This window comes from Mchenga conophoros, linkage group LG2 (assembly GCF_057382185.1).
Source record: "Mchenga conophoros isolate Kocher_MC1m ecotype Shallow Benthic linkage group LG2, M_conophoros_male_GT1.1, whole genome shotgun sequence".
Taxonomy (NCBI): Eukaryota; Metazoa; Chordata; class Actinopteri; order Cichliformes; family Cichlidae; genus Mchenga; species Mchenga conophoros.
In genome coordinates this window covers 1,446,827-1,518,915 of record NC_140527.1, presented here as the reverse complement: position 1 = coordinate 1,518,915, position 72,089 = coordinate 1,446,827, and the positions used below count along the sequence as shown (strand labels likewise).

General features: G+C 42.4%; 2 protein-coding genes across 5 annotated transcripts; one reads left to right on the top strand and one right to left on the bottom strand.

The window, feature by feature from the left end:
• Window positions 1-27,205: 27,205 nt before the first annotated feature.
• On the bottom strand, window positions 27,206-31,184 carry LOC146581423 (uncharacterized). Its single transcript, XM_085282319.1, has 3 exons — window positions 30,767-31,184; window positions 29,697-29,795; window positions 27,206-29,563 (listed from the first exon to the last, which is right to left on the bottom strand). The coding sequence occupies exons 1-3, from the start codon at window positions 31,145-31,147 to the stop codon at window positions 27,437-27,439; spliced, it is 2,607 nt and encodes an 868-aa protein (XP_085138445.1). The 5' UTR covers window positions 31,148-31,184; the 3' UTR covers window positions 27,206-27,436.
• On the top strand, window positions 31,076-36,239 carry LOC146581422 (uncharacterized). 4 transcript variants are annotated; one of them, XM_085282351.1, is made up of 10 exons: window positions 31,076-31,236; window positions 31,679-31,768; window positions 32,127-32,245; window positions 32,348-32,764; window positions 32,849-33,074; window positions 33,254-33,403; window positions 34,097-34,314; window positions 34,403-34,556; window positions 34,638-34,747; window positions 35,312-36,239. In XM_085282351.1, the coding sequence occupies exons 1-10, from the start codon at window positions 31,212-31,214 to the stop codon at window positions 35,621-35,623; spliced, it is 1,821 nt and encodes a 606-aa protein (XP_085138477.1). In that variant the 5' UTR covers window positions 31,076-31,211; the 3' UTR covers window positions 35,624-36,239. The 4 variants fall into 4 exon arrangements, with proteins under 4 accessions (XP_085138477.1, XP_085138460.1, XP_085138468.1 ...); XM_085282334.1 differs by lacking the exon at window positions 31,076-31,236 and adding an exon at window positions 31,391-31,529 and having other exon boundaries at window positions 31,662-31,768; XM_085282342.1 differs by lacking the exon at window positions 31,076-31,236 and adding an exon at window positions 31,391-31,529 and having other exon boundaries at window positions 31,662-31,768; window positions 34,100-34,314; window positions 35,312-36,238.
• The last annotated feature ends 35,850 nt before the right edge of the window (window positions 36,240-72,089 follow it).

The window sequence follows — 72,089 nt, the reverse complement described above, 5'->3', positions numbered from 1 at the left end:
ATGAATTAAAAATGAAGCTTGAGTAATGAAAATGATTCTGTCATCTGGAATCTTCAAACTTGGCTGATTAGTGTCTTTGTGTGTGAGACCATCTGCAGGAACGTGAAACATAATGAATGTGTCGCCATCCCTATGGATGATTTAAATAAGAGAAATTGCATTGAGTACGTTGTAATTGTCAACGACAGAGCCATCATTTATATCTGATTACACTGATAGTACATCATGATTAATTACTAAATGCTGATCAAATACAGATGAGGGTGACGAGGGAACCGGAAATCATGAGGAACACAGCTGATAGAAATGAACATGATGTCATGGGAGAACCAAAACTAAACACACTGAACATGAAACAGGAGACTATCAAAATAAAACAGGAAACACAGTGAGATGTAGATAGGATTTGACATAGGGGTCAACATAGGGGTCAACATAGGGGTCGCCACAGGGGTCGCCACAGGGGTCGACACAGGGGTCGACACAGGGGTCGAGGGAAGGCGGACACAAGGGGGAGCGAGGGGACACAAGAGAGCAAAAGAGAGACATGACGGGCTGGGGGAATGTACATGGATACACAGGACAGACGGGGACATGCAATGAAACACAGGGAGGAGAACATGAGACCAGAACAGGGAGACGAGACACAAAGACATAACTGGAACACCTGGAGACTTAAACACTGATGACACGACACTATAAACATAGTGGGGAGTCGCAGACATGGGAGGAACCTAAGCAGACAAGAACTAAACAGGGAAACATATAGTTTAGGCTTCAGCTAGTTCTCTAACTATATAAGGTAGAACATAATACAGGCATGTTGTATGAGGGGCTTTGGGTGCTCCGGGACAGAGAAAAGTGCTGTACAAGAATCAGATGAACAATGAACACAGATAAGCATGTCTGTTCTCTCAGCATTAGCTCAGAGGAGGTAAATTAGATTAGTGTCATTCAAGTGACTTTCACTAGATAATACTTATACTTGGACCTCTTAGAAGGGAGGTTGATCCAAACTCCTGGTTCTGTCAGTCTTCACACCTTAAATGGTGCCACATTTGTAAGGAAAATGCATTTTTGGGTTGAGTATCAAAGCTGAGCATGTGGGTTGTACTCATAAAACACTTGCTGAGTGTTCTCTGCCAGTGCCAAGCAGGGGCCTCAGCACCATGTGGAAGAACCATGCATATATGGCCACACTAGCCTGGAACATCCTATCAAACTCGACCAAATTCTAAAGGTTGTTTTTGATAAACCCCGCCCTGTGCGGGTGAGCTGTTATAGGCTGAGCTATCCTCTTCACACAGTGATGCTTGGCCCAACTTCATCTATAATCTTTTTACCTCTACTGTCCTCACAGCCTCCTACCTGAGGTCTCTGGTCAAGCAGTTAGTTCAGAGGGAGAACCTCCTTGCTCAGCCTCCTCACTGCAACATTTAAGATTTTCACTTGTGATTGTGTCACTAGCAGGATTGGACAGTAGCATATGCTCTCTTCAGAAGGAGAGCTGCAGTGAACTCTCTTAAGCCAAAGCCTCTCACTCACCGTTCAGTCACTCCATAAAATACTTTGTCACAATAAAGACTGAATCACTGAGGACTGTCACTTGCTTCTTGGGTCCTGGTAGTACTTTACTATGATATGAATGTTGTTTGTGTCAGCGTGTCCACATCAGCTGACATGTGTCAAATGCTGGTTAAAGAGTGGGATGCTGTCCCACAGCAGTATGTGAACAAGCTAGGGATGAAGCATGAGGATAGGGTGCCAGTTTGTTGTGTCTGTGTGTGGATCTTCTACATGCTACTGAGGCCTCTGTTTGTTAAAAGCATCAATTGTTAAATTGTCAATTGTTTTCCAATCATCCAATCCAGTAAATGATACCAAACAAGAGTCAATAGCAGAATAAGCTATAGAAGAAGATCATTGCTAGAGACCAATGTTCCCTCTACCTCGGTCTCTGCGCACAAAAAACAAAATCTAACCTGAATTGAAATTAAAATTAAAGCTTTAACAATCCTGCTTTGCAGTGAGTGAGTGAGTGACTGGCTGCTCCCGTATGGGATCAGAGCAATGCCTCCTTATCCCACAGTCCAGCCAATAATGCGATTCACATTCGTATATACGCAGCTAATCAACATGGTTGACAGGCTATGACAGCGTCCTTATGTGGCGACACCGGTGTGTTAGAAAAGCGGCTGATGTGGAGTGAAGCCACGTTAATGACAACGTGTACAACCATTGGAGATGTGAGCAGGACAGACGGAACAACTGACGGACAAAGTGTGGACTTTATACCAGTTTTTAAATTGTGTTGATCGGCCACGTAAAACCAGAGTTATGATAAAATATCTGCAATGTTTGTTTTTCTTCCTGAATACTGTCGTTGTTTATATTTACTGCAGGAAGAAACGGTAAAAACGGCGTTTTATAAGGAAAACGCTCGAAAGCCTGTGAGCAAATGTACTATTAGAGGTGAAATAAAGTCCTATCAGATAAGTAACAAGAAAACCAGTCTAACCTTAAACCTATTAAGTACAGTTTTATGGTCAGTGATATCAAAGTCGGCCCTGACATCAAGTTAATTATTACAGAAAAACCTGCATCAGAATCCATTTAAAGTTCATCATAGATGATCACGAGAGCGGCCATGCCTCATCAGTTGTGTGTGTTATGTGTGCACTGTTTCATAGAGGAATGTTGTACCTTGTATGAAATACATACTATTTTTGGCCACAGGATCCACACAGATCTCACAGACTGATAGTTCTAACGTAAAGAAGGCAGATTCCAAGATATGTGAATAACCAAAAGAGCAAATACAAAATCTCTTCTTATTACCATTTAGATTGTGTACAAGAGTCAAGGTGACCAATATTAGCTGTAGCAATGCAGCCACTTTAGTTTCCACATGGAGAACTACCCTAACTACCAGCTGTATTATGTAAATGTCAGCTAAGATGGATTGTTAATCCAGAGCTAGAGGGGTGGGGGATAAGGGTGGAGGGAGGTCCCAGCATCAGTCATGTGAAAGAGTTGGAGGGAGGCAGGTGTGACAAATGACCAGACGCACCATCAGCTTACTGACTTTGACTTTCCCACTGCAGAAAGAGAGAAGTCAGTCCTTTATATGCAGCAGCCTCCATGAAAAGCACATCTCTGTCCCGTGTTTATGTTGCTGTTGGGGATTCTATTGGTGTCCGTCAGCCATTTTCGTTGGGCTGTATGAAGTCATTGTGACACATGCCTTGCACAGCATGCTGCACCAGGTTGCTTGTGAAGGCCCCCAATAAATGCAATGTTGCATTTATTTTAAAGTCATGGATTCTGTTTGCACTGCAACATAATATCTTTTCACTTTTAAAAGAGAGAAAAGCTTTAGAAGATGGTGAGACAGGAGTGATGTGGATTTTATGATGTATTTTAATGCAAATACATTTTCTTTTCATGGAAACAAATCTCTGCAGAAATATGTCAGTACTGTCTAAAAATAGGTAGTGCTGCGATATCGCCAGTAGAAATCGTCTGGTCTAGGAGCTGGATAAGGACACTGATAATCACATAGTTTTAGATTTCACTGGAGCTTGGTGTCAAACTACTTTTAATCAAGATTTTAAGTCGGCACACTCCTGTAGCACGGCAAAGGCTAGCGGTGGGTTGGAAGAGGGACGCGGTTACTTTAGTAACACCCGGTGCACTGATTGCAGCTTCGGAACTGGTGCTAGGATCCGTGAAACAGGATGGAAGAAGGAGCAGAGTGGAACAAAACTCATGAGGCAAGTGGTTGCTGACTGAGGCGAGGGTTTCGGAGTTCTGACATGAGATAAACGCTGTCTGAGCGGAGAACAGGTGGGTGGATCTCCCTTTTACACCCCACCCCCATGGTCACCTGTACTTGACAACAATACTCTGGTCCTGTAACAAACGTGGCAGCTGAAAATGCAGAATCTGAAAAGCAAGGGAAAGTGCTTGCTGTCCAGCTGAGGGTGCTTTGTTAACCACATCATATCACACAGTGATGTATCTGTCATGCGCCGCGGCGCGCGTGCACAAAAGGATCCAAACGCAGACTCAAGCGCTAGCAGAAAATGACACTTTATTATAACAACAAAAGGCGACCCGGGAAAACCAAAGGAGCAAAACGAGGAACTAAAAAACCCGGGGAAACAATGACGCGAGGAATCGGGACCGTGGGAGGCTGCAACAGAAAGGGGAGAAGATTACCAGGGAGCTGGGAAGCTGAGGAAACACATCAAGACAGAGTTAGACCAGTTGGCTTATGATTAGAGCAGGACCATGGGAGCTCGGGAGGGAAGTCTGTGAGAAGGAAATCCGTGGAGGTAGTGGATGGGCCAGATGATGCACCGGGTGATCCAGTTGAGCAGGAGGACAGGCAGGTAGCAGCCGCTGAACGCCGGATTGAAACCTAGACACATGTAGGCAGATTTAACGCAGCTCCAACAAGATATTAGTGCAACGCTTTCGCGGGAGTCTAGTTACCACAGAGAGGTGATTAACGAACTGGCGTGGAGCCTCCGTCAGCGCCGGGTTAAGTAGCTCTTCAGGTAATCACCCTGATGGAGAGCAGGTGTGCCGGTGATGGCCCAGCCCGGGGGCGTGGCTACCCGCGCATCACACATTCCACACACAGGACCACGGACCATGACGGTATCCCCTCCCGGGGCTCGCACATATGCCTCATTACTTCACATCCATATCGGTGCTGTGCATAGATATATACACTCAACAAAAATATAAACGCAACACCTTTGTTACTGCTCCCATTCCCCATGGGATGGACGTAGAGACCTAAAATTCATTCCAGATACACAATATAACCATCCCTCCCAAACAGTGGTCACAAATCAGTCCAAATGTGTGGTAGTGGGCACATCTGCTATATTGAGATAATCCATCCCACCTCACAGGTGTGCCACATCAGGATGCTGATCTGACATCATGAGTAGTGCACAGGTGTACCTCAGACTGCCCACAACAAAAGGCCACCCTGGAATGTGCAGTTTTGTCTCACAGCAAAATGCCACAGATGCCACAAGCAATGAGGGAGCGTGCAATTGGCATGCTGACAGCAGGAATGTCAACCAGATCTGTCGCCCGTGCATTGAATGTTCATTTCTCAACCATAAGCCGTCTCCACAGGCGTTTCAGAGAATATGGCAGCACATCCAACCGGCCTCACAACCGCAGAGCTCGTGTAACCACACCAGTCCAGGACCTCCACATCCAGCAGGTTCACCTCCAAGATCGTCTGAGACCAGCCACCCAGACAGCTGCTGGAACAATTGGTTGGCACAACCAAACAATTTCTGCACAAACTGTCAGAAACTGTCTCAGGGACGCTCAACTGCATGCCCGTCGTCCTCATCGGGGTCTTGACCTGACTCCAGCTCATCGCCGTAACAGACTTGTGTGGGCAAATGCTCACATTCGATGGCGTCTGGCACGTTGGAGAGGTGTGCGCTTCATGGATGAATCATGGTTCACATTGTTCAGGGCAGATGGCAGCTGAGAATATCCCAGTTCTTGCATGGCCAGCATACTCACCGGACATGTCACCCATTGAGCATGTTCGGGATGTGCTTGACCGGCGTATACGACAGCGTGTACCAGTTCCCACGAATATCCAACAACCTCGCACAGCCATTGAAGTGGAGTGGACCAACATTCCACAGGCCACAATTGACAATCTGATAGACTCCATGCGACGATGTGTTGCACTGCATGAGGCAAATGGTGGTCACACCAGATACTGACCGGTTCTGGGTCCCCAGACCCCCAATAGCGCAAAAAACTGCACATTCCAGGGTGGCCTTTTGTTGTGGGCAGTCTGAGGTACACCTGTGCACTACTCATGATGTCAGATCAGCATCCTGATGTGGCACACCTGTGAGGTGGGATGGATTATCTCAATATAGCAGATGTGCCCACTACCACACATTTGGACTGATTTGTGACCACTGTTTGGGAGGGATGGTTATATTGTGTATCTGGAATGAATTTTAGGTCTCTACGTCCATCCCATGGGGAATGGGAGCAGTAACTAAGGTGTTGCGTTTATATTTTTGTTGAGTGTATATATTTAGATAATTGTAAAAACAGTAACATTAAGCGAGAAAAATCTTCCTACTTTAGTTTTCTTTATGAAACAAAGCTAAGGTTAGATCTCTGTCTCCCTGTTAGATGTACCCCGGGTTAAGTTATATCATTGAAAGGAACGTTAATGCACAGCCAACAGCCAAGCAACGCCTGGTTTACACTGTACATGTTTCAGTTTCTCCCTTTTGAGTGGACACTTTTTCAGTGCTTCTCGAGACCGATCAACACATGGTAGCTGACTTTGAGAATGAGGCCAAGTGTTCTGCTACAAAGAAGCTTCAGATACACGAACTACAACGCAGGCACCCGGGGCGCACAGGCAAAGTCTTTGGATGCGTTGCTGAATTCAAAGCATTAGACCTGGAGGACAAGGAAGCCGCTGTAATCTATTTGCCAGGTAAATGCAACCTTGTTAGATGGGGAGACATAAAAAGAGGCGCCTCTCCTGCACATCACATGAAAAGCCTCCATTGTTCTGCCACTACATGAAGAACTCTGTCTATCCATTGTGGAAATAATAAAGTAGAGAAGCCTTGTTCTGTGAGCCTTTCATTTCAACAAAAGACAAACAGTGTTTGATTCACTGTCTCATTCATCCCAGCCTGTCGCCCCATTCCACCGAAGGAGTAAAGAAACCCGTCACCTGCTGAAATATGTGACACAGCTTTGAACTAATCAGGTAGAAGAAATCTTTTGAATTTGGCTTGATTATCATGCAGTGTGTTTTTCTCAAGAGTCAGACAAATTCATACAGTACATCCTGCTGGCACTGCATTGAAGTGGGATGAGAGAGATGAAGCACTTCTTTATTATGTCAGCATTATGTTCGGCTTGTACAGATAATTATCTTCATTACGGATCTGTGTTTCCTCTGTCAGAGTGTTGTGGTGAAAAGACGACAAAGTAAAATCATCAAGATCCCACAACTGAAAAATCAGTCAACCAGTTTGATTTCTTAAGTTTTTTTTAAGTAAATGAGTAAGGTGGACACAGCACGTTTTTTTCATAATTAAAAACACAGGAGCAGACAGACACCAAATTATGATTTTCCAGAACATGTTATCCTGGCTCATAGAATAATTTCCTGTCCTATAAGATTTTAGAAAACTAAAATAAAAAAGTTGAACACAAAGCCTTTAAAGAAAAGTCAGACAGGTTATTTTTTTAGCATTTTTTAAGCTGATGTTTCACTGGACTGTAATCTGAGGATTGTGGGGGCGTCCTGTTGTCTTCCTTCAGCCATTTTTGAGCAGTGTTTGTGTTGTCCTGTTAGAATAGAATAGAATAGCATAGAATAGAATAGAATAGAATAGTCACTTCATTGTCATTCAGGAGATGCACCAGCTTTTCAAATTCAAATTCAAATTTTATTTGTCACACACACACAACCATACACAGTATGACATGGGGGTGAAATGCTTGTAGCTGTGCAATGCCCGACCATTAAATGACAGAAAAAAAGTTTTACAGTATTTACAATTTACAGGTTACTACAAAATTTACAAATTAACTTAGAAATTTACAGTAAAAATGTGCAAATAGCAGAAGAGATTATAAAGATTATAAATTATAGGAATTATAGGATTATAGCTTGTACACGATAGATAGATAGACTTTGTGCCGTATGGAGAGCGTCATCTGAAATGATCGCAGTGAATTCTGAGCTGAAGTCAGCAAACATCATTCGTGTGTAACTGTTCTTTTCCTACAGATGTGCCCAGCTGAGGTGAAAAGTGGAGGAAATGGCATCGTCTATTAAGCTGGTAAGCAAACTGGAGTGCGTTGAATATGGGTGGGATAAAGAGGAGAGGAGAAGGTGAGGTAATCCTTTACCGGCCTCTCGAAGCACTGCATCATAATGAGAGTAGGACATTAAAGCATGTCATGGTGGATCATTCAGACAATTGAATGATAGTGACAGACTTAACGCATGCAGGAACGCCAGCGAGGAGTTGAAGCGCAGCCTCATAATTTGTCATCACCTAACTCCTCTGTCACACACACCAGATGTTACTAGGGTTACAAATGACACTGGGGTAAGCTTTGCTAGTCTTATAGCACAGCTATATGGCACCTGACTACCTAGCTGATCTCCTCTGTCTGTATAGCCCTCAGAGAGCACTAAGATCATCGGGCCAACTGCTCTTAGTGCAACCTAGGTCTCGGCTGAAGACCAGAGGAGACCGTGCCTTTGCCGTTGCTGCACCCAGGTTATGGAATACTCTTCCTCTTCATATTCGCGCATCAGATTCCATTCAGTCTTTTAAATCACGTTTAAAAACGTATTTGTTTAACCTGGTATTCAAGGCGAATTAGGGTAATTTACATCTGGCTTTGCATTTAGATTATGTAATTATTTTATTTATATCTGTAATTTATATTTTATATTGTGATTTTTATCTGTATCATGATTTTACTGGAAAGCACTTTGGTGTACTTCAGTCTTTAAAAATGTGCTATATAAATAAATTTTGATTGATTGATTTTTTGAGCTGAGGTTTACTGTCCTGAGCACAGCCTCATCACCAGACTTGAAAGCTGTGCTTTTAACTTTTCACATGCCTCCTGGATCATCCATGCTTTCTCATGTCTTCATGATGCAGAGGTTCTCTGGATGTAGCTGCAGATGTAGCTGCAGCATACTCCTCCACATTAGTGTGCTGAGGGACTAATGTGGCAGCAGCTCTGAACGTGTCCCAGTCCACCCATTTAAAGCAATCCTGTAAGGCTTCAGGCCTCAGACTAAACCTCACCTGCCACACAAAAGGTTTTTGTCCCTGGTCAGCAGGGGTCTATATACAGGTAGTTTATGAGGAGCCAGGTGGGGCTTTGGCACAGCTCTGAAAGCATTCCTCATCATCCTTCAGTTGTTGGCATTTTTGAGGGTCATTGCTTTGGGGTATTTTAGGGGTGGAAGTCCACAGTTTGTACTTAGGAAGCTATTTTTACACAGGTTTAGCCATGTTGAATTCCCTTCGTCCAGTCTGTCTCAAACTTCACAGCTGATAGCAGTCCCATTCTGGAAACACCACAATGCCAATCCTGTACCACTAACTGCTCCAGCCTCATGTACAAGATAACAGCTGTTTGTCATAGCTGATGTGGAAAAAACAAACAAACAAACAAAGGGCAAAGTAAACCTAAGATAGGTAAACTAGAATTAGACATGAAAGAACATGGACATGAGTAACTGGACCTGGAAACCCGGAAAGCAGAAAACCTGACAATGAATGACAGAAAACTCACAAACTACAGGGTGGGCCATTTCTATGGATACAGCGTAATAACATGGGGATGGTTGGTGGTATTAAAGTCCTGTTTGTGGCACATTAGTATATGTGAGGGGGCAAACTCCTCAAGATGGGCGGTGACCATGGTGGCCATTTAGAAGTCGGCCATCTTGGATACAACTTTAGTTTTTTCAATAGGAAGAGGGCCATGTGACACATCAGACTTATTGGTAATGTCACAAGAAAAACGATGGTGTGCTTGGTTTCAACGTAACTTTATTCTTTCATGAGGTGAGAGGGGGAGTGGAAACACACGGGGGAACAGCTGACACAAATTAAGCATGCAAGACTGTCAAAATAAAACAGGAAGCACAGAGACGCAGAGGTAAGGCTCACAGGCTTCACATGACATCAGGGATAAACAGGCAAACGATGGAACATGCCCCTCCCTTCCTTCCCTCCCCATCTCCAGCTGCCTCCCTCTTCCCGCTCCTCCACAACCACCCACACATGCAGGGCCTTGGAGTGGGGGTATGTCACCAGGGTGCAGAGGAGGCTACCCCCCCCCCTGTCCCCTTCTGGCTGCCTCTGCCTCAATTTTATCCCACAACTTAGACATTCACATTATTCACACTCTCATTACACATACATATAGGATCTTGGGGGTGGGCACAATCACGGAGTCCAAATCACCATCAGGGTGTATACCTCACCCCTGACGTCGTTGCCCACCTCTCAATTTTAAATACACTTAGTCATTGAGGGCTAGCAGGAGGGACCATGCGCTTACCTGCTGCTCCTTGGCAGGTAGCTCCATGCCCTCCTGGGTTTTAATTGCACCTTAGAACACATATGCATCAACACTACAATGAGCAGGTGGAGGGAGGTTTGGAGTCTTCTCCCACCCCCATTCTCTGCGGCCTGCTGGAGCGGGGGGGCTAGTAGGAGGAGTTGGCCGTCCGACTGCGGTCTGGGGTGTGGGGCCTCCCTGCTGCTGCGGAGTCGGGGTGGTCTGCCTCTCCCCACCGCAGGGAAAAGGGTAACACCACCTGGGTCTGGGTGCAATTCCCCCCTCCAGGGGCAAGGGTACCTAGACCCGGTTTGTAGAGTACGCTTGGGGAGTGTGATTGTGTGTACAGCGTCTCTTTATGTCTGTCTCCACGTTGGTTGAGTGTGGAGTGAGTGCATATGAGAGCATGAGGGTGGGAATGGATGTTTGTGTCTGTGTGTGCCTGTATGTCTGTGTCTATATGTCAGGTTGGGTATCAGACGCCACCTCTCTGGGGACACCTCAGGCCCTCCAAGGTTTGGAGGCCTATCTCCACCCACCACCACTTCCCCTGCCGGTGGCGGACTCCCTCAGGTGTCGGTGTGTTGGTGGTTCTTTGTGTCTGGGGGTGGGCGTCCGGGTACACACCGGCTCACTCCTTGGCGGCCGCTTGTCGGGGCCTGGGGCCTGGGGCTCGCTCGGGCCCCTTTGGAGGTGGGGTGCCCCCGGCCTCTCGGCCTAGGGCTCGGTCACTCAGGCGCAGCTGGGGGCCGGCGGAGCTCACGGGCGCGTCACTGCAACCCCCCCTGGCTTCTGCTCCGCGGCTGCTGAGTGAGCCCTCATCTGGGACTCTCCTCAGCTCTTACTGGAACAGTGGCGCGGCTGCCCCTCTGTTGGTCTTCCATGGTCTCTTGTGTTCTGGGGGCCTCTGGATGTCTGGAGTTTTGATCTCCTCCATACCCGCTTCACACCCTGGAGGATGGGGCTGTGGCCCCCCCACACTCCCTAGCAGATCATTACATGGAGAAACCTTTGGAATGCAAGCATGCTGATCCACACAGGTATGCACACATGGGTATTCACAGACGCGGACTAAAGCTTTCTTGGCTGCTGCCTCAAAGCACACTGTGCGCTGTCTATCTTGCGTGCTGCACAATATCGTTTATTACTTAGTAAATACTGATATCTATGACTAGCTAGTTTATTGTGATGGTGCTTTGTTTTCTCTATTATTATGTTGCTCTTTGTTGTTTGCTGTCTCCTCTGTTTGTTTGTTTGTTTGTTTGTTTGTTTTTTCTCCATACAGGTGACCCAGGAGTTTTTTTTTTTTTTTGTCTCTCTTCCCCCCCCTTCTCACCGTCTCTTCTCCCCTTGGGTTTTCTTTCTTTCTCTCCCCCTCTCTCTCTCATTCATTCCCCCTGTCCTATTTATTAAAAAAAAAAAAAAAAAAAAAAAAAAAAATGACAAAGGATGAACTGAAGCTCTGCCATCACGTAATGTCGCATACTGCTGTTTCTGATGTCATTTAAAAAAAAAAAAAAAAAAAAAAAAAAAAAAAAAAAAGGAACAAAAGGGGGAGCCGAGAAGAAACACAAGGAGAGTCGCACGGGAACAGGTAACGGATGAAACACAGAGACACTGTTAAGAGGGTGAGGGGGAAGGAGAGAGGGGCGAGAGACACATGCATACACACCGGGAGGAGAAACGTAAACAGACTCACACGGACGACACGCAGTGAGACAAAACACACAGCAGGAACCTCCGAACTCACATATATATGAAAATAATAAAAGAACTAAATCATCATAATACAAGGAGAGCAATACAAGACCCTGACAACACCGTGCACCTTTTATGCATTTTGATTCCCTGAAATATTTTCATAAATAAATATAAATTCATAAATATTTATCATAAATAAGATGTTTTTCTGTTTCTTCATCCTTCTAAATGTTATGGTTCATAATCTGTAAGTTGAGCTAATTTTCTATTATAGTCAGTTACATGCAAAACTAAATAAAAAGCTAGAATTCAAGGTGAGCAAAAGTTTGTACTGTACAGTATAAGTTTAATATTGAGCATAAATATTAGTTTGAAACAACTGTATGTATTTAATATTCTGTACAGGCTTAGTCCTGTGCTCAGTGCTGATCTCGATGCAGTAGGCTCCTGGACTGAGGACAGAGGTTACAAAGACAAAGAGTACATACTTGTTGTGGTGAAGCTGAACGTTTTTGTCGATGGGGTAAAATCCCTACAACTTAAAAAGTTAGTGGGCGACTCAAAGACCTGCTCGCCATCTCCTCTATTAGCTAAATAGTATCCGTGGCTAGCTAGCTAACATTGCTACACCATGTTATTGTTGTCCTTCACAGATGGTATTTGATGTCAGTGTTTTCTTCTGTCTTTCTCTACTTGTGTAGTGACTATTTGATCACCTTTAGTACGGGGGTGTCCAACTCCAGGCCTGGAGGGCCGGTGTCCCGCAGGTTTTAGATGTGTCCTTGATCATCACAGCTGATTTAAATGGCTAACATGTCTTGAAGTTCTGGTAATGAACTAATCATTTAATTCAGGTGTGTTGACCCAGGGTGAGATCTAAAAGCTGCAGGACACCGGCCCTCCAGGCCTGGAGTTGCCCACCCGTGGGTCTCGTCCCGGGGTTCCAAGTGATCTGAGTCCAAAAATGTGAAGTCGGGCTGCATCCTCCAGCCACAGTCATCACTCCTTCACAAAAATAAGAACAAACATTTCTGAAACCCAGAACAGAGAGGAATGGCTACTCAAACATCCAACACTGTGGTTCCTCAGTGTGACAAAAAGCCACAGACCGAACAGCAGCTATACCACCGCCTCAAAATCCATTGTTGTGTTGTGTCGCAGGACGTCACGCGGCTCGGCTGCGTTGTTATAACAACCCCATGCACACTGGATGCATGGTCAGCTGTTATATAATAGTACAATGGAGTCACAGCCAGGCAAGCAGAGTAGGTACTAATGGGAAAGAGGCATAAATGCATATTCAGTGCATTTCAGTACCATAACAAGCAAGACAAAAATACACAAGATAAGACCTTGTAATGATGATGATGATGATGATAATAACCCTGCGTTTCATGAGCCTAATTCCACAGAAGTCCTGGTCCAGTAGAAGCATGAATGAACAGCTTGTTATTTATTTCACCTGTTTTCAGACAACAGAGGGTCAAACATCTCTGTCTACGCTTAATAACTGTGACGTTCTCCTAAGTTGTGTTTCACCCTTTCAAACTGTTTTCATTGCTTTGTTTGGAGTCATTCTTTTCAGCAATACCTCACATGTTCACTTTACAATCATAATTATATTAGCATCCCTGGGAGGGACGTGAGGTGGGCAAATGAACTGAATCATTTCTTCAACAGATTTGACTCAACCATGAGACAGTCTACAACATCGGCTGCAGACTCACCCACCCCCACTGCTGCTGTTCCACCTCAGACACTTCACACCTCCTCTATTCACCCTGCTCACTCCCCCCCACCCCCAACTGCAGCATCCAATACACACTCAACACAAGGCTCCAGCCTGTCTCTCTCAACCACCCAGGTTAGGAGGGAACTGAGGAGGATTAATGGCAAGAAGGCAGCGGGTCCAGATGGCATCAGCTCGAGGGTCGTCAGGTCCTGCGCGGACCAACTGTGTGGGGTGATGGAGCACCTCTTCAACCTGAGCCTGAGGTTGGGAAGAGTCCCACAGCTCTGGAAAACCTCCTGTGTTGTACCAGTGCCAAAGACTTCACGCCCCAAGGACCTCAACAGCTACAGGCCGGTGGCTCTGACATCCCACCTGATGAAGACCCTGGAGCGGTTGGTCCTGGCTCAGCTTCGGCGCCTAACAAGCTCATCACTGGACCCACTTCAGTTTGCCTACCAGCCTGGCATTGGAGCGGATGATGCCGTCATTCACCTCCTACATCGTTCCCTCGCTCACCTGGAGACCGCTGGAAGCACTGTGAGAATCATGTTCTTTGATTTCTCCAGTGCCTTCAACACTATTCTTCCCTCGGTTCTAAAGGACAAGCTGGTGAACTCTGGAGTGGACCATCACCTCACTACCTGGATCCTGGACTACCTCACCGACTGACCACAGTATGTGAGGACTCAGGGCTGTGTGTCGGACAGGGTCGTCTGCAGTACGGGGGCCCCACAGGGAACGGTTCTGGCTCCGTTCCTCTTCACCATCTACACTGCAGACTTCTCCCACAATTCCACCCAGTGCTTCCTGCAGAAGTTCTCTGATGACTCTGCAATAGTCGGCCTCATCACTGATGGGGACGACAAGGAGTACAGAGGTCTGACCCAAGACTTTGTGGACTGGTGCCAGCTGAACTACCTCCAGATCAACGCCAGTAAAACCAAGGAACTGGTGGTAGACTTCCGCAGGCACAAGCATTCTCCACTGCAACCACTGAACATCCAAGTTATGGACATTGAGGCTGTGGACAGCTACAGGTACCTTGGTGTTCATCTGAACAACAGACTGGACTGGACTCATAACTCAGACGCCCTCTACAGGAAAGGGCAGAGCAGGCTGTACCTGCTGCGGAGACTCAGGTCGTTTGGGGTGGAGGGCCCACTCCTGAAGACCTTCTATGACTCTGTTGTGGCTTCTGCTATCTTTTATGGCGTGGTCTGCTGGGGCGGCAGCATCTCTGCTGGGGACAGGAAGAGACTGAACAGGGTGATCCGAAGGGCCAGCTCTGTTCTAGGATGCCCTCTGGACCCAGTGGAGGTGGTGAGTGACAGGAGAACGGCGGCTAAGCTGTCATCCCTGATGGACAACATCTCCCACCCCATGCAGCAGACTGTGACAGCACTGAGCAGCTCCTTCAGTGGGAGACTGCGGCACCCACGGTGTGGGACGGAGAGATTTCGCAGGTCTTTCCTCCCCACTGCTGTCAGACTCCATAATAAAGACTTTAACTGATCAAGCACACACATCCATACATATGCAATAATACTAAGTGCAATAATCCTTTCTGTCATCGTTGTATTTTTACTCAGTTGTATATAGTAGTTGTATTTGTATTCTATTTTTATCTTATTGTATATTTATTCTATTTTATTCTACTGTATATAGTATTTTATTCTATTCTGTACAGCTGTGTACTGTATTTATTCTTATTGTATTCTAATTTTTGCCTCATAACTTTTGCACTGTCCACTTCCTGCTGTGACAAAACAAATTTCCCACGTGTGGGACTAATAAAGGTTATCTTATCTTATCTTATCTTATCTTATCTTATCTTATCTTATTTCATCTTTACATTGTTATTAGTGTTATTTCAGTTGTTACATTATATGTAATACATGTCATTTATGAAAGTAAGAAAAATGTAACTGCACCCCAACTGTGATTAATCTTGAAACCTAAAGAAACAAAGTCAGTGACATCTGTCAGGAAAACCCCACCTGAGGCTAACGGCCTCCTGAATCTAAGTGTTTGTGCCGCAGCAGACCGTTTGCAGGCTTTGCATCCATGAAGTAACACCCAGTAACATCCAGTAACACCCAGGCTATTTAGTTGTACTGAATACAATGTTTCCAATGAGACTGACATCTTGGCTCTGTACTGGCTAATCATGAGGGCAGTATCATGCTGAAACCTATACAGACTGACACAAAGTGAATATCCAGAACTTTATTTTATAAATGTTTCCAAACTTGTATCCAAAAGTGGATTTGGGTAACAGAATTTATTTTAGTGGGAAAATTTCCTTGTTCTACTAAAAAGTACACTGTGTTATCAAAGTGCTTGGATGTATTTTAGAACAAGATGTTTTTTGTTTCTTCCCATAATTGCATAATTAGATCTGCCGGACTAACGGTTCATAGGTCAAACTAAGGTCGTACACACTGCACATTTATTAAACTTTCATAAAATGATAAAAAAAACTACCTCCACGTGTTTTTGTTCCATATCCTCCTGTGGAGCTGTTTCATGGCCCCACTGTGACTCGCTCTCCTTTGAGTCGGCTCTCACACACAGATGGACAGACGACACTCCAGACTGGCTGATGTGTGTTCTCTAACTTGACCTTTGACTCATCCTCTCACCCTGACCAGCTGCCATGGCTGCAGATCACGCATGTGTGTGTGTGTGTGTGTGTGTGTGTGTGTGTGTGTGTGTGACAAAGCTGTATCCACTCCATGTTTGATGTCCTCCAGGTTGCCTTATTAACAGTGGTTTTGTTTATGTTGGTGTCCTTGCATTCAGGATATTTGACCCGTCCACATTAGCATTTAACTTTGTAAATGTTCATTTTTAAATGTCAGAGAGTTCCAAGCCTATCACATAAACATATTCGTGTGTGGAATATTTCTAACATTTTGAGTTATTTTCTAGTGTTAGAAAATCAGCACTGCTCAGTGTTAGCCATTGTTAATCTTCAAAACTGACTAGGTTACTTTTAAACATATAACACTGTCAAAAGTGTTAATTTAACACTCAACAGTGTTGTATTTAACACTCAGAGGTGTGGACCCATATAGACACTCTCTAGTGTTAATTTAACACTGGAGATTTTGCTGTGTAGGCACAATATGCATTTGTCACGCCCATCCTCCACAGCCGTGGAAATACCACATTCAACACAACTGCGGCACATTAGGGCCCCCATACTCGCTCAGTGTAACACGGGGGCAGCACCTCTGCCACAACAGCTACCACCACCTCGTGTTTCTGCTGACAACCGCAATGCTTTGTTACATGAATGAAAGCTTAGATGCTTGGTGGAGCTGCAAGAGTGAACTCGCGATACGAGACACTCGCTTTACAGGCCAGGAAGCTCAAGCTAACCGAGCTAGCCCCCACTAACCGCGAGACTGCGGGCAATATGCAGGATGGAATACAACCTGTGGCAGGAAAGTCGGAGGAGGCGCCGAGCGTGAACTTGGGAGACTGCGGTAACAGCTGGACCGTGGCCACAATAGCCAGAGCACACTCACTCACTGGGCTGAGCGCTGCAGCGCGGATCTACTGGCCGCGTGAACCCGCGAGACAGCGAGCAATATAAATACAGCAGGTGAAAGGCCGGCTGCGACCGAGCGCCGAGTGTTTAACCTGCGAGATACGGCAGCAGCTAAGTTCACCGCAGGAGAGCTTCTTTTTCCCCTCTCATACGTCTGCTCAGTAACACTGGGTCCACAGGTACAACGTAGCTCTGTTAGCACTCGATTACTCTGCGGCTTTCACGAAGGACCCCAAAAACTGAATTTAAGAACTGAAGCTAAATGGTGCAAAGTGCTAAATTTAAAGAAGGACAGAATACAATTTCAAATTAAATTCATTCATTTTCAAAATATAAAATTCAGTTTTCAAACCAATACATTGGATTTCAAATTAGGCTGATTTGAATTCAGTTTCAGATTCAGTTTCTGATGGCACAAAGTTCTGCCCAGGACCAAGGGGCTCCTGCCGCGTACATATGTGGAATATGTAACGCAGATATAATAGAGAACATATTTTAAGATGGAGCGAACTCTCAAAGACTATAACCCCTTATTGTGTGAAGCAGCATAACATGTAAGAGTTGCAGTGGTGTGCCGAGCGGTCAGCAGGTCAGCTGTGTTAAGTGGTGGCAGATGGCTGCTGGTTTACATTTAATTAAGCCAAAAAAGGGTAGAGCGAGGAAAGCATACAGAGCAAGCTTGCGTGGTAGCTCATTGATTGATCTGCTACCAGCACAACCTTTACAAATAACACTATCATCTCACAGTCTGCCTGACATGCATACTAAGTGTCCACAAGATTAGCCACGTTCTCCACACACACCACCAGACAATACATTTGTATGCTAATGGCCTACCTCTGCTAATGCACTGCCACTGTTCGCAGCAGTGTGTGTCTGTGTGTGCGTGTGTGTGAGCACACGGGAAAGCGATAGTAGTAGCATGTGTGTGCACTGCAACCACAGAGCTTGCCAATAAACAGTGGGAGGCTGCTATTACAATCAGGGCCTTGCATTTAACACTCGGGACAATCATTTAGGTGCATGAAGAGCGGCTCAGTGGAGGATAACACAGCAGCAGCTTTATAATATAACCACATTCCTAAGCTAAAGGAAGAGGGAGGCCAGCTCTGCATCAGCTGGTACAGAGTGTCTTGCAGAACTGAGGAGCGGATTATAATCTGTCATTTGCAGGTCACAGACTAGCCTGTTTATAGATATACTCCCTGATTAAGTTATGGAACAACACAGGACCGATGTGCAGAGTATCAGTATTTCTTACCAGCACTGTATTAAGCATTGGTTCACCTGAAGGAGTTCAGCTTAGCATAAACAGGAAGCAGGGAAACCTCTGAACATCATCAATCAGCATATTTTTTTCTGTTTGTATTTTGCAAACAAAGTAGGTTTGTACACAAAAATAAACAAACTAACTGGAAAACTGCACCGCATACCACAAATATCCCTCCTACTGTGACCATCTTACAGAGGTGTAGTCAGACAGCTGTTTCCCAAAAGTTTTTACAACCACAGTTATTGTCATCGAATGGCCTTCAGATGTTCTTCCAGTACGTCACACATTACAGCACTTTGTGAACTGTGATAAATCATCGTGGTCTAAGGAGCTTGGACAGAAAAGCCTCAGGACTTCTTTAAGTTTCCTTGAAGATGTTTCATCTAAGAAACATCTTCAGTTCAAAGACCAACAGGTGGAGAGTCCCAGATTTAAGCCCTGTGGGAGTGTCCCCAAGAGAGTCATGGGCCTCCTATTGATCCTCTACCTAATCACACGAGCTGAGGTGTGAAACTGGGTGTGGGTCACAATCAGCCAGGGTTTCAGGTGAGCTCATTGTGAAACCTAACCCCACCCTATCATGTGACTTACTGAGGTCAGAAAGCCCAGGATGTGAGTGGGCATTAAGGCGTCTGGGAAGGATCTCAACACTGGATTATAGATGGCAGACAGTTGGTGTCTTAAGCCCCGCCCACTGTTCAAAGATGGTCATTCTCAGTGGACATAGATGCTTCTTTCACTCCTCTTTCAATATATGTTTATGTGATAAATCATGAGCTACTACATCACATCCTGGTTAAGATACATGTGCTTTGAAGAACAATACAGTGTTATTATGAAAGCAGCATGAGTTTCATAATGAAGTTCAGGTATTTATGCTGCATTTCGAGTGTATTTTAAACCATGTTTTGCAATACTTGTAAAGAAAGTTTGAGGATAAAGTGAAGCTGCTGAAACAGAGTTTTTTTATCTTACTTTTAGCATGTCGTCATGGACATAAATGAGTGAATCGCTAAGTATGAAATGCACATTCCCATATATGTGTGTGTGTGTTTGCAAGGAATGGAGAGAAAGGCTAATGGAGTGATGTGATATAAATAGATCAACAGATGGGGAGATGGACAGATGGATACTAATGAAGATCGAGAGAATAAGAGAGACTTTCTCTTAGCCTCTCAGTTTATCCGTGTCTGTTTTCCATTTTCTCTCTTTGGCCCATCTCAGGCTGCCATTCCATATTTCACTCTGCTCTTTTCTCCTTAACTGAGACATACGTCAACATCAAACGGTCCCCGAGTGCACCACGGTCGCCCATTGGGCACATACACAACCATTAAGGAACACAAGGCCTTCCAGCAGTTTTATTCACCAAACCTGAAGCTTCATTCTTCATCTCTTTCATTCCTTCCGTGACTTGAGGAAAAATTACTTTTGAGAGGGGAGAATGATGGATTGCATGTGTCTGGGTTACAGTAATTTGATAAAAAGAAGTGGTAAAACATTACAGTAACTTTAAAAAGGAGGCTGGAAAATGGATGCAGAAAACAGCTCAAGTTTATGTGAGTTTATGTGAAGACACCAGAGGCAGGGGAGCAAGGATGTGCCTCCCTGCTTTATAGCCCTGTGCCATATGTAAGTCAGAGATGATACCTCAGTGTTATTTGTTCCTGTCCCCTCAAGCAGCTAAACAAAAACGACTGAGAATATCCTCATTTTAATGTTTTTTTTTTCTTCATAAGGTTCCTTTTAAATACTGTAGACCAGCAAGGCATTTTTCTTTATGTATGATACATGAAACACCATGAAGCATCCCTCTATGTTGCATTTACACACACTGATCATGAACACTTGGACTACGTTCACACTGCAGGGGAAAGCGCATCAAATCCGATTTTTCTGACCCTATGCGACCCATATCCGATCATGGTGTGACGGTGTGAACGGCACAAATCCAATATTTTCAAATCCGATCTGGGTCACTTTCGTATGTGGTTCTGAATCCGACACATATCTGATGTTTCAGAAAGCGACTGCTGTTTGATGATGTCGCATTAAATCCGTCTTTTACGTCACTGACACAAGACAGACGCCGATTATCAGCAACGCAGAAGTGCCCGAGAAGACATCGCGAACGCTTCCTGGCCATCCCGTGTAGATGTCAGTGAAACTGTTGGGAAGACAACGTTGGAGAAACGTGAACATTTTATTTGTTCTGTATAATCTGCAGATTCTGACAGAAATCTGCAGCTATCCTTTGAAGCACCGCTCCTCTCTTAAACAGCAATAAGGATCATTATTAGGTTATTTACATTATTATGTAAATAACAAAATAACTTAAAGCAAAAATTGGGAAACATAAAGTCCGAAGTCTTTACATTAAGGCCATCAGTCAAACAACACTGTTGTTCTGGGTCTAAACAGAGCGCGTTGTGTGTGACGTCTTCTTTTGCGCACGCGGGCGCTTTGAGCGTTCACACTGGAGCGCGTTTGCTGTCACATTTTATTTGTAGTGTGAACGAGCAGACAAAAAAAATCAGATTTGATCAAAAAATCTGAATTGAGCATTAAGACCTGCAGAGTGAACGCAGCCTCAGTCTCGAATCACTCATAGCAACCAATATGCACCCAAACGTACCCTCAGCCATAAAAACACATCACAGGTGTACAAAAGTCAAACACCAAAAACTACATGTCAACAATACAGCTAACGTTATGCTTAGCTTAACTTTTATGCAAAGCTATATGACTGACTATATCTTTTATTTGCATCATTCACCAGCAGTTGTTTCTATAGCATATGACCTAGCATAAAAGATTGAAGTCTCCAAAGAAACAAATGTGTAAAATGTGGGTGAAATGTTCCAAACGACAGAAATCATTGTTAGACTACGGTGGACTGATAATGACCAAACCTATAGTGTGTCTGTCCATGCACATATTCCTATGTGTCCTGGGGGAGGAGATCATTTGAGAGCACTCGTAACAAATGAGCCACATTAATTCCTGCTGTGGCCTCCACCACTTGTGGGATGACCCACAGGGATTTAGTGCTTTGTGGATTGGGTGGTGCTCAAAGGTGGTGGTGGAGGTGTCCACTTCTGTTATTTTTCCTGCATCAGTAAAGACTGCAATTGTCAAGCTTGAGAAACAGAAACTTGGACTGAGTTGCACTTCGTATTTCTCTGCCTATTTCTAACCTTCCCTTCACTAGTAAAATTATAGAAAGAGTAGTTTATAATCAAAGGAGTACGAATGGGCCAAAATCGGACCCGAGCAAAGCCTGCGCCGAGTTTCTCGACCTTGCCTTCTTGAAGCTGTCATCACCAACAAAGGCCTGAATTATTAAAGAAACTTGTTCTGCTCTTTTCCCCCTGTGTCATTTCTTATTTTACACACAATTTATGGACATCTGTGGTTAGATTTCTTTGCATGTGTGGTTTGGATGGGTTGCTATGGAGATCTAGTGAGAATGTGATGTTATTAGCACCTTTAAAGAAAAATAAGGAAAAAGAAAGACGTGTTCAGTGCAGCTACAAGCCTGTTTGATTTGCTGACATGCTGCTCAGAATGAAATTGGCTGGTGCACTTATTGTGTGCGCAGGGTTAAGGCATTTCTGGGTACATAATCATACACAAGGGCCTTCCAATGTGTGTGGACCATGATCCTCATCTCCATTGTTTCAGCAGAGCTATGGTTTTCTATTTTACCTTAGAGTAGGGTCATTTCCAATAATCCAAATTCAAGAAAGGAGTCTATGGCTGACACATGTTCAGATATCCAAAAAGAAATATCTTCCACCTGAATGAAAACTTAAAGATTTGCTTATTTATTACAAACTAAAGACAAAAGTAACAATGAAAATTCCAAAATAAAGCTTTATTAATAACTAACTAATGTGCAGGGTCACTGAACCAGGCAGACACCTATTTTATCTCCTAATCATTACTTTAGCTGGTTAACTGTAAGTAAACAGAACTGAACTGTGCATGTTATTAATCCTAAAATGATCAGTGACGAACATCTTTGAATTATGAATTTAACATGAACTTAATATTGAGCTTCCAAGACCATGAGCTGTGTGAAACTGCAGGTGTTTAATACACTGAATTGAAAGACTGATGAAAACCTCAGTCACTCACTTCCATTGGTGGATTTCACTGATCCGCTGTTACGGCGGGCCTGTGTGTACCTCTAATGTCGTGTGGGCAGGAAAAGATAAAGTTTGATAATGAGATTTATTATGTCAGCTGTGAGAACTTCAGAAACCTTTAATGGGATTTTAAAATGTTGACTGTTTGAAATGTTTAAAATGTCACATTTTGTTTTTGAATTGACTTCCGTTGATATTTGATGTTTAAAAACTCATGTCTGTGACATGTTTTGACTGGTTGTTATGGAGAGTTGAATTTAACCTCCAAAAGCCATTTCGTTCCTTTTTCAAAGCCTTGGTGGCGGTCACGTCTCACACTGTGTGGCTTGTTTTGAAATTATTCCATTGTTAAACACATTGTTGTTGTTGGCCTGGTCACAACTTAAGTATGATTGGATCAGTTGATGTCAAGGCAAACAGTTGGTGATATAAATATGTCATTTTTTTATTCAGTTGGCAGTTGATGGAAATACTTTGTGACAGACTGCAACATGCACAAACAGGATGACAGACAGATGGGCTCATGGGTAGATGGACAAACAGACAGAAGAACAGCAAAACAGATGCTGACTGATCTTTTCCTGTCCCTAGGGCGATGGACAGATTGGTCTCCATGGATACTGGATTAAATCAGCATAAGACCATGCTGCTGTTAGCACACACACACGTGTGTGTGTGTTGTTAAAGAGGATTTATGTATGAAGCTTGTCGGTGTTTCGTAGGCTGATCAAGTCTTATGTACTTTGTCAGCCTATCAAACCGTGAGCATTATCTTTTTATCTGTTTTTAAATGCACATCAAAAACATATGGAGGCGTCATTTACTCAACACAGCACAGCTAACAGCCAAGGACATATCATTTACTGCATTTACTTTTTATCCATCCTAGAGGTTTAAATACCATCAACAATCTTAACCAATCACATCACAGGTTTTTAAAAATGTTGGATAAATCGCAATAACTTTGCTGATCGTGTTCATGTTTGCGGGGATCTGTGATCAATGCTATGTCTGAGATGTTTCTATCAGATGCAAAGATGATATTAGAGATATTAAAAGTAATGTGTTACTGCAATCTGATTACTTTTTTCAAGTAACGAGTAAAGTAAGGGATTACTATTGCAAAAAAACGTAATTAGATTACTCTTACTTTCCCGTAAGCACGCTGCGTTACTCTGTTACTATTTGTGAGAGTGTCTCATGACAATGACGTACACGTGTGCGACGTCTGTAGCAGCTACAGACGTGTGCAGATCAACAATGGATAATATGGAGAGCAGCAGAGAGTACGACCATGCAGCGTTTAAAGCGTGGAAGTAATCACATTACTTTGAGTTTGATTCTGTAGAAAGTGACACAAACATCAGCGTCTGCTGTTCACTGCATGGGAAGAAAACTTCTTTTAACAGCGAAAAATTAAACTTCAAATCTGAGCGAGCAGCGAGCACGCTGCCACGGAAATGTGACGCTCACAGAGAAACCCCCGGATCCTCCCACTGACATGACCACTGTGGACAAACCTCCACCCGCCCCACTCCTGCTAAAAAGGTGACAATAGATTTAAGAGAGACAGGACTCAGAGCTGCTGAGTCTTTGATTTGATTTGTTTTCTGCTGTGTTTTACTTGCATCTATTTGAAAGAGTGTAAACACAAAGCATCATTTCATTTTATATGCTGGAATATGCAGAACATTGGTTTAAATGTTAAACACATTTCTTCAAAGACTGCTGCATATAATTTAATTTTTGCTTGATGCATAAAGTTAAAAGATGCAAACTAATAAAACAAGTTTGAAAAAGAGGCTTTTCCAGTTGATTACATTTTATATGATGATTATGCAGAAAAAAATAGAATTGGGCTGAAAGGTCTGTTGCTTTATTCAGGTTGTGTATCATGGTTTTAAGAAGTAACTAATTACTTTTGAAAATACGTAATCAGTAAAATAACTGGATTACTTTCTTGGAGAAGTAAACAGTAATTAGTAACTACTATTTTCAAGTAACTTGACCGACACTGATCAGATGACTTCAGAAATACATACAGTATAGTCGATATGTGATGATAAGTCACTGTGGATGTAACTTGTACTACTTTGATGTTGTTAAAACTAGTAAAGTGCTAGATAACCAGAGGTGGCAAAAGTACAGACTTTCTTTACTCGAGTAGAAGTACAGACACCTGTGTTTAGAAATACTCAAGTAAAAGTAGATGTAATGCAGCGAAAAAGCAAGAAAGTAAAAAGTAGCTCCTTGAAGGACAATTCTACTCACCATTTTTGTACAAATGTAACTGAACCTTGTGCTGTATTAATATAATAACTGTTGGGGTCTTTGGTCTGTGACCCAACGTTTAGGTTTTACTTCTGATTCGGGTATATTTAATATTCTGGTCTTAGTTTTGGGTATTATAGTGGTGATCTCCCATCCTCAGGCCTTTCAGTTTTCTGCTATCATTTGTTATGATTCCTCTTTCTGCTTAAGGCCCCGAACACCTTGGCTCAGGTCTGTGTGATGTGTAACAATGAGCATTTATGAACTGACAGAGATGGCAGTCTGCCCACATACCTCCTGGCTGCAGGCCACTAGCACTAACAATGACACCCATCTGTTACACTATCCCACTTGAAATCCATTTAGTTTGGTTAGCATTCAGCACTGTCCACTTTCAATCCTCTGCCTCTGCATCTGTGCAAGTGCTTTAAATGGTCTACCCTTCATTATTCAGTGCAGCTCCTCATTTGTGTGCTTGGACAATGGGTCACTGAGCGCAGCTAGATTGTAATACAATTTCAAACCGTTTCCAAGTAAGCTCCAAGCACATAAACAGGCATAAACACATGCATGTTGATGTGGACAGCCAGCAGTCCCCTGCAGTTTCATAGATCAATACTGTTTAAAGTGTTGCTTTGTACTGGCAGGAGGCTGAGATGAGTGCAGTCAAAGTGTGCTCTAAAATGCCAAGGGCCTAATTAAGGATTACTCTGGATAAAGTCATTTGGTTTAAATAGACAGAATATGGGCACTGTGAGGTCTCCCCGACAAAATGACTCCCGTGTGGATATTTAGCTAGCCGAGATTCAAGAAGTGCAGTTTCACTTGCACTTCCTTCTCCCTAAGACCCAACACAGGTCAGAACTCAAAATTATTATACAAATCAAACGTTTTAAATTATACCAGATTAATTAATTTGCATCATGGTTAATAATCAATTATGCATTAAAAATGTTCAATAAAAATGTTATGTTAAAGAAGCTGGCAGAATTATTGGAACAAGTCTGCCAGAGATCAGTAATATCTTCCCCACTCGCTGTCTGAGGAGGGTGCACAGTATCCTGCGGGACCAACATCACCCTGCGCGCCACCTTTTCCATCTGCTGCCCTCAGGGAGAAGGTACAGGTCTATACAGGCCAGAACATCCAGACTGGCCAACAGCCTGTATCCACAGGCTGTGAGGCTCCTGAACTCTCTGCCCCCCTCTCACGGACAATAACCATATCCAACTTCTTAATAGCAATGAACTGGTCTGCATTGGTGCATCATATCTTTATTCTCTTCCCCCTCCTGCCCCCCCCCCCCCCCCCCCTCTTTCTTAAATAGATAACTATCATATCTGATATCATATCTCACAGTACAATAATATTGAATGGGTTGCATTGTTGTATTTTGTCATGTTTCTCAGGTCTTTGTCTGAATTTCTACGAACATTATTGCTAAGGATTGTCTTATTGCATTGGAGTCACACTGGGTTAAATATGTACACTTGGGTTTTAAGGGGTATTTATTATTTTCTTCTTTTTTTGGGTTGTATGGAAGCCCCAAACGCAATTTCATTGTTCTTGACAATGACAATAAATAAATAAATAAATAAATAAATAAATAATACAATCTCTATTTCTAACATGTTTATTATTAACCAAGTAGCCGAGTGTTGCAGTTGTTAATACTGTTACCTCACATCAAAGAGCGTCTTGGGTTGAGGCCTCCAGCCAGCTTTATCGTGTGTAGTCTCCATGCTTTCCCCATTCCCTTCTCCCCCAGTCTAGAGAGGTGGAGCTAATTGGTGATTCAAAATTGTAGGCATGAATGATTTTACATCTCTTACGTCCTGGTCTAGGGATACAGGAGCACAGCATAAGGGTTAAAAGGAAAGTAACCCTGCCCTCGTCCCCAAAGCCATATCCAGAAACCAATTTACAGGTTGAGGTGGTTTTATTTCTACCAAAAACTGAAAGCTTTAACTCCGAGGTGAACAAAGGCAAAACGAACAAACAAAACAAGATATTCCAAAAACAGCTCCCTGATTGAATAAACAAGAGAAAAAGTACAGAAACGAATAAGGCAGTTCACTCCTCCTGCAGCACACTGCAAATTATCTGGTGCTTGCCATGATTTAAAATCTTATTTTTAGACAGGCCAGATTATTTGCCTTGTTTTAAAAAAGATTTACTTGTTTCTAAGTCTGGATTTTAGATAATAAACTTAAATCGAGAATAACCATATAATTGTGTCTATATTAGTACAGAAATCCAGAAATGGGAAGAATAACTCTTAAAATAGCCTACATTAGGTCTCTCACCAGATGTCTCTCAAAATATCACTTGTTTCAAGATAGAGTGACAAACTCAATTTGCTTGATTTAGGAAATTCACACAAGGCATCTGTTGAAAATATTATTTATTCAAAATCATGTCTGACTTCAAAGTTGTACATATAAGGGAAAAAAATTAACCACAATTTATGATACAAATCACATTTCAAAGACAGCTGTTTGTCCCAGCATGCCAGCATTATGTGGTACAACATTGACATTGGTTTAGGGAACATTTAATGACTGTCAACTGATATCATCACAAACTACACTAAGCCAATACTTGGTGCAACCCTAATCTTAAGGGTGATTTCTATAGGAAATAATATCAGAAAGACTGTATTTGATTGGAACAAACACACTGTCCTTAAAACTAATAGAAAAGTATGAAGTGTAATCAATGAGCTCATGGGCTAATTCTGTAGCTTGAGCAACAATGGGCACAGTTACTTCATATGCCAATAAGTCTTCATTTAAATTCAAAGTTTCATAGCATTGGTACTCAAAAGCAATAAAAGATGAGTCAATCAAAAAGATATCCTTTATCAGTCCAAACACAGGGAAAGTGCCATCCACATCTGCAATAATCATGGACTTCCCAGCAATGTATTTATTGCCATTTAGAACATACCATTTCACTGAGACAACAGACTGCATGACATCTATTCCAAAAAATTCTTTAATTTTTTTCCTAACATATTCATTATTTTTAACAGCTGATACTGGCCCGGATTCCTTTTCTTTCGCAAAAATAGGATGTTCAGTGCCTATTTCATTTTGACAACACTCAAGAAATTGATTGTGGTTTGCTAGGGATTTACAAACATTTTTAAAATTTAACTTAGAAGCCCACTGTTTAAAATAGGAGTGCTTTGCCTCAAAGCGCATGCACATACTCCTTATTAAAGGTCCAAGGGATAAGATTTGACTGGGAAGATGCAACATATAATGTTGCTTAGGTATTATATTGGCTTCGGGAAAAAGTTGCTTGAACTGATACAGGTGTTCTTCAATCATATTTCTCAGTTGCAATACAGTTTGTAAAGAAATAATGGGAGCAAGAACTATTTGAACTATCATAATTAACTTTCTAATAAATACAACATACTCACTCTCCACACCATACAAAAGAAAAAGTAATATTTTTAAAAGAATTAGCATCTGTCCACAAGACTGTTTCAATTTGTTGTCGTTAGCCGCTAAAGTGCCAAAGCTAATAGGACATGGTTTATCCCGTATTTCAAGAGGTGAGTAAGGAAAATTTTGAATGTCTGAATTAAACTTGTCTAATTCCAATTGTCCTGAGAGAATTAGGTGTTTTAATACAAATTTAACTTCCATTGATGCAACACCTTCAAAAATAACATGCATTATGTCCTGTGGAGTTTGTTTGATCAGGTCAAATGCAGGAACATCAACTAGTCTGCTTCTTCTATTAATTCCATAAGTAGTTTTGAGGGACGCTTTCAATAAATCTGTGCTTGCTTTATCTATTTCAAAACACTGCCTGATATGTTTCTCCAGAGTTCTTTGAACAAACTTCTTCTCCTCAAAAACACTTTGCATATCATCAAAGTTGCATTCACAGTGTCTACATTTGCTATAAGAAAAACCAATCCCTTCTTTAAAGCCAGCAATCTCATGCTGGGCTAGCGTGTCTCCGCAAATGGCTATAACAGCACCAAACAATTCAATTTCACCATTTGACATTTCAATCCTTACACCATTGTAAAGCAGTGATAGATCTTGAAGTATTCTTTTCAGTACAACATCAATACCCCACTGAGAAATGTCACTTGCTTTAGCAATAGCAAGAAGTCGTATTGCAGCTAACTTTGACCTAAATTTTGGATCAATATTTCCTAAAGTATAATAAAACATGACCAATTTGTTTGCAGAAGCATGGGACCCTAAGGGGTTACATATTTCAATTTCATCTGTGTACAGTATTAATTGCAATGCATTTGGCCTCTGAGAAAACAAGGGGTGAGATGTAAAGAGGGATCCGTCTCTAAAATCATAGAAGAATCCCTCTCTGCTTCTTTGTGGTGCAGTGTTCAACATGGTAAAGATTCTCTCATTAGTCATTAACTGCTTTAGACTTTCAATTAATGGTACATAGTAAAAACTTTTGTTCCTTAAGGACATGACCCTTGAAAGACCTTGCTTTACCCAACATATCTTCTGGGATACTACTACTTCCTCGGCGTTGACTGGACAGAACATTTCCCCTATGGCTCTACTCTGTCCATATGCAATGGTGGAGAAAGGATCCATGAATTTATCAAATGTAGCCAAAGCCTCATCTTGAAGCTGAGTGGTTCCCTCAGCATTATCTTCAAACACTGTCTTCATTCTTTCCTTGAGCGTATCCAAAAGAACAGCCTGATACTGTTGCACTCCTGAGATGATATGTTTGACCGTTCTCTGTGAAAACATTTGAAACAAAAGTAACTTATTCTGCATTTATATTAAAAAAAAAAATTCTGAATTCCATTATGAACAAGTAAGACATTGATTGCCTTATGTAATGTATTGATCCATTAAGACTATAACATACCTGTGATAAGTGGCACTGTTCTTGAACACTGATAGCAAAAGCTGCAGCAGATCTGGTAATATCGTGTCTGGTAAAGGATGTTTTAGCAACAGCTTCTTCCTTTAGAGCAGAAAAACAAAGTTAGTCCAAACTCCTGGCCAATTATAGAAATTCTTACATAACAGGTATAATCAGTTACACCTAATGATTGGTCCATTAAAAAACAAAGTGCATGACAGTGATTAGTGTTACAGTTGTGAATATTCAATATAATATAAGATAATATAATATTCATTCTTTGGAATAAAGAAAAAAAATGGAAAAGAAATCAAAGACAAAGAAACAATAAAAAAGGGGTTGTCCATTGTTTTGATGAGGCTAGGGATTGGATTCATGAGAATGAGATTTTATCTTTTTAAATAATGAATTTTTGTTCGCACTTAGATATTAGTTTCTTTACATGTTTGTTGTATTTATTAAATTATTTATGTATTTTTAAATCACGTAATTTAGATTTGCACTTAGAATTTATGTTAGTATTAGTATATGGATATATTTTATTGTATGCATTTATTAATTTATTTAATTTTCAAAAAAATCATTCTTATCCATGTTTTGGCAGTATTTCTGGCCAACAGATTTTTTTTACAGTGCTTCCAAATACTCTGTGTCTTACCTGAAACTGTAATTCCTACGAGATACCCAAATTGCTGTCACATTGAACGATTTAAACGCGCTGAGAGTGTCTTTGATGCAAACTTCACCAGGAGACATGCCAGCCGCAGAGTGTGTGCCTTCTCCGGCTGCAGCATAGCCTGTACTATCTACACTGAACTGCTATTCTGTTTATTTGTTTTTCATTTCATCCTGCAGGATGAAATTGTGATTTAAAATCCAACCATGGTGGAAATCGCTTGTAACAGTTTGAAGAACAATATCTAGCGGTATAATATCGCGAGATCTCGTTAAATTTCTCTTGATTAAAAATGGAGAAAATGATTAAAAGTAATATAGGACCAAATACGAGGAGTTAGACATAGCTAAATTTGTCATCAGAAGCCACACTACATTTTATTTAGTTTAACACTTACCGCGCTCGGGCTGTCAACAACCTGAGGCTCCTGCACTTCAGCCAAAGATCCACCAGTTGATATTTCCACGGTGCTGGTTGTTGTTGCAGTACTACAGTTGGCAAAGACTGAAACACCAAAATTTTCCGATCCTAAAGAGTGGGATGTTGGGGGGATCCTCCATCCTCTTGGTGGGCTTCCATTCGTCAAATACAGAGGGTGCGTCCGTTTAATGTGGCGAAAGAATGAGTTAAAAACTCTGAAATCTTGTTCACAGCCATCTATTCCACAGTAAACCCCAAAATCCTGCCTTCGACCATGAGCTGCATTTATGTGGCTAAGGAGCACCTTCAGAGTTAAAGAAACAAAGATAAAACAGATCATACATCTCCAGAGCGCCATGGTGAACTGTTTTCGCGCAGTAGCAATGCAGCTTTACTTTACCGCTCTCCACTGAAGGCCACAGATGAGAGTGTGGGACCATGGGAAAGGTAGGCAATTTTAAAAATATATGCATCCTTAATTATCCAATTTTTCAGGTTTAAATTACATCAGTTATATTTATTTTTAGGCAATAAGTGTTTAAGACTGAATTTATATTTTTATTTTCTTTTTTTTTACTTAAAAAAAATTAAATATAAATAATTTTCTGCATGCGCATTCTCAGTTCCTGTCGTGACGTTACTTTCACGCGGGACAAACTCTTTTCCCCTGCTTTGTTAACCATCAGGACCGTTAGGAAGATCAAAATTATTTATCTAAACAAAGTGAACAGTAATTTAAGGTTGGTAACATTAAGTTGATTTGAAAAATACTATGGTACAACGGTGTTATTAAGATAAAGTCGTGTTTTGTGAGGGCTGCTAGTTAGCAATCTAGCTAATGTGTTAACTTTAGCTAAATGTTCTTATTTAAGCCGTAGGATATTTCCAGGTACTGTGAGTGGAGGCTTTGGAACCGAACTAGAGAACTGCTGTCACGGCATGGACAACTTTGACGATGCCATACTGTCTGTGTTGCAGGGTAAGTCTTATTTTTCAGTTATTTTGGTACGTTAGCTAAGCAGCCTTAGCATCTGTTAGCATCATTTCTGAAACTTGGAGCTAGGATTGTACTCTACTCTGAACTTTATCCACATTATAGCCTTGAGCTGTCTTTGCCTAAATAGACTTGGAACATCATTCTTGAAGACACCCAAAAATAGTTTTATTGCATTCCCAAATATTTGATAAACTGTTTTAAGTTTGACATTTTATCCTGTTAATATTACTTATTGCTAAAATACATTTATTGACAAAAAAAATGACCTCAATATGTAATAAGCCACGCCCAGGAAAAGAGAAATAAATATCACTTTTGAAGTTGTTTTTCTCTTTTACAGCTGCGAATATTGATGAGGAAACTTTGAGGAGCTTTACCCGGGATGACCTAAAGGATCTTTTTCCGGGCCATGAAAATTTCTTCCGTAGAAAGAAGATTTGGGATTTTATCAGCCAAAAGGTAAATACACATTATACCACTAAGAAGATGATTACTGTCCATATTGTCTAGCATTAATTTGCCTAATTGTGTATTTTTGTTTATATCCCACAACTGTTATAGTTTAAGAGTACTGACCAAGATGCCAACACTTTCCATCGAAGCGAGAGTAACCCCTTAGGCTTTGATGTGTCACAATGTCAGCCTCAAACTTCCACTCCCATTTCCTACACTGCTGACAAAAAAATGAAAATGCCAGACCCACCAGAGTATGTGGTGTATACAGATTCAGAGTTGGACATGGTGCGCAGTCAGTACTTTGCATTGCTCCACAGTGGAAAGGAAAAGGACTGTAGGATGTCGAAGGAGCTATGTTGCAGACTTGTAAGGAACACCGTCACCAGCATGGTTGCAATCCTCCGTGCTAGTCCCATGGGGAAAGAAGTAACATACCCCTCCAAACTCGAAATGAGAGCAATGTCGCAGAAGATTGTCGACTATTACCCCATGTTACGTGATGCTGACACACACATGCCATACGTAAGTCATTCTTTACTCACTACAATATCTAAAATTGAGCGAGATAAAAAAAAGAATGTACAAATATATATTATTTTACCACAGCTGACCATCTACACCAAACTGTACAAACGACTCCAAAATATGAAGTCTCCAAGGAAGAGGCAGGGCTCCATGCCACAACGAGGCAGGCCCAGGAAGACTCTTTTCAGCTCAGATGACACAGACAACGGGACTGAAGGTGACCTAAGTGGTGAAGCAAGTGGTTCAAGTGACTATACCATACTTCTTGAGAGCAATGATGACCTCAGTGAGGATAACTCAAATGCAGGTGTGTACTTTGGTCTGCTGTACTAATGACTTTTGGACATCTAAAACTTCAAAGAGACCACCTGCCCTCAGTTTTCTGTTCAGAGTGCATCACAAGATTTATACAGTGTTGAGTATTTTCCTTAACTTTCTAGCTATTCCCTGTTATTACATTCTGTTCATCTTCTGTTTTTTCCTCAGAGAAAGAATCCCAATTGCCGCTACCCTCCACTGTACCAACTACGTCAAACAATACTACCCTGGCTTTACCACTATTATCCAAGTCAGCCTCATGCTCTGCACCCAGGGCTGATATAGGTCCTTCAACTGCACCTCCAGATGATGTTGTTGGTAAGTCCACCATCACCCTTATCTACCTCTATCTGACTGTGGTTCCTCTTACAGCTCTTTCCAAAATATGGTTGCAGCAATGAACCCCGTTCTAAGTGTTTATTCCATAAATCATAGTGGTTTGGCATTAACTCGAGTTGGTGTGTAAAATCAACATATGATAGATCCCTCATTCCAGTTTGCCAGTTAGCCATAGTAAGTATTTTAACACTTTGTGTTGTAATGGGTGTTACTCAGTGCTGATTATTTACACATGTAAATCCTCATGCTGGTCACATCTATCATGCCTTATCACAGTGTTTCTGTCATAGATCAAATTACCTAAAAGATTTTTATCCATCAGCTCATAATCACTGTTCACACTGATGTGAACGATATACACAGTAAACAACCTTTACCTTATTTTCACCACAGTTTTATTCACGGGCATCTTAAACTGTCGTTTTAATATTTGATTCTGTTCAAACTAACAATTAACATAAATCCATGATCATTATAAGAAAAGGACACAAAGGGAAATGATCAGGACATATAGGGTCAGTTCATTACTCAAACATATTTAACCTAAACATTAATTCTCAGAAATATTATACTTAAAAACAACCATGCAACTAGAAATGACTGATTAGAAAAATCTGAATTTTGTGAAGTCTAGTTACACCATGTCTTACAATTGCTCTTTGCTTTCCCTAGCAGACCATGACAGCCTGAAGATCCAGGCAAGACATTACAAAACCTTGAGCAACATGTACAGGAAACCCAATGCAAAACCCAACCAAAGTGACGTTGCTCAAATTTTGGACCTGGAGTTTGAGGCCAGACGAACTTTTATTGACGCAGATATTACAAGGGAAGAAGACAGGCCCAGAAAAATATTTGAAGCATACCCGTGCTTCAAAGACATACAAAATGTAAGTTCAACTACCTTCAGTTAAATTCCTTGCTTTCTCTGGATAGGTTTAGTTAGTTCTTGACTAACTGAGCACAACTTTGTCATAGGCGATGGATGAACTGCGTCGCATCATTGGTGGCTCCAACTGCAAATACATAGATCAAATGAAGGGTCGATGGGCAGAGTTTTGTTCGAAAGTGCAGTTCTATGGCATTTGGAAGAAGGTCCTGAAACCTCCTCTCCCCTTGGATGTACGTGGAGGTAAGTGGCCTTTTCATACATTAAATCCACACATCAGATATGTTCGGATTGCTTTGTTGAGATACTTTTCTCCGTTCACAGTGGATTTTACTGTCACTCTCTTCAATGCACTTCCATCTCTTTTTCCTTCAAAAACTACACCACCAAAGCGGCTGGGAAGTGCCAGTGAGGCTCTCCTTCATATCCTCAAGGTGAGAACAGCTGCAATACCAGCCACTGTAACTTGTACTCCATTTACTTGTATTGTTATTATTAATATTATTATTTTGCTTTTCCTGCTTAATAAGAGTGGGTTGAAGTTCAATTCAGCAGGGATTAAATTACTCCTTATTCAGGATTTCTTAATTGTTATTCAAAACCTACTCCAGAGAGGCAGCACAGAGCAAAAGCACATTGCAGTTAGGATACAAGTAGAAGCAGTAAAATGATATATTTAAAAAGGCCTTCAAAAACTAGAATATGTAACAAAGTTAAAAGAAATTGTTTTAAAAAACAAATGAGAAAAAAAAGCACAAATAGACATGATAAAAATGCTGCAAATTAGAGAAAATTCATGCTCAGAATTAATACATTTCCAAAATTTCATATTTATGTAAGTCAGATATTTTATATTTATTTCTTCTATTCCAACAGTAAATCAGTTGGAGCATTCTAAACTCTTGATATTGCTATTTGTGTCTTAAGCTGTTTGGATGCACAGCAACCCTTTCATTTAAAATCTTGAAGAATTTGTCCTTTTTTTGTGCTTCTTCTAGCCAGGTGAAGATGCAATGCTATACCTGGAGAAGCGGCCTCTCTCCTCCCCAGTGCTGCTTTTTGATGGAACAACCAGCATTGTTGCTGTAGGAAACATACCAGTGACCACTCTCCCCTTGGAGGATTTCTGGGAAGGAATGTTGGTGTTGATGGCATATTACTACACCTTGCACTTAACATACCCAAAATGTGTTGCAACGGTCCTCTCTGTCATACAAACTGAGGTAATCACTGATGCCATCCATGATCAAGATGCCACTAGTGCATATAAGAAAGCAATAGCTGAGTGGAAGTCGTTCTTTGAAAAATAGGTGAATACCAAGCAGGATTTTATCAGGTCATTTGCAGTTTGTTTAGTTTTGTAGTACGTTTGTACAACTTTGTTCCTAATTTGCCTAGCAATGTCCTGAGAAACGGCTTTACTTAAGATGCTTTACAAATGAAAGTTGTTGTTTTTTTTTCTTAGTGACACTTTACCTGAGGCATGTAAAGTTTTAAGTCAGTAATGCCATTATTTATAACATTGTGAGACTATGTGACTGTCACAAAAGTTTAAGGCCAAAACTGTAATTTTTTTTCTGTGTTTAGGCCTTTTAAAGGGTTGATTTAGACTTTTAGGGATTGTGCAGCAGCCCTATTTTGTTTAAAAAAAAGGATTTTGTTCTCATGAGAGAAATAAATGTTGGCATATCACTCTTGTCCTGGTTGTGATTTCAGTAGAAGCCAAGGAGTAGGAAAAAGGTCTGTTTTAAGGTTTTTTTGCCTGGATTTAATATTGATTCGGCTCTATTTTAAGATAAGCCAACCTGAATCAAGAAACAAATTAATCATATTTCACTAATATTGAGTAGTTTTTCATAGTATTAGAACTATTTTTCTCGTTGCAGTGCATTCATTTGCTGCAAGTAAGAATTCAAAACATAAAAAAAGACTGTAATTTAGCATATTTAACTAATATTTGGGACTTGATATCAAGTAATTTTATCTTAAATTGAGCTCTTTAAAGCTTATTTTAACCCTCTTCAATTCTCAAATGTGTTCTTTTATTTCTGGATTAAAAAATCTTATTTCAAGATTTCTTATTAAGTAAAATAAACTTGCTGCATGGACAGATAATTTCACTTGTTTTCAGTGCTTTTTGTATCAAATGTAGTATTTTTTTCCTAAATATAGACTAGCCATTTTTGCAGTGCAGCGCTTATTTACGAGTAAAAGAGTATCTACACACTATATATAAAACTGCTGCTGTCAGTTGCTGCCACTGGACAATTGCTGGAGACGGTTTTTAAAACAGCTACTTGGTGATGGAACCAATCAGCAGCTGCCAGCGCTCCAATCAGGAAGGACCTGCAGAGACTCTTAAAGACACAGGACACACGAAACAAAATCCAGCCATCGTGATCCAAAACATGGCCAGGGCCGTAACAACATCTTTGCCCCTGTGGCATGATGTACCTGTCAGAAGGTGGAATTGTTTTAATGTTGTAACCTGGTGTTTTTAATCATTTTGCATGGGATGCTGTGTTTTAGCATCTTTAATCTTTTATAAAGTATTTTCTTCTCACAGTTTCATGCTTTCATTGGATTATTTGTTGACTTGTTCTGGGGAGACCCCCTCCCACTCACTAATTCGACTCACCTGAGAGGTCATGCCTACTATAGGACTGCGAGACTGACCAATCAGAGTTAGCCTTTTGGCCACCAAAATAAAATGCAGACAAAAGTGTACACTTTAGTTTTTGACTCTGTCACTGAACTAACGCTGCCAGTCCCTCAGCAGGTTTATACTCTCTGCTCATGTTGTCTTCATATTAAATTATTTTTTACATAAAAAAAACAAACATATTTTAACATTGCACTCAACAGCAAACAAATCCTCCCTAACAAAAAGTCACTTCAAGAGCCAAATGACATTATATTTCTTTACCTACCTGAGGATCAGCCTGTAAAGCCAGAGTTCCTCCTATAAAAACAATAACTTCAGCAGCTGCACACTGTGTCTTTAGTTGATTTTCTTTAAAGAAATATCAGTATACAGTACGTATGGGTTAAGAAAAATCATCTGGTGTGGTAGAATTGTTAGCTGAAGTTGTCTAAGTAAAAGCTGAATGGTTGTTTTCCATGATGCCTTTTTTTTCTTGACCAATTCACTCGTGTGAAAATCAAGTCAAAATTTCAGCTGGTTAGCTAATCCACCCAGAACGCTGCACTGAGGTCTAGCAGGACAAGGAGACGAGTCCACTGTCAGAGGCCATAAGAAGATCATTTGTTTCTGTGCTGCGATGAGCTCTGAACCCTGACTGAAACTCTTCCAATAAGCCAGCTACTCTTTCAAGATTTTTTAGACAAAAGAGAGGTTGGAGACTGGCTTATAAATAGGTAAAATAGGTCAAGTGATGGCTTTTTAACTAATGGTTTAACTACTGCCAGCTTGAAGGCCTGAGGCACACAACCGATTTTAAATATGACACAGTGAGTGGATACTCTGAATATAATTAGCAAGTGAATTAACACAGAGTGAAGATTACTGTATGAAACAAACGTTATACGTTTTTTATTACACTGGCTACAAAGAAACACCTGTGCACTGAAAACTATTCTATTCTATTTTTATTTATACAGCACCAAATCACAACAACACTGGACTCAAGACCCTTTATATTGTAAATGGTAAATGGCCTGTATTTATATAGCGCTTTACATATCCAGTCATCCACCCATTCACACACACATTCACACACTGGTGATGGCAGCTACATTGTAGCCACAGCCACCCTGGGGCGCACTGACAGAGGCGAGGCTGCCGGACACTGGCGCCACCGGGCCCTCTGACCACCACCAGTAGGCAACGGGTGAAGTGTCTTGCCCAAGGACACAACGACCGAGACTGTCCGAGCCCGGGCTCGAACCGGCAACCTTCCGATTACAAGGCGAACTCCCAACTCTTGAGCCACGATCGCCCCACACATTGTAAGGTACACCCTACAATAATGGGTAAGGAAAGATTAACCCTTTGGGGTCGACGGACGCACCAGAGCATCCAAATCACATGACCAATTTAAGCTAACAAGGCAACAAGATGCAGCCACTGCGTAATATCTAACCATATCACCTTAATCATCTCCAACACCCTGGAGGACAGCAGGGAGAATCTGGATGCTCTCCGAGATTACACTGACCAGAGCTTAGACAAGGTTTACGTTTTTCTTTTTGGGCGTGTGTCCTAAACTTTTGATCAGCTTGTTTCCGTTTAAGCGTCGTGTTCAGTAAATTGCATGCTCAAAAGAATGTTTGGTCTTACTCCCATTTCTCAGATGTTGAAGCTTGAAGCTTGTTAAGATCCAACCATTCAAAATATGATTGTTTGCCATTTTTCAAGTGGTCTTAAACTTTTGATCGACTGTGATTGGACCGTATCAAGACTAGAGGTTTCAACAGTTCTCGGTAACTTGTCAGAGGATGAGCCAGCTCACCTGCCATCTTCACCAACTGTGATAGTTGCCAGCTGCCCACGAACGACCTCCAAGACTTCATTGGCTCCATTCATTCCTAACTCAAGTGAGACTGAGTTGTTTCTCACATGAATCACACCCTCCTTTTAGATCCCAGTGAATCTCTCGCTTCCTGATAGAGCTCCTGTGTGCCAGGCCGTCCATCCAACTGACTTCTGTCGGTAAACTTCAAAGCTCCCAGCTGTTGTCAGAGACGACACTAAAACTGGAACAGTCTGCTAGGACTTGAGACCACCTGCAAGTGTTTAAATCCTGCATGATAAATTTCAAACCTGTGTGAGTTCCAGGGAAGCATTTTTTCCATCACCTCTAACCAGAAAATAGCATGGTGAAAACCAACGTGACCTTAGTGAATGTTGTTGTATTGAAAGGAGACATGACAGGAATAAAGTGACTTTTTCTTGACAGGCTAATGGGTAACCAGAAAGCTCTGCTTTGTTCTACACTGTCATTGTTTCAGCTGGTAGGGAGAACTCAGGCTGGGTGTGAAATGACAGATGTATTGAGATGTAATGGGCCTATCAGTGGCAAATCCCAGTTGCATTACGAGTCTGTGAATGATGGCTGATGCCCATTACTTAGCTGACAGTTTTGCTATGCAGATAGTTTCACATAAATATCGCCAGCAACGTTAACTTTGTGAATCAGAAACATAAGAGCCAGAACTCCCTGGAGGAGATAAAAGTAGAGAGTCAGATAATTAAAGAAGAGCAGAAAGATGTATTGTATGAGAAAAACCAATATCAGGCTGAGATTAGCTTTTATGAAAAAGCAGTTCTTGTTTCCACCTTTTATGCAATTTTAACCGTTCCACTTTCTTACTTCAGTCTTGCACTACTTCACTGTAATTTATGTTGGCTTGGTACAATCTGACACATCTGCACATTAATCTATGCATGAGTACACAGTTCTTTTATGTATTAACCTCAAAAGAAATTACTGAGTGCATCTTTAAACAGGTGAAGCTAATAATTTATCATCTTGTTGCAATGTGCTGCTGAAAAAAAAATACTCCTGACATTCATCTGTTACTTTAATAGATAAGGCCCACTTATCCATGGCTGCACATCAAACACAGTCACTATGGCTGTTGCACTCCCTGACAGCAGCAGTCACCATTCATTTTTACTTTCATGTTTTTCCTCCCTCAGCGATTCAGCTGTGCCGTATGCTTTTGCTACATGTTACCTCTGTTCAGACTCCCAGTACGCTCTGGTGGCTGCATGCCACACCATGACAGAGATGACAAAAGTGCAATGAATGTATATTTACAAACTCCCAGTTCTTTTAAAGTCACTCAAGGATTCTGTGCAGGTCCCAGGAGAGTCAGCAATATAGCGCCTGCCCAGCCATGCTATCTTGATTGCCACAGTAACAGCTTCTCTCCCAGAGGACCAATCAGCCAGACTCTTTGTCAATAAAACAGACTATTTTCTCCTGCCTGGATGAACTGACCCACCGCAATTGCTGCTTGACCCGTGTCACGGTGCAGACAAGAAAATACACACTGGTTGCAAAGACCTGCTGTCAGTCGATACAGCCTCCATCCAAGTAACACAGCTGCCAGGTGACGGGAAGAAGAGCAGTGGTTCTGTTTTTTAACCTTCTTTTATCAACGTCTGACTGCATCTCATCCTTTTTCCAAGCACATTCACATTGAGTCATATGAATGTTGTGGTTGTATTTCAGTGTTGTTGCGTCTTCATAACCTTGAGGATTTAGCGCTTTGCTTGCAGTGCATCTAAAAGCACCTGAATGTAGGACTGACTGACTGGGTCTGTGTAACAAACAACCATCATGAATGAAGAGACTGAAAACATCACACTTAGCTAGAAGATCCTTTATGTCATTTGGGTGTTTTTAGCTGGCATCTCCTAGGCTTGCCTACATCAGCCCTGACAGGTCAAAGGTCACGTATCCCATTGCTACAAGTGAATTTAAAACATCTTTGCTCGTGGTGTTTGAGATCTGAGGCTGCGCAGCCTTTGAACTACTTATCCAAATTCATAGTGAGCGGAAAAATGAAGGGTCTCCTTTAAGTGCAGGGTACTGGGCTGATTCATATCTGAAGGAGACAACTTAGACTGCAGATCTCATGCGTGTGGTTTTCAGTAACATCCAGCAGAAAGCACCGATGCAGTGGAGTCAAAGTGAAATTCAGGGGACAGCATGTTCAGGCTCCCGTGCTTATTTTAGTGTGTCAATAAAGTGTGAACTGCTGTGATGAAGAGAGAGCTGAGCAAGACAAAGCTTTCAATTTACCAGTTCATCAATAATCCGGCCCTCACCTTATTGTCACCAGTTCAGAGTGGTGACCTGAAAGAATGGAGTCCGACGGCCAGTCTCAGCCTCGGAGAGCAAAGAGGTCTGACATCTGGAAGCAGAGCAGTACCAGTGCTCCCAGTGCTCCTTCACATCCAGGAGAAACTGGAATACCACTACAATATAGTGCCTAACCTACTGATGTTGCAGCTTGTGTTTGGATAAGGGAACATTTTTTAATTCATATATAATGAGACAAAGCACGTCTGGTGCCACAGAAAACAGTGCTTTCAATAATAAAACTCCTCATCCTGACTTGTGGAGATAAAAGTTCCTACGGGCATTCGTTTTTTTAAATCAAATTGTGTTGGACTCCCACTGGGTTGTTGTGCTAATTATGGTTAAAGAATCGTATGCATGTTCATCTGATTGAAATAAACACTGGAGTCCAACGGTGACATTGTATTCCTTAAACAATTTGGTGCTAGCAATCATCCACAGGGGATCACAGAAGACATAATCTACTCCTCGCACTCTGCTGGTTTGCTTTTACTCTTCTGAACCATTTGTAGTGACGCAACACAATAATAACAAAGAGTTAAAAATCAAAAGAAAAAGACAATGAAGATGAAGATGACTGCAACACAAACACATCAGACACAAAGAACTGAGTCAAATTACAGACACAGCCCCGTGGATCCCACACTGCCCCCATACACCATGATTAGGAACAGAGAGCTCTCAGATACTATCAGACTCACAGCCTGGTAACACAACACAAAGCTAACCTGGGAGGAATAACAAAGACAGGTGTGTGTTTGTGTTTGCTCTCGCTTTTTCTCATGATCATATGTGTGAGATCAGTAAGTGAAAGCTGATGCTTTCAGCGTTTCACACCATCCTACGTTCTGCTGTCAGTCTTAATTTGTCCTCAGTTAGTCTCCTGCTAATCCCCACCGCTGGCAGGAGACCCACTACTCCCTTAACATGTTTAAATAAGGGTGGAAAAAAATCCTTCAATTGATAAATTTGCTTTTTTAAGATGGCAACATGAAGCGATAGCTGCCACTGATGTGACAACACAAAAACTCCTCACAGTGAGCACAGGCACACCTGCAGCACCTTAAGGCTCTGTGAGCAAAGAGGGGGGGGGGGGGGTGAGGATCGGTACAGTAAGAGTCAGAGCCACACTCAGGATGACACAGCATCTGTGAAAGATGGCCTCTTAGATGAGCTCCTCCAGAAGGCCTCTGGCAGCTGAACACAGACTGTGAAGTGGAGCAGGAAGATCTGTCGTGCACAACCAAGCCCCTGCCCATTATTTTCAAGGCAAATGAAGCAAATCGTAGCCTATTTAGGATACGATGTAACAACGAAAACTTCTCAGAATTAAAAAACGCCTGGCTAATCTTTGTAGTTCCTTATCTGTTTTAGAGGTCAGGGAAGTTCTAGAAGTCTGCAGTCTGGCAAAGCAAATGGCCAGTGCTGCTGTGGTTATGTGATTTGATTTTTTTAATCATCTTGCACTTGTCTTGCATGTACTCTCAGGCAGTATCAGAAGGCCAGCTACCTCCTACTTTGAGATAAGCCTCTTACTGTCACGGTCCTGGGTCTCCTGACCCAGCGTTTTTAGTTCTTTGTGATTTTTGTATTATTGTACTTGTGTGTGTGATTTATTCTATGGCTTCTAGTTTTGATCCCTTGCCCTTCATGTCTCTCTGTGTCCCCACTGTTCTGTGTAATTGTGTGTCTTTGCATGTTTGAGTTTCTTGTTTTCTGTCACTCTGCATTGTGCATTATGTTCTCATGGTTGGTTTTTTGTTACTCTCTCTAGTCTAGTCTCTTGTGTTCCCAGCTGAGTATTTCCCTGTGTATTTTGGTTCTTAGACCTCTGCCTTATGGTTCATGTCTCTGTGTTTCTTAGTTGCTGTCTCCACTGTGTCAAGTTCGTGTCTCTGTGTGAAACTTCCTGTTTTACTTTGATGGTCCGTGTCTTATGTGAATGCGTCCTGCTTTGCTTGTCTCGTCAGTCCTGATTTCTCCCAGCTGTGCCCTCCTTCTGTGTCTCATTCCCCTCGTTACTTCCCAGTGTATTTAAACCCTGTGTTTCTCTGAGTCAGTGTCGCGTCGTCCCTCATGCTGTGTGGATCTCCCCGTGTGTCTCTCTGTGAGTTTTCCAAGTTCCCAGTTTAGATTAGTTTGTATGTTTTTTCCCTGCCAGCAAATAAAGCTGAGTTTTGAGTTCACCTCCCTGAGTCTGTGAGTCCTGCACTTTGGGTCCAACTCCTGCCTGCCGCACAGCGATTCATGACAGAACGACGCGACCACAAAAAGGATCCAGCGGACTCAATGAGGAGGCGCCGCTTGGCTTTTGATGGGACCCGGTTGGTTCTTGGGGGTCCTCCGTGTAGCCGGTCGTCTTCGTTTGCCACTAACCCGTCTACTCACTTTTCTGTTTCCTCTCCACTGTTGACGCCTGCGACCCGGACCCGAGGAAAGCACCCGAGGCGGCACCGCGAGGAATACTATGAGCCTGCGAGCAACCAGCTCACGCCAGCACAGGCATTTTATAAAATGCTGGGGATTATCATTGTTCCCCCCAGTGCACCCAACATTTCCACACCGCAGCAGGAGCAACTGCAGCCGAGTTTTCCCACATCACCTTCAGCCAGCCCTTCTCCCTCTTCAACAGGGAAGCGGCAGACACCCCGCCAGCATTCACAGCCCCAGCGAGGGCCTGGATTTCTTCCTGTACAGTCGGCTAGGGTGAGTGGTGGAGCTACTCTTTTGGCTCCTGCAGAAATAAAAACTGTTAATTCCGGGCCGGCTTGTTGTGTAAGCGGCACCGGAAATGAAAGAACTGCTTATTTTAAGGACAATTATTCTGGCCCATTGAGCCATTCAAACTGTGTCACTCCTGTTCCTTTCGAGCCTATCCATGAAACTAGGAAGATTGGTGTCTCTGTGCTCAATAACTCCAAGGATCCAAAGACTGTTTTAGACTCAGATGGTTGTGAGCTACAAACTGAAATGAAGGGTCCTGAGGGTTCGGTTAAAAATGAACTGTGTGTTCCCCAGCCCTCAGCTCAGTTAGCCGCCCGGCCTAAAGCCCAGTTGCCGCCTCCACCACCACCATCACTACACCCAGCCATTCAGGCTGCTACTCAGTCAGACATTCAACCCATAGCCCTGCTGTTAATACACTCTGTAGCTGAGCCACTAGCTGCCCGACCCGCAGCCACTTCAGCCACTCCTCCACCCGTTACACCTCCACTACAACCGTCACTGCAGTCTCTAGTGCAGTCTCCAGTGTCCCCAGCGCAGTCTCCAGTGTCCCCAGTGCAGCATCCCTTAGCACAGTCATCCACTCAATCACCAGCTCCACTTTCCCCTCAACTATCACTACCACCTCTAGCTCAGTCTCCTGTGCACTCACCTCTGGTTCATTCTCCTGTGAAGTCATCAACTCCACTGCCTACTCCACTCTCACCACCTCCGTTACAACAGACATCAGTTCAGTCCCCTGTGCCAGTGCAGACGCCCTCAGTTCAGTCTCCCGTGCAGTTATCTACTTCACCACCATCAGTAGCTCAGCTCCCACTCTCATCCGCATCTCCAGTAGCTCAGCTCGCACCTGAACCATTGGCCCAGTCCCCGATAGCAATACGGTCTTCTGTTCGGCTTAACATTCAGCCAGGGGTCCCAAACCTCTCTGGCTCTACATCAGCTCCTGCTGGAAGCTCGGATGAGCTCATCCAGGACTCCACGGCTCCCACGCCGCCATCTACCTCGTCCGCTGGGGGTTCCAGTGAGCCCGGCCAGCACCTCCTCGTCTCCGCTGAAGGGCCCGAGGGGCCCGTTCAGCCTCCTGTCTCCGCTGGAGGGTCCGAGGGGCCCGTTCAGCCTCCTGTCTCCGCTGGAGGGTCCGAGGGGCCCGTTCAGCCACCTGTCTCCGCTGGAGGGCCCGAGGAGCCCGTTCAGCCTTCTGCCACGTCAGCTGGAGGGCCCGAGGAGCCCGTTCAGCCTTCTGCCACGTCAGCTGGAGGGCCCGAGGAGCCTGTTCAGCCTTCTGCCTCTGCTACGCCTGGCCCAGCCTCAGCCTCTGCAGCTCCGCCTGGTCCAGCCTCAGCCTCTGCAACCTCGTCTGGTCCGGCCTCCGAGTCTTCGTCCTCGTCTGGTCCGGCCTCCGAGTCTTCGTCCTCGTCTGGTCCGGCCTCCGAGTCTTCGTCCTCGTCTGGTCCGGCCTCCGAGTCTTCGTCCTCGTCTGGTCCCCGCATCGCCACCGTCTGGTCCTGCCTCGTCTGGTCCTGCCTCGTCTGGTCCTGTGCCCACCAGGCCATGGCCAGCACGCCTGAGACTGGAGGGCCGCCGCTGCCTTCCGCGCGGTCGGCCCCCTGAACTGCTCCGTTGTCTCCTTCGCCGCCGCCGCTGCCTTCCACGCGGTCGGCCTCCTGAACTGCTCCGTTGTCTCCTTCGCCGCCGCCGCTGCCTTGCGCACGGCCGGCCTCCTGAACTGTTTCCACGTCGCCGCCGTTGCCTTGCGCACGGCCGGCCTCCTGAACTGTTTCCACGTCGCCGCCGTTGCCTTGCGCACGGCCGGCCTCCTGAACTGTTTCCACGTCGCCGCCGTTGCCTTGCGCACGGCCGGCCTCCTGCACTGTTTCCGCATTGCCGCCGTTGCCTTGCGCACGGTCGGCCCCCTGAACTGGTTCCACGTCTCCGCCGTTGCCTTGCGCGCGGCCGGCCTCCTGAACTGTTTCCACGTCGCCGCCGTTGCCTTGCGCACGGCCGGCCTCCTGAACTGTTTCCGCGTCGCCGCCGTTGCCTTGCGCACGGCCGGCCTCCTGCACTGTTTCCGCATCGCCGCCGTTGCCTTCCGCACGGTCGGCCCCCTGAACTGGTCTGTGTTTGGGTTGTTTTCTTGGGCTCCGGTGTTTGCTGTGCTCTTCTTTTGTTTTCTGTTCCGAGCCCTCCGTCCTGGGCCCCCGCCGCCCGCCCTGGGTTGTTTTCTGTTTGGTTTTGTTTTTCTGTGTCTGGAGCCAGCCCTTGAGGGGGGGGGGGTACTGTCACGGTCCTGGGTCTCCTGACCCAGCGTTTTTAGTTCTTTGTGATTTTTGTATTATTGTACTTGTGTGTGTGATTTATTCTATGGCTTCTAGTTTTGATCCCTTGCCCTTCATGTCTCTCTGTGTCCCCACTGTTCTGTGTAATTGTGTGTCTTTGCATGTTTGAGTTTCTTGTTTTCTGTCACTCTGCATTGTGCATTATGTTCTCATGGTTGGTCTATGCATGAGTACAGTTCTTTTATGTATTAACCTCAAAAGAAATTACTGAGTGCATCTTTAAACAGGTGAAGCTAATAATTTATCATCTTGTTGCAATGTGCTGCTGAAAAAAAAAAATACTCCTGACATTCATCTGTTACTTTAATAGATAAGGCCCACTTATGACACTTACCTAAGATGGATGAAGACTGCATCCTGTAGCAAAAGGCCTTTCCAGATGTTTGGAAAAAGTTCTCTCACACAGCAGAGCGCACAGCAAAGCATTTGTCAGTGGGAGTTCATGCTTTTTAAAACCATATGCACGGATGATGCTCCTGCAGTGATGGAAGGGATGGGCTGTGAATCGCTGTCCTTATTCCTATTTGTTAGTTTCTGCTTATTTTCAAGGCTCAACACCACGTGGTGTCCCATACACTTCAAATTTGATTGCAGAGTTCACACCTTCTGGAATAGACGTGGCTCTCACTGTCAGCTGTGGCCATGTGACACAATTCGTACTTGAAAATCTACTGCAAACTTTGGATTAATAAAATCCCACACTGACACTTTTCTGAGATATCCAACTGGGAATTTTTGCAAAGAAACAATACCATCATAATCCTGCCTACCTAAGTATATATTTTACTTCATCCCAGGTTAATAGAGAGCACATGAAATCCCAGATTAATGGGTCCATTGGTGAGCTGAGTCCTCAGATATTAAACCATCCTAAAACTGACTGGGTCCAGGACAAGTCCCACTTTCGGATGGATCTGGGAATGCTTCTTCCAAGCAAGTACATACTTCTCCTTGGGCGAGACACTGGCTTTAACAAGTTAAGATTATGCATAACTTTCAAGCTAAATTAGCCAAAATATACTTTGGTTCTGCCCTGAGCCTAATGCAGGCTGGAGCTCCATTTTTAGGTGGCTCAGTGAGGCAGCCTCTGATTGCCATATTTAGTGTGAAACCTTAAAATGCTCTTTGGTCAAAACATGGCTATAATGCACTTTCGTTTGCATTATAGCCATGAGAACTCATCCTTTGTTCCTTTTTTAAAACATATCTGAGATATGGGCGCGTTTACATCCTACTTCACTTCTGCACTGAGAAAACAAATTGGAACGATCCATAATGTCTCACCAAGTTCGTGTTTGTTTGTTTCTGTGTGTCTGTGCTGGGGGAGAGTCGGGTTTAGTTGCTTCCCACTCTTTTCCCAGCTCTGTCAGTCACAGCACTTTATTGCTAATCCACCGCGAGACGAATAAAGAGCTCTCCACACCTATCATGTGAGTGTGTTGGTGGTGTACCACCCCTTCAAACTTTAATGGAGTTTTCAGGTACAGCATAAAGCAAAAGTTTCGTCTTGTTTTATTTAGGCAAATGTGACCACTGGAGTGTTTTTGCAGTCTGTGTTTAGTGGTGCAAACATCCAATGGATGTGTTCCCACACTGACGGCACTGTTGCTGTAACAACATGCTCCGACTGTGTGTGGGAGTGAAGTGTGCCTGTAAATGCGTATGACAGCTCATACTCATCCAACACTTTGAAAACTTATCAGTAACTCTTTTTTGCACGTTTCTCTGACAGCCCCTCTGCGTTCACCTCCTGTCTCTTTACATTAGTGCAGATAGCCAACTTCTCTAGCAGCGTGATATTTTGTAGAGCTGCTAGAATCTGCATCCTTATTTAGAAAGCATTTAAATCTACAAGTACATGAAGCCAATATCATTGGTTAACTATTTTGTAATTTTTACAAAAGGCATGAAACACGGTTGACGATGGATATCAATCTCACATCTGTGTGCTGAGGAGTGGTTATCAGGGTAAACGTACCGTTTGGCTGGGCCTGCATTATTACGTCTCTGAATTTTGTTAATTAGCGTTTTGATTCTTATTTATTTTTAAGCGGGTCATACGAGGAGGTGTGAATATACTGACCAGGCCAGCCTCACGAGAAAAATGGCGATACAGATTGATTGATTGTTGTGATAGTGGGATGTGGTTTAGCTCAGCTGCAGGAACAGGCACAGCTGCTGTAAATCTGTTATAGAGCATCTCTGTTTATGCAGAGCCAGGATGGAAACTCTTAGCCACAGAACAGCCACAGCTGCCCACAGGATACAAGCCTCAGAGCATCTTGTCGGCAGCGCTCTGGGGCTACGGCCCATAACAGCAGGCCATAGCAGGAGCTTGGTTTGTATTTCCACTAGTTATTTGGACTGTGAGAGTTGGGCTCCACCATGGCTGCTCTTTGTTATAGATTGTGCTCACAACTTTTATGGATAGGCGAGTGTGTGAATGGGTGGATGACAGGTTGTGTAAAGCGCTTTGGGGTCCTTAGGGACTAGTAAAGCGTTATACAAATACAGGCCATTTACCATTTCTAGCTGCAACCAGGTGGAGGGTCTCTACTTTGGTGGCCTTTATCTCGTTCCAGATTAAACGTTCTTATGGCCTCATCAAAACCTTCAGTTTGCAGATTTGCCGCAGAGTGTGAAACGACCAGGACGTCCAAGTCTGAGACTATGGTCGTCATCCAGAGAAGATTGGTGCTCAGTCAGTTCTTGGCCCAAGGAGGAGTAACTGAGCTCTCACCTTCCAGAGTGCAGGAAGGCTGCCTAATCTGCCGAGTCCATGGAAGGCCTGTGTAGATAAATAGATGATTTCTTTGACAGGCTGGTGTTCGTCATGGCAGCTGGTACCAAGGAAACCAAATCCCATAACTTCTTGTAAGTAAGCAACGTGTAAGCCCTATCTCATGTTACGCCTTACCCATAGTGCACTTGGATATTGTCATTTTTCACCTACTTCAGCTCCTCAACAGCTAGTATCTCCTACTCTGAGCTTTCACATTACTGATCTACCGTCTGGCCTCCTCCACCTCAGTTACTTACAGCACTAAGTATGAACTGTTACCTTCACCCTCCACATCTTCTTGAGCTCCTCTTTCAGCTCTTGGTACTTCTCCAGCTTCTCATATTCCCTCTTCCTGATGTTCCTATCACTTCGTATAGCTGGATCTATCACTACGGCCGTCTTCTTCTGTTTGTCTATGTCCAGTTGGTTAGCCATCACCATTTTGTCCGTCTGTATCTGGAAGTCCCACAGGTGTATCCTGACCAATGACTGTAGAAAACACGGACAACGCAACAGCACCTCCTCCCATTGTGCAAAAATGAAGCCATCCTGCTTGTGGAGGCTGCCATCTTGCATTTTTGGAGCCAGAGTCTGTGCAGTAGTGACTTGAGATGGAGCGAGGCTCGACCCAGGAGATGGATACACCCAGCATTTCATGAACACTGTGATGGAGACCTTTGGTTTGTGTAATGTTATAAATACTCAGATACTCCCCAGAGACTCTGGACTTTTACATAAAGATATTATATTCAGTCCTGTAGAAAGTTATATTACTTTATTACTTATGTTACTGAAAATTACTGTTCACAGACACTCTCCATCCAATCTGGCTGAGCTTGAGCTATTTTACAATGATGTACATGTACATGTTGTACATGTGCGAAGCTGGTAGAGACATACCCCAAAAGACTTGCAGCTGTAACAGCAGCGAAAGGTGGCACTACAAAGTATTAATGCAGGGGGCTGTATACAAATGCACACCACACCTTTCAGATTTTTGTTTGTTTAAAATTTTCAAAACCAAAATGACTAAATGTGTAAATGATCAAAGGGGTAGGAATACTTTTTCAAGGCTCTGTACTCTGCCAGCCTCTCGGTTATGGTGTTCCATGTATGCCCTACCTGCACCCTGCTGTTATGTGCTGGATTGCCTCAGAGGCATCTTTGTACCTCTTTCTGGTGTGGTCCATGCAGTGCAAGGGCCCATCCTTCCACGATGACCAGTCCTTAGTCTCCTTCCTTTTGCTTAGCATACAGTCTGGATTTGGGGTGAAAACCTTGATGCATGATGTGGACCTTCCTTGTCTTGATCTCTTCCTTTGGCCAGCTGATTGTTCCACCAGGATATCTGATCAACAGCAGTGCCTGTGACTTGCCTACACACACACACTCACCTCGAACCGATATCATTTAATCTTAGAGTCTACATACTCTACTTTCTTCCATAAACAGCAACCAAACTTACATTCCTACTTTTTTCCTTCTGTCCAAAAGAGACAAAGTGTTTGATAAATAACATATATTCATAGTAATGTTATGAAGCCATTATTATTATTATTATTATTATTATTATTATTATTATTATTATTATATGTTTGGATGCTGTTTAGAAAAAACTAAGCAGAGATGGTTAAACAATGAGTGCATTTAGTTTGCAAACATGAATACACAGAAATTACATACATTTCTCTAATCGTGACATACAAGCGTCACGTATTTGACATTTGTCATAATTTGTGTGTTGTGTCGAATCCTTTACCCTGACTGTTGCACAATGTCACAGACAGCCCAAATCCCTGAACTGGACACATGGTTAAGATAATGATGGATCCATAGCACTGATATTTTGTTGATCTTCACAGGCATAAAAAGGAGACGTAACCAGATGGAAGAGGATTCGAGCTTGGTGATACTTGTTACTGGATTCAGATCACAACATTTTGTGGCACTGCCTACTCCAGAAAACATAACATTTTAGATGAAGCATTAGCATTTTTTTTCCTTTTGCTTGCATGTGATGTATTGGTTCCCTCTTGACTGTAAGAGATGGATCATTCCTCTCTGAGCGTGGGTATTCTTCAAAGCAGCTTCCTGCATGCTGCTGACAAACAGAATGGTAAAAGAAGCTGATGGTCTTCATTTATTAAATTTCCCAGTAGAGCTTGTTTGACATTTTTATGGCAGGAAGACGTGTTCCTTAAAAGTTCAATGCAAATTAGCTGTCAAGACTTCACTGGGATGCCCTAGAGGTCGGGGAGCTACATTTGTATCACTGGACACTGATAGAAATGTTACACGAGCCTCAGCATCTGATTTACACTTTAACATGATTTCCACAAAACGAGCATGTGGACCATTTCCCATGAGAAATGCAAAGGTGTTATCCAGATGCAGAGGCCATCATCTGATTTATTACTGAAAAACATGCATGTGTAACGGATGTGACGTGATTGTGATTTAACACAGGTGTTATTCTAGAAGGGAAACCCTCAAAAACGGACGGAGCAGTGGAGCAGCCAAGGGAAAAGAATTAAAAACTGGCTCACTAAAATATAATTTATTACGTTTAAACAGTTAAAAATGTAAAGGAATTACATACTTGCAGCCGTCACCTGCTACTCCTATAGAGATTGACAGACCACGTGACTTTTGCGCATTGCATGCCGGGAACTCGTGGCAAAAAAATCCAAGGACCGCATCAAATGCAAGCATTTGCAGCATCGCTAAACATCCATTCTTCGGTTCCAATAAATTCTTGCTTTTTCTTTGCCCCCCCCAAAAAGGTTCTGTACAAAACGAAGGAGAACAATGCCGGTCCGTACAAAGACAGACTTGATGAAAAGTCAAAAAAAAGATACGAGGAAAAAATCAAAGGAGTGAAAGGGTCAGACCCTTACGAGCACACAGAGGGACAAAAGATGTCAGCGTGCTGCCCAACTTTCACCACGCTCATATTTATAATCATACGGTTCTTGGAGTGAGTGCATACACTCATGAAGTTTAGTAACTTCAGGTCACTGCAACAAGCCCAGGTACAGTTTACCGACAGATGGGTGCAGGACCTTGAAATGCACCGTGTAGAAACTCCGATATACTCTCACGGAACAATTAACATTTTGGAAGATACAACGGTCCACCTTCTTAGGTAGATAAGCCCATATTAGCTCTGTCTATCCAGACGTTTTAGTCTCAGCAAATTTAAGTGCAAGACTGTATATGAGTGAAATGAAATGAGGCCTGAAAAAACAACAGCTTTTAAATGAAAACTTTGTAACCCTCTGTGGGGGTCACTCCCACTGGGTTTAAATCTGGGACTCTCGGCCATTTGACCTTTGAACTGAAGAAGCTTCTCGGATGAGAGGTGAAACGTCTTCAAGCAACTTGAAAAAGTCCAGACGCTTTTCTTTGCAAGCTCCTTTGACTACGACCTGGATGACTGAGAACCTTCACAGACAAAACTTGGTAACGTTTTTTAAACTCATGACTCTATTACAGTGAGTGGAAGCAATATAGAAAATGATGACCTGTATGGTGAAGGACAGGCAAAGCTGCAAACACAGCAAATTGGGGAGGTGAATCGTGCTGCACATGAAGTACGCAAACAGATTTGAACATTTATTGCAAAGACACAAAATGCCTCAGATACTGAATGTTAGAAATAGGATGCTAACTTTCACATAGCAATGTTTAGCAGACAATGTTTATGAAACTTTAAGTTAATTTCTTATATGCAAATATTATCATTCTGAATAAAGACGTCCAACTGAGACGCTTCACTTTTTCTTGTTTTTCATGGTTTTGAAAGTTGTTAAAAGAGATAAATTAAACAAATAAAAAATGACTCTGACACTAATTGGAGATTAGAGGTCACTCGGATTAACATTTAAAGAGCCGGGCCCTATTTCAGGAAGCCGGTTTAGTGCAAAGTCTGACTAAGTATACCCTGAGTTAACGAAAACTCTGGTTTTTCGGTTTCACAAAGCGAGTTCAGCTGAAGCCTGAGTGAGTCACTATGACGATACACTCCATGAAGCTAACCTGCCCCCTAGCAGGTTTACTACAACTAACCCTGACTTTCTCCGCCCCTTTGTCGGAAACCTGACTGTAGGAAGTGTCAGACATGGCGTGTCCCTTCCTTGAAGAGCCAGTAGATGTTGAAGCCCAAATTCTCCGCAGAGCTCTCCGCCGGGAGAGAGTGATCAGAGCGCGTTTGGACATTTTATCATTTCCTGATGATTTTCTGTGCGAACGTTACCGTTTCTCAGCACAATCTACAATTTATTTGAATAACATCCTCAGGCCATATATTGCGCATGTGACACATCGCGGACATGCGCTCAGTCCATTACATATTCTTTGTACCGCACTCCGTTTCTTTGCAAACGGGAGCTTTCTGTACAATATTGGTGACGCTGAGCACGTTTCCAAGGCTACCGTCTGTCGGGCAGTCAGGAATGTTACAGTTGCACTGAAACGTCTCCTGTACTCGTTTGTGGTGTTCCCCGGTCATAGACCCACAAGATTTATCAAAGAGGGATTCCACAAAATTGCAGGTATCAGGATGACCAAAACTTAATTCATGATGTGGTGATACTTGAACTACTACTTAAATTTTACATTTATTCTCACGGTTCCCAGGCGTGATTGGCTGTACAGATGGCACTCACATTCCAATCATTGCTCCTTCAGTAAATGAAGGAGACTATGTGAACAGGAAGTCTTTCCACAGCATTAATGTACAGGTACATAGTTCCCTGTAGCATTTCAAACTAACAAATCATTTCATTATAGTAATGGATGCTAATTTGTGTTCTCTGCACTGTGAAGATCATATGTGATGCTGCCAACATTATCACAAATGTGGAAGCCAAGTGGCCAGGCTCTGTCCATGACTCACAAATATTCCGTGAATGTACACTGAGCACAAAATTTGGACATGGTGAGTTGAGAATACTTTAAAATATATAAAGACCAATTGCTTCAGGGACATTTGAACTGAAGTGTACCCTTCTGTCTTAGGAGAGTTCACTGGCTACTTGCTTGGTGATAGGGGGTATCCATGTTTACCCTATTTGCTTACCCCTTACCCTGACCCTGAACCGGGCCCACAGCAGCGATATAATCTGGCTAATTGCAGGACAAGAGCCAGAATTGAAATGACTATCGGAATGCTTAAGGCCCGGTTCCAGTGCCTGCAAAGACTCAGGGTCACCCCAGAAAGGGCATGTGACATTATTGTGGCATGTGTGATTCTTCACAACATTGCCACAATTAGAGGAGAACACTGTCCTTCTGAACCAAACAGCAGTGATCCAAACCATGAACATCCTGACCCTCCCACGGACATACAAGATGGAAGAGCAGTCAGAGACACCATATGTCACAATCATTTCTTTTGACCCATCACCTCAACATGTTGAAAGAAGAATAAACAGATTTTTTGTTCAACTGGCTTTATTGGTCACCTGTGTTTCCTGTACACAAAGTATTAAAAGATGTAAACCTCATAAAGTGTCTCTGTTGCTTCCTCCTCTGTAACAGCTGTCAATGTTTCTTCATTATTTTCCTGTAGTAAAGAAATAAACAACATTGCTGTTCTACTGTAAACTCATATAATCTGTGGAGTATTACTCACAACTGCATGTTGGTCTGGCTCAACAGGAGGCTGCACCAGATGCAGTACACCACCACCATCAACTGATAGAATATGAGGTTTATACAGGTCACTTATAACTTACAAGGGACCAAATGGCAATTAACAAACATACCAATCACCTTACACTTCATTGTCATTATGCTCTCAAAGACAACCAAGACTGAGGGAAGGCAAAATCAGTAGGAAAATAACTTCACTACAAAATAATCCATTATGGTAAAGAGTTTATCAGATGAATGAGTAGCACTGCAAAGGTGACTGTGAAGAAAGGATGTATGCACATCATGTATTATTTTGAATTTACCCCTTATGTAGGCACTTGTGTCTTGCGGGGTTATTGACTCAGAGGATGTCCCTGCAGAGATGCCTTCGGCCACAGGGCGCCCACTGTTTTGGCTGAGGGCAACTGCTCAGCCTCTGTGAGTGGTGGTGGTGGAGGACCCCCACCTGTTTTTCGGGCCTCCGCTTTTTTTCTGTTGGCTATAACGGGTCACATTTGAGCATACAGAGTAAGCAAATATGTACTTGTAATGTGCTCAGATAATTTCAATAATTTCAATAATTACAGACAGAAAATTAATGTAGCCTCTAACTGCAATTGATTTACATGGGACAAACAGACCAAGCACTATGGCTCATAATACAATTACACCTTACCTGTTTGGACTATATTTTTATATTTCATTTTTACTTGCTGCCAGGAACGTTTGGGGCCTGTTGGGTTGCACCTGCGCTCACATCACATCACAAAATAAAATGTATAAAATAACAAATAAAATAACATATGATAAAATAACGTGTTAAATGGGTGGAAATCCCTAGATCAATGTTTATATTAACACTCACGCATTGACTCTGTCGGCTATGTTTTGCCATGCATGCTCCCTTTCTTTTGCAGCTGAGGCTGTGTTACCTTTTTTTCTGCAAAATTTGCATGTTATCGGCATATGCTGCCATCAGAATTTCGGCCTCAAGCGCTGTAAAATACATTGACCGCGCCTTCTTTCCCTCCGTCTCCATGGTGACTCGCTTACTCTGTGCTCCGCTTATCAGGGCTTTATGTATCCTCGTCCGCGCGCTTCACTTGGGGTTAAAGCAACTCCGCGTTGATTGAACTAATTGTTATCAGCCTTTCTGAAACCGAATATTCCGAGTTGGACAGTTCGGGGTTACTCAACCCTGCGTATCGTTTTTCACTCTAAGTTTTCTAAACCGGCTTCCTGAAATAGGGCCCCGGACTCTGCATGTGAACTATTGTATCACGCTGATTTGTATCTTATTCTATTTTCATTCAAATACAATACTATTGTACTTATTCTTAGTTTATTTTATTTCAGTATAGTCAAAAAGATTATCTTCTATCTATCTATCTGTCACGGGGTGCCGAGGCAGGCTGTGTGGAATATAAACGGACCCAAGATGCAGACTGCGTAGTTGTGAGCGAGCTTTATTAACCAAAGGGGTGGAGCACAACACAAAGCAGGTGTGGCGAGAAACAGAACTGAAAATACTCTAAACTGGGAAAAACTAGAACTTAAACAACAAAACCAGAACACGAATGAGAGTACCTTTGCAGGGAGAAAGTCCAATTTGGAGAGGCCTGGAGCGCCCCCAGCTTGTTGATGACCTTAACACCTTCTACTGCAGATCTGAAACACTAGCTCACAGCTCCTATCTGCTCACCCTCACTTCACACCTACACAAACAACCGTGGTCCCCGAGTTGGACGGAAAGCCACAGACTGAGCAGTATGTATATGTTTAAGCTCCACCTTTGTTGTAGCTTCTTCGTAATGTAGGGCGCCATGGACTCACACCAGGGAGCACAGGTGAACAGAATATTACTGACAAAAAAGGGGAAGCAAAACACGCAGAAAAGACGAGGGACTATCAAAATAAACCAAGCAGTAACACACACACACACACACACACACACACACACACACACACACACACACACACACACACACACAGGGAAATGCAAAGAAAAGTCAAGACATTAACAAAGATGCCCAGTAAATCACTGCGATGTGAAAGAAGTGTTCATGTGACTGCACGAACACACACTTTGCATTTTACAGTGTAAAAAAACGCACATGTTATTAAGCACAAATCTAGTGCTGCATATAGTCTAATTAGGTGGTTGTCTGTGTATGCAGCAGGGAGCAGCAGACGTCAGGTTGACTGGAGTGTGCTGTAGCGATTTGTAACTCTTAAGTCATGTCTGCTGCTTCGCCACTTTCAATTTACAGGCTCTTCTTAACGAGCTAAGCTCCCATGACACCAACACACACACAACTGCACATTTAGACACACACACACAGTCTATGCCTCCAGCCCATTTTTCTACAGTACTAATCACCCTCAGGATGCCAGCCCCAGCCCTCACACCTTCATGCTTTGTTTGTGACAGCCCTTTTCCCCCAAGAGCAGCAGGGTGGGGGCGCTGGATGGGATCTCACTCCCATTTTGTCACTGACAGACGTGCACACTGTGTGGAAAAGTGAAAAGTGAATGCTTGGCTGCTTACCTCGTTTCCATCCCTCTCTCCTGCTGCCTATGTTGCTCTGCCTGCAGGGAATTAACAAACAGATAAACATTCCTGTGATTTCTGTGACACGTGTTTGGTGGAAAGTTTCCAGCTAATTAAAGGGACGGAGGTTTGATGCATTTCAATGGAATCTGGCAGACAGTGAGTGGAGTGGCAGTGACACTGGTGTTCTGTGTTTCTGAGAATGTTTTCACTTCCTCTGTTCTTTTTCAACTAATCTGATTTATACAATAGAATAGAATAGACTGCCTCTACTGTCACTATACAGATGTACAATGAGATACAGAGCATCTCCAGCTCTGTGCAAACGTGTGGGAAAGGGGGGGCACAGTTTCTGCAGCACTATATACATATGAACAGTATTTAGAAAAAAGAAAAACAAATATATAAAATGTACAAATACACAAACCTGGAAAAAAGAGAAGAAGTAAATATGTAAATAAATAGTGTTATGTATTTACAGTTTAGGTTATTGCACATATTGCACAGTGGTGCGATGAGATGGAGTTGTGAAGAGGCCCTGGTCAGACACCAAAGAGGCATAAAGATTAGGATGAAGATTCCAAACTCCCTCCTCACTGCTACCGATCCATGTCTGCTTCACCGAGCTTATAAAGATGCTTTCTGCATTCACAAAGAACCTCAAACAATGAATGTTAACACTCATATACGAGTGTTAGAAGTGTTACAAATGGAATAAATCGAATTATCTCTGTAGCAAAAGTTACTTCTTTACAATGGTCACATTTATTCAACATCATTTCAGTTACAAGTACATTGTTTCCATCTATCATTTAATGTACTTCACAAATATTTTTCATTTCTGATTCTCTGATAACAGAGAATTCTCCTTCTCTCCTTTTGACTTTTACCTTTTAACTTCTCTCGTCTTTTTAACTCATCAACATGTGAACTTCATTCTTCATCAGTCACATCAAACATGACTTCATCTGCTGGTTCGTGATATCAACAACTTTTCTATTTCTCCGTCTTTTTGCTCCACTTTTATCAGTTCACACACAAACACACACACACGCACGCACACACAGAGACACACACACACACGCACGCACGCACGCACGCACACACACAAACACACACACACCTTGGTACCTTAAAGGTACCACAGAGACAGCTCTAGTTTCCTATGAGCATCAAATGAGTGGAGCTTTCAGTAACAACAGCTGACTTTTAAACTGAGCTTTATTAACATGTTAGGCCTCTTTCAATCTTACTGTTCGGTGCCTTTCCTCACAGACACTCACTCTGTCATAGTGTGCGGCTGCAGACTGTGTGAGGTTGTAGCGTGGACCCAGAAGCAGCTGCATGGAAACAGAATTTAACTTTAACCAAGAGTGAGTCCTTCACTGGAAAACAAAGCAGGGCGACACCTTTGTTAGTTTGCAAAAGTAACTAGAACTAAAATAGGAGAACTAAAACACTAAATACTCGGGAATAAGAACATAAAACCTGGAACATGATACAAGATGAACAGACGACCTGACAAAGGACAAACACAACAAATACACACAAGAGGAACACAGCTGGGATGAATACACCTAACAACACAGAGGAAGCAAAACCAAACACACTGAACACAGGACGAGAGGCTGTGAAAATAACACAGGAAATACACCGAGACGCAGAGTAGAACATGTGGCCTGATGCACATGGGAACAAGACAGACTGATAAAGGGAGGGGACACAAAGAGGCAAACATGGAAACGTTTAAGGGAGACGAGACACAGAGGGAGAGCGAGGGACCTAACAGACACGAGAAAGGACTAAACCCAACAGTACACAAGAGGAAACTCAAACAACTTAGGATCTCAAAAACGAATAAACTCAAAGAGCTGGGTCACATGATCCAGAACCATGACAAACCTCTTACACCACCACCGTGGATTTAAGCTAAAACTACCACAGAGGTGAATTCTGAGGTGTTCAGGGTTGCACTCTCTGCTCAGGTTCAACCAAATGCTGCAAAACTGAATGATGTTGCTTCGCACTGTAAATGAACAATGACCCAACGCACACCACATATGTACAGTTACATGTTTTTATTTTGAAAGTGAATTTAAAAAATGGTAATAGTAGGTTTGTGACATTACCGTCCCTCTGACATAGAAGTTTGTGTCCCACTGGGCAGCACTAAGAGTTTAAAGTCAACACCTAATGGTGTTTGGTTTTTAATAAAATTTCAAGGAAATACATCACTTTCATTTATATTTGGATTAGAGTGAGTAAGACTTCAGGCCTCACGTTGCTACACTAAATTTATAAACCATTTATAACGGTTTGGTTTTTGATCATGAAAGCCCAAAGATCCGCTGCTTCATCACAGGCTTTGTGAAAAGTTATAAAATCTGTGTTTTTCATTATAGATTATATTTTTGATGCAGTTTTTTTGTTTGAAACACATCATTTCATGAAAAGTTTATGATGTTGCCAAAACACAAAATTTGTAAAGTTTGTAAATGTGAAATTGCAATTGAAAGTGGAAAAATTAAAAATTGAGTTTGACAGTGGATGTGTCAACGTTACAATCAGAAATAGAACATGTCACATATTTTTAATGAATGTAATTTATATGGAGAGTCAACAAGAGGATTTCTGAAATCGACCATCCCTGGTCTTGGTAAGACAAAAGCGTTTATGAGATGTGTTTGGGGTAAGAAGCACATGTGCGAAGCTTTCCTGGCAGCCCAATACAGCAGAAGTAATGGTGTGAGAGCAGTGGTCCTAACCTGCTTAGAGAGAGAGAAACTACTCAAAACACATCCTTGTTGACATGTTTGAAGCTGCCCTGGGCAACGCAAGCTGCCACTATACGCATTTCATTACCACGAGCAAACCCATTTTCAAATCCTGTTAGGGCTATCGGTGGGATGCCGAGGCTTTGTTAACATGAGAGAGGGATTTCATATGAGTGCACACTGAGTGTGAGTGTGCATGTGTGTGCACGTTTCATTTTAACTCATGTGGATGAGCATCTACACTATATTATGTATAATACTTTACAGATCGCATATTTGGAAATTCTTTAATTTGGAGGCTTTTATGTACTTTATTTATTTAAAAAGAAAACATTTGCTGTACAAAACAGTAAAGTCTGGTACTGTGTAGCCAGCACTCACTTCAAAGACAGTTTCTTTGTTTTTGCATTTTTAATCGTGTTTTTTACTCTGCTTTGTCCGGCAGCTTTTTCAATCAGAATTCTGATCTGAATGCACCGTTGTGTCAAACATACACCCGTTTTCAGGACAAGATTCATAACTGCTCTACAGGCTTCTCTTATTTGTGCTTTCCTTTTTCTTTTATCTGATTATTTATTCATTTTCATTATTATTAATTAGAGCTGGACCGATCCGATATTATGTATCGGTCCGATACTGACATAAATCACTGGATCAGATATCAGAGAGAAATAAAAAATGTAATCTCCATCCATTAAAAATCAGAAAAGCACCTCAAAAACTTGCGACACTGCGTAACTCGGCTCATAACCGTAGCACGTCGGAGCAGTGTGGAGCGGCTGTGTGTATTTGTAGCCTCGCTACCAAACCAGCATTTCATCTCAGAGGAAGTGATCCCAGAGAGAAGTAAAGCAAGTGTATAAGTTCATCTCTGAATGTTTGTAAAGCTTTCCCACGTTAAGCTTAACAACCGATATGTGGAGCGACTGCGTCTCTCTCTCTCCTGCTGCTACTTCAATCATGAAACTGATCAATGATCAGCTGATCAGCTTTTTGTGGACATATGTGGAGTGAATAAATAAAAGTATATTTACGGTGGCCACTAGAGATAAAACACGTACAAAACACAACAGAAGTGCTCCAGGATGCTAGGAGGCAGTGTTGAGCTTCTGTTACCTAGCGGCTACACAAGCCAGGAATTAAAAACGACCGGATTTGGTGTGTGGTAGTAACAGGTTAATGAACATTTTTTTGAATTATTTTAATATAAATGAGTGCTTGTGTATAAATACACAAACAATACACACATGCTTTCAATTGTGTAATTTAAGTGATCTAGGTAGCTCTGTTTTGGAAGTTCAGTTAACGCTAGAAATGTGTTTTGGAGTTTGTACGTGCTTTGTCTCTAGGGGCCACCACATATATTTTAGGGGTGCAACGATACACAAAATTCACGGTTCGGTTCGATGCTTTGGTGTCACGGTTCGATATTTTTTGATACAAAAAAATGTTCATGCTTTTTTAATTTGTCATTTATTAAAATTATAAATATATATTTTAACTCAAACTCAGACTTTTTTTCTAAAAAAAGTCGCTAAAAAAAAGACGTGAAAGCGCGTATCGCTTTTACTCTCAACAAGCAGCGGGTGCTGTAACGCAGTCAGTTCTTCTTTTACTCTTTTACTCTTATGCTGTTTTGTGTACCACAAAGTTTAAAACTACTTATAAACACACGCACAAAGTAACTCCACCAGAGTGTCTATTTCGGGTCACTTTTGCCGGTCCAAGCCCGGGTAAAGGAGCAGGGTTGGAATTGTGACATTAAAAAAAGACAATAATTGCTAAAAGAAATTTAATTTGTAGTTCTAAATAAACTCTAATTGCATTTAGGACGTTTTTTACTCACTTTATGTCTCTTCCACGATGTTATTTCTCTCTCTAACAACACAGGTTACAATTAGATTAGCATGACCAATTATGCAAAAACGTCATTTAGCGACTTCTAGCAACTTTTAGGACAGCCAATAGCGATTTTCCTTACTGAGGAGTTGGCAACACTGCATGTGCTAACGGCTGTCTAAATGACTCGGGTAAAGTTTGTAGCATGCGTGCTTGTTGTTTTTGTCTGCTTCCACTTGTCTTTGCACTAGGATGATGTCGGAGTAAATGTGCAGTCATATTCGTTGTGTTCCCACTAGTGCTTTCAGCGTTAATCTGAAATGACGTTAACACCACAACACGGCAAATTTCCGTTAACGAGCTACTGCGGATTGCCCCGTGCGTGGGCCTAGACGGCGTCAACACGTTAACGAGCTAACTGCGCTAACGCACTAGTTCCCACCAATGTAATTGAGCATTGCGTGGCACATCCAACATACTGTTTTACTTTAGTCCATGACTCGCTTACCTTCAGGGTGATACGTCACATGAAAACCAAAATAGTTCCAAAGGCCAGATCTGAATGAGGGTGGGGGAGGTTCAATTTGCCATGTTGCAACGAGAGCTTAGCTTCTGTCTGCTAGCTTGCCCTGCGCTCAGTGAATCTGCGTTCGACTGCCTAGGCTGCACTGTCGAGTGCAGATCCACTGAGCGCCCAACACAGACAGCATCGTCAGAAGGAAAGTTGATAAAATAAATAAAATTTTTTGTATTGTTTGATACATATGGGTACCGAACTGAAAGCACTGTATCGAATGGTTCAATATCGATATGAGTATCGTTGCACCCCTAATATATTTATATATAAACATATATAATTAAAACCACTTTTTTTACATTATTAATTCCTTTTGTGCATAATTTTATATTGTTGTTAATAATAAATTGATTAAAGCAACAAAACAACCTGAAGAGCCAGTTCTCTAAAAAGAGCCGGGAATCCCATCACGAGTGTGGGGAGGTCAGAATAACCACTGGCTTAGTAACTATTCCCCACACCCCGCTGCAGGGTTAGGGAAACGTGGATCCAGGGCATGAAAATGTGACTGGTGTACTGTGCAATAAACTGCAATACCAGCAAAATAAGATATTTATTTCAACCCAATAATCATAAGGAAGACTTTAACATTACTAACACATCTACATGTAAATATATATAAGCCTCCTAAATTAGTCATTTCTGGTATAGAAGGACCCGAATACAAACACCAGCGACCTCTTGGCTTTAAATATATCATCTCCCCCTGCTGGTACTGCAACTTAAGCATACGTTCCCATTTCAGGCCTTGGAGAGGCAAAGTGTGGCATGCAAACAGTGGACTGGCATGTCTATTACACGCTTTGCCATGATGTATTACATCACTTCCATTTTCTCAAGCTCCCAGAGACTCGAAATGATGGATGTGCTTTTGAGTGCGCAGGCACCAAAACTAAATGATGAACACAACCTGTTATATTTATGTGTTCTTGTGGTCCGACTGCATAGGCAGGTCTAGTATATATATTTTTCGATTTTAACACAAATGTTTTTTGCTTCTCTTTATTTTCCTCATGTGAACTGCAAGATATTATTTTACTATATAAGAACCTTTCCTGTTTTCCAAAAAACACATGATGGTATTCCTAGCAGGTATTTATTTCTTAAGTATGTTGCCGACTGCTCTTTGAAATAATTGATGAAATCTTGTTCTTTCAGTAGTGATGGATTAAATCAACAATTCCTGTTGGTGGTGTGAGTCCTTTCTTTTTTCTCTCCTCTTTTGAGTCAGAGACTTAGCCACTGGTGCGTGATAGTGATAGGATGAATCTGTGCCTGTAATGTCCATCATAATGGAGCACTTTTTAGTAGTCCAAGTGAGAATGTGAGTGGTGTACTGGTGAAAAGAAGGTGCAATTCCTAAGAGTGGGATGATGTGAACGCCAAGGATTGCAAAGACCAAAATCATTCATGTATTTTTTAAGATTGTCTGTAGGCTGCCAGTTCATTTGACTCACTGCTGCACTGCGCCTGTCATTTTTCAAATTAAATACTAGGGTGAAATCTCCTATTGTAAGCTTTGTGTCAGAATCAGTCGAAAGTGAAGTGAAGACGGTATGAAAAAAAGAGGGGTCATCAACATTTGGTCCATAGCAGTACATAAATCCAGATTTTGAACAGATAAAGTTGTTATTATGAATATACCTAATGGATCTGTGCACTGGTAAAGTTTATTTTTCTGTTCATTTATAAGCTTATGCCTCTTTGTTTTGAGGTGTAGCTGAGTTTGTGTGAGGGAACTGTGGAGAAGTGAGTGTATGTATGTAGGAGGACAATGTCTGCCTATAAGTCACTTAACCAATTAGTCATTTTAAACCTCTTTTTCTGGCATGAAGTTCACGTACATTCAATGTGACATATTGAATCCAGTGCTGTTGAATAGAAGAGTTGTATCATCACTCTCTTCATTTGAATGGGCCATTTTTTACAGTAATATCAGATTATGGAAACTTGCAATAGTCCTGAGAGTGAGCAACATAGGCTGTGCCATAGAGATATAACAGCACAGTTTAAGCTGCATTTTTAAAAGAGGGGCCAATGGTGCGATATGGCAGCCTCGCTTGACTACATGACCCACGTGACTAGGGGTGGGCAATTTAAACGATATACGATAGAAACGATATGAATTTGGCCAATGATAGAGAGTTTGACTATACCGCTCTATCGCGATAGCGCATGTTGATGATGTCATCAAGCTGCACCTGTTTTGGTCGAAAACGAGCTAACTTCCTGTTAACTTCTAACTCCGTTAAATGTAATAACTTCTGTTTTCATGGATGCCTGGATGTTAAACTTAATTGTTACACCTGGTAAAGCAGCAACGCTGATGATTTTATTAAAGATGAAAGAATTTAGACCGTTTTTAACTCTCTGTGTTTGTTTGACTTTGGGACCTGAAGCTGACGGAGTTTTGGACCCAGATACTCCGTGAAGCTCCTCACTATGGCAGCCGTAATGCTCTGAAAATCCGTCAACCAAAGTTGTACTAAAACATTTTTTAACAGATTTCTGCAGCCAAAATCGGTTCGAGGTCAGTAAGCACAACCAGAATTCATACATAAGGCACACTCGATTTTTGAGAAAATTAAAGGATTTTAAGTGTGCCTTATAGTGTGGAAAATACGTTATACAGAAGAAAAGAATATATTACGATATATATCGTTACCGCACATGCTTCAAATTATATTGCGATATGAATTTTAGGCCATATCGCCCAGCCCTACACGTGACCACCCCAAATATTTTACCACACAAACTGAAGCTGATTGGGTAACACGTTATACCACAACCTGTGTCTAAGGCGCAAGTACCCTGTACCTACGTGTGGGCAACAAGTCAGGTTTTTGCAAGAAACAATGAAACAAGAACTCTGTACGTAACCTGTAATTCTGGGGATTGTGTTTTGGAGTGACTAGGTGCAAGTTCCCTGTACTAACATGTAATTTGTGGGTTGTAAATTCCAAAGAATTCTTTACAAGAACCAGCTCTTGACTCCATCTGGACGAAGTAGACCTGGACTTTTCGTTCACCAAGACAGTTTTACTAATGACAGCTAACGGCAGCAAAACCAGCAACGCTTATTGACAGAAAAGTTCAGGAATCAACATTACTTATTATTATTACGTTGCTTAGATAGTAGCATCCCAACAGTGACCTATTCTCATCTCTTGTCCACTTATGCCTTCTTGTTTCAGTAGCCAAGTTCTCTTTAGTGTGTCCTGATTCCTCAACACCTGGTGCGTACCTTGTTATGTCGTAATATATAAGGGGCTTCAGTTATATATCTGTCACACATGTCTGAGGTAGGCTTGGGGTATAAGGGGAGGCGCAGCTGGGATTTGCACAGCCTGTTTGGGAGTCGAGATCTGAACCTGAAGTATCAAAGATGAGCAGTGTTACCACTATGCCATCCAGCTGCCTTTGGGATTTCAGGTCAGGGGTTCAACTCTGGCCAGGGCGTCTGAATCCAATAAGGACCCCTAGGCAAGGCTCCCCCATGCTAACCAAGCCTACCTCAGATATGACCAAGAGAGAGATAACTGAAGCAATACCAGCTCGGACGTTGCTCGGATTATAAAGATGCGTGTAAGGTGTTGATAAATGTAACGATAAAAGTAACTCTGCCAGAAGGGGTTACGTGAAGAGGATGTGGGGCCTGTGGGATCTTTGATACCCAACATCCAGACTGACAACGAAACAACTCGTAGCTCAGTGTTGCAACATTCGGGAGAAGCAACAGCTATCACAACTGGAGATCGAACAGGTACAACACAAACACTACAACATCGGGGAGCCAGGATGACGGATCATGGAGAGGAGGACAAGTCATCACCCTGGCCCGAGCCTGGGTATCAAGATCACACTGCCTTGATCTTGGCCTCTAGTCTCTTTCTTCATGGAGGATTCTGCTCCTTGCGGCAGTGCCTTTTGGAACCAAGCATCTCAGTGATCACTGCCGTCATGGTATTGATGAACTGATTAGTTTCAGAAGTCCAGACAGTCCTGATCACCAAGAATCCCCTGGGGGAATGGTCATAACCAACTACCGGCCAATAACTGGTAGGTACTGGTAGACCTACCAGTTTAATAAAATATTTTGTGTAGTACCATCTTAGGTTACATTTTTGTCAAGAAAACTCAGATGACTTAACAAAAATACAATTCCTCCTTCCATCACTGTTGATTGGCCTTGGTCAGGCCTCTGTAATGAGTGCACCATCTATCTTTCTGATGGCATTTTCCCCAGTGGAGCCAATTCATTATGAAATTCACAACCTTATTTCCACTTAAAACTACCTCTTCCACAAAAATCAACTTGGAATGTTTCACAGGAACACCCCATGATGTGTGTGTGTGTCTGTGTGTGTGTGTGTATTTGGTGGAACTGTTCTCAAGAAAGGCTTTCTCCACCCCACTGAACAAGAATAATGAGTGGCTAGTCTATTGGTGGGTGGGGGTGGGGGGGCAACTCCTACTCATCTAGCTCTTCTCCCTCTTCTGTCATTATTTGCTAATTACCAGCATGTAAAATGTGTTACATGTACCCACCACCAGCGCCCACACTCATAAAGCTTTGTAACTTACAAATTAATTTAAAGGATTTGAGGTATTATTTGATGAGCTAATTCAGGTTAATAACTAATAACTTGGGACAATCCAGAACTGGTTACTTGAATTATCTGCTGTAAAAATTTATTAGCAGGAGTGCTGAAGGGAGAATTCCCAGTACAGTAAGGATTGGTTTCCTGTCCAGGCAAATTTCATTATGTTTCCAAGAGGTTTGCACTGGGAACATATCCTCTGATACCACCAGAGGATGTTCTTTTCCTGTGCAGATAAATAAAATGGGAACTCAAATGAAACTATCAAACTTTGATCTATCAATACACTGTGTTGTGCTTGTTTTAACTACGGTACAAAAACTGGTGGTTCAAAAATTAAAAGGCTGACATGAGAGTGATACCTGCACATCAGCAAAAACACAGCTTTCAGATGGAACTGCGGCGCACAAGCATAGCACATACCTTATGTCTGCAATTTCACAAACAGTTGCATAAAGCCTTTGTTCACAAACCAAATATGAGTCCTCCTCTCCCTTACTTGTTACAGTATCTTAGAATCTTCTTTAACTCTGTTTTTATCATATGATCTAAACTGAAGGATGAAAACTTTGGTGACATAATAAATTGTATTAACATTGTATATGTTAATACAATGCAGCAAATTCAATACTGTTAGGAATGCCATAACCATGCCAATACCATTCCTAACATACAGCTGCTTCATACAGCACTCAAAGGTTTTTTATTTAATTTTTCTTCCAAAAAGTTTCTTGTAATGAAGCAGTCTTGAGTAGGGCTGTGGCTATAGATTATTTTAGTAATATATTAAATTCTATTTAATATTATTAGGGCTGTCAAAATTAACTCGTTAATGCAGATTAATCCATCATTCTTAATAATCTGATCAACATTTTTAAGGCAATCGACCCATCCACAGTGCAGAATGACTCAAAATCCCTGAAATGTTTCTGTCAATGCATTTCGGGCAGTTTTTCCAAGCAGAGTTACCTTCGCACATGCGCAAATGGGCAGTTGATCTGGTCGTGACGGGCAGCTGAACCAATCAACTCAGTGTGGAAGATGATAATCAGCACATTGGCCCCAGTTTATGGGAAATTTGAGTATTAAAAAAATAAGACGGAACAGTCGACCGACATAAAGTATTGTGCAGGAAGGAATTTTCTTTTCACCGAAGCACATCCATACGTTAGTCAGGAATGCTGCTAGCACTTTGGCTAACAGTGTTGGTCAAGTTACTTGAAAAAAGTAATCAGTAACTAATTACTGATTACTTCCCCAAAAAAGTAATCCTGTTACTTTACTGATTACTTATTTTCAAAAGTAATTAGTTATTTAGTTACTTTTTTAAAATATGATTTACAACCTGAATAGGTGATAAAGCGATAGATCTTTCAGCCCAATTCTACTTTCTGCCTAATCCATCATATAAAATGTAATCAAATGGAAAAGTCTCTTTTTAAAACTTGTTTTATTAGTTTTAAACTTTAAACTTTATGCATCAAGCAAAAAAATTTTTATATGCAACATTCTCTGACTGGAAGAAATTAGTTTAACATTTAAACCTATTTTCTGCACATTCCAGCACATAAAATAAAATAAAATAGTTTTTTGTGTTTACACTCAGTCTTTCAAATAGATGCAAGTAAAACACAGCAGAAAATAAATAAAGTCAAAGACTCAGCGGTCCTGTTGCTCTATTTTCCCCTGTAAAGCAGGAGTTGGGTAGGCGGAGGTTTACCCTGGTGCAGGTGTGCCGCGGTCAGTGGAAGAATCCGCGAGTTTCTCTGTGAGTTTCACAGTCTGTGGTAGCGCACTCGGTGCTTGCTCGGGCGTTTTGGGTTTTGTCGCTGTAAAAAGAAGTTTTCTTCCCACGCAGTGAGCAGCGGACACTAATGTTTTTGTCACTTTTTATCGAATCAAACTCAAAGTAAGGTCAGTACGCTGCACGCTCATACTCTCTCCCACACTCGTTATATTATCCATTGTTGATCTGCACACAGCTGTTGCCACGAACATCGCGCTCACTTACGTCATTATCATGAGTGTCTCATGATAATGACGTAATCACAGTTTTAGTAACGTAGTAACGCAGCGTTCTTATGGGAAAGTAACAGTAATCTAATTACCTTTTTTGCAATAGCATCCCTTACTTTACTCGTTACTTGAAAAAAGTAATCGGATTACAGTAACGCTACTGCCCATCTCTGTTGGCTAACGCGTCGCCCAAATTGCAACAAACCACCTTCACAGAGCGTCGGGGCCTCAGTAGGTCTACCTCAGACAAACTGACTGACACAACTGGTTGCAGGAAAAATTGTAAATAAGAAGCGCTCAGCTCTCCTCTCGCACAATGTCAACAAGTTAGTTTGTCTTAGTAACTGGCTGAACAGGGCCGCATTAATGTGGATAAATGTTTACAGAGAGTTTTTTGCTAACATGTTTATTAAACATCTTGAACATTAATGCATATATATTCCCTTTTTTGAGTCTCTGTGCTCATGCAAAAGAAAATGTGATTAATGTAGATTAAAAATGAATGGAATGTAATCATGATTAATCAAAATTAATCCACAACAACCTGTGATTAATCTTAATTGTTTGACAGCACTAAATATTATATTAAATATATAAAACACCAGTCTCTCAAAATGAACTGCTCATTGGTTTCCATTTTAGAAATTTTGATAAATAAATTTGTCAGCATGGTGAAAAAAACAAACAAAACAACTAAATAATTTAATTGTATTTAGGTGCCATAATAATATTTTCTTTTTAAAGAAAACATTTTCTTAAATGCAAAAATATATAAATAATCGCAAGGACAGTCAAACATTAAAGTCAAATAAAATATGATATCTATGCAACTCAAACTAAGGCATGAAAATGTACCTTTACACTCTCTTCTTGGAAGAGTTTCTGACGTTAGTAGGAGGCAAAAACTGTTTTTTTACGAGGTAGATTTGGTGGTTCAGGTTTTTGACGTTTTTGCCCGTGTGTGTGTGTATATGTTTAAATGTTTGAGAGTTTGTGTCTGTAAGCCTTTAAAGGAGTTTGTGGTACCTCCAGCGAAGAAAAGTGAGCATATCAGCATTGTGAAGTTTTTCATGTGCATTGATACAAAGTTTTAGCGCTGCTGAAAACAAGTATCAGTGTCGAACCTAACAGCCCTCAGGTCAGTGGAGTTTAATGGCCCATGTAAACTTTTATTGCCTTGTGAAAAAGACGTCCATCCATCCATCTTCTTCCGGGGACCACCAAGGTGTTCCCAGGCCAGAGATATAATTTCTCCAGCGTGTCCTCCCGCTCCCTCTCCTGTCTCTCGTAAACAAGACCAGGAGATATTTAAAATCTTCCACTTGGGGCAGGAACTCATCTCTGACCTGGAGTGGGAACTCCACCCTTTTCCGGCTGAGGACCATGGCCTCAGATTTGGAGGTGCTGATTCTCATTCCCACCGCTTCACACTCGGCTGCGAACCATTCCAAGGTGAGCTGGAGGCCATCACCTGATGAAGCCAACAGAACCACATCATCCGCGAAAAGCATGAGATTCTGAGACCACCCAAGTGAAAGCCTTCCGCCACTTGGCTGCGCCTAGAAAAATTATGAACAGAATCGGTGACAAAGGGCAGCCCTGGCGGAGTCCATCACCCACCAGGAACGAATACTACTTATTGCCGGCTATGCGGATCAAGCTCCTTCAACGGTTGTATAAGGATCGAATGGCCCGTAGCAATGGGCCAAACACCCCATACCCCTGATACACCTCCCACAGGACACCTAGAGGGACACGGTCAAATGCCTTCTCCAAGTCCACAAAACACATGTAGACTGGTTGGGCAAACTCTTATGTACCCTCAAGTATCCTTGAGAGGATGAAGAGCTGATCCAATGTTCCACGACCAGGACGAAAACCTCCTGTACCCGAGGTTCGACTAACGGACAGACTCTCCTTTCCAGCACCCTGGCATAGACTTAATAATGGATTGGATTTATATAGCGCTTTTCAAGGCACCCAAAGCGCTTTACAATACCACTATTCATTCACTCTCACATTCATACACTGGTGGAGGCAAGCTACAGTTGTAGCCACAGCTGCCCTGGGGCAGACTGACAGAAGCGAGGCTGCCATATCGCGCCATCGGCCCCTCTGGCCAACACAAGTAGGCAAGTAGGGTACAGTGTCTTGCCCAGGGACACAACGACCAGGACAGAGGGCCCGCAACCTTCCGGTTACAGATGCGATTCCCAACCCCCTGAGCCACGGTCGCCCACTTTCCCAGGTAGGCTAAGGAGTGTGATCCCCCTGTAGTTGGAACACACCCTCTGGTCGCCCTTCCTAAAGATGGGAACCACCACCCCGATCTGCCAGTCCAGTGCTACCGCTCCTGATCTCCATGCAACATTGTAGAGGCGTGTCAACCAGGACAGCCCTACAACATCCACAGGATTCAGGAACTTGGGGCGAGCCTCAACCACCCCAGAGGCCTTGCCACAAAGGAGTTGTTTAACTGCCTCAGTAACCTCTTTAAAATAGATGAATTAATATCCTTTCAACCCCTTCAAGATGGGTTTTCTGTCTTCCAACAACTTCTCACACTTTCAAGGTAATACACCTGGCAGTTACATCCGTGCTCTTTGGCTCTGTCCACCAGTTCAGAGGTTTTGGTGTTGGATATGTGAAGACTTCTCAAAGTGTCTGAAATGTAACATTCCAGCCTCTTCTTTAGTGTGCTTGGTGGGCGACTTAGATGATGTCACTACAGAGATAAATACAGTCCACATGGTTCTCACCACCCTATGCCTTGCCAAGGAGACTGTCCTCATTAACTGGAAAAATAAAAATAATCTTAATTTTAAACAATAGAGAGACCGTCTGAGAGATAAGGCTGTGTTGATACAGCCTCTGCCACCACATTAGATCAATTCCTCTGGGCTCCTTTGATCAGCCACATCATCTAGTTGGGGTGGGGGGTGGTTTCGTCCTGCCTTCATTATTGTAGTTGATGTTGGGGTGGGTACGGGCTTGGGGTGTCTGGGAATTCCCTCGAGACCGGTTTCTTGGAGGGCTCGACCCAGGGGCCGTGGTCATGACCTGGATGAGGTTCTGGTGCCTCTTGGGTGGTGTTTTTCTGGCG

Excerpts from the sequence above, each read along its gene's own strand:
- LOC146581423 (XM_085282319.1), bottom strand. The coding sequence starts at position 31,147 with ATGGCGCTCTGGAGATGTATGATCTGTTTTATCTTTGTTTCTTTAACT. Across the intron at positions 29,796-30,766 it reads TTGTTGACAGCCCGAGCGCG|GAAGAAGCTGTTGCTAAAAC; the intron begins GTAAGTGTTAAA and ends TCTGCTCTAAAG. Across the intron at positions 29,564-29,696 it reads AACAGTGCCACTTATCACAG|AGAACGGTCAAACATATCAT; the intron begins GTATGTTATAGT and ends ATGTTTTCACAG.
- LOC146581422 (XM_085282334.1), top strand. The coding sequence starts at position 31,399 with ATGCGCATTCTCAGTTCCTGTCGTGACGTTACTTTCACGCGGGACAAA. Across the intron at positions 32,246-32,347 it reads GGGATTTTATCAGCCAAAAG|TTTAAGAGTACTGACCAAGA; the intron begins GTAAATACACAT and ends CAACTGTTATAG. Across the intron at positions 34,748-35,311 it reads CTCTCCTTCATATCCTCAAG|CCAGGTGAAGATGCAATGCT; the intron begins GTGAGAACAGCT and ends TGCTTCTTCTAG.